The sequence below is a fragment of the Galleria mellonella genome, unplaced genomic scaffold (assembly GCF_026898425.1).
Source record: "Galleria mellonella isolate WM207_F2 unplaced genomic scaffold, CSIRO_AGI_GalMel_v1 utg109, whole genome shotgun sequence".
Taxonomy (NCBI): Eukaryota; Metazoa; Arthropoda; class Insecta; order Lepidoptera; family Pyralidae; genus Galleria; species Galleria mellonella.
In genome coordinates this window covers 1,142,558-1,214,646 of record NW_026441972.1, presented here as the reverse complement: position 1 = coordinate 1,214,646, position 72,089 = coordinate 1,142,558, and the positions used below count along the sequence as shown (strand labels likewise).

General features: G+C 34.7%; 1 protein-coding gene across 4 annotated transcripts; it reads left to right on the top strand.

Annotated features, from left to right (window-relative positions):
• Positions 1–25,733: 25,733 nt before the first annotated feature.
• Positions 25,734–70,503, top strand: LOC113511180 (CCAAT/enhancer-binding protein). 4 transcript variants are annotated; one of them, XM_052892471.1, is made up of 2 exons: positions 25,734–26,748; positions 67,632–70,503. In XM_052892471.1, the coding sequence occupies exons 1-2, from the start codon at positions 26,003–26,005 to the stop codon at positions 67,639–67,641; spliced, it is 756 nt and encodes a 251-aa protein (XP_052748431.1). In that variant the 5' UTR covers positions 25,734–26,002; the 3' UTR covers positions 67,642–70,503. The 4 variants fall into 4 exon arrangements, 2 of the variants coding, with proteins under 2 accessions (XP_052748431.1, XP_031767973.2); XR_004224076.2 differs by having other exon boundaries at positions 25,735–26,914; XM_031912113.2 differs by having other exon boundaries at positions 25,735–26,854.
• The last annotated feature ends 1,586 nt before the right edge of the window (positions 70,504–72,089 follow it).

Sequence of the window (72,089 nt, the reverse complement as noted above, 5' to 3'; positions counted from 1 at the left end):
CTAGTTGGGATAAGACCGTTCACCGACATAACGATTGGAATGATTTCGGTGGATGTCACCCCCCACATTTCGGTCACCTCGTGAGCCAGGTCGAACCAATAATTGAACCTTTGAATTATTGTATTAGCTGGTAATTGTCCACTGTTAAACATAGGTATCAAGCCGGAATATTGCTAACAATATACCCTGTTAGATCGACCTCCACGTGGTTACCCCTGGAAACCATTATGGCTAATTCTTGATGAATTCGTCATGATGAGCCAACTGATCTGTTTTTATCCATATTAATGATTCCTCACTGGTATTTTTTTTTAATGGATGACAATGGAATAGTTGACCCACCTGCGCTATCGGTATACACTGGCGGGACACCAGTGAGAGATGATTGGTGAGGATGAAAGGCAGGTCAGTTAGCCCATCGTGACGACATCAACGATAAATTAGTCACGATGGTTTCCAGGGGCAACCACGTGGAGGTCGACCTGATAGAGTATTTAGATAGCGATGGGGACTAACTTCTCCGTTACTAACAATCCCTCCCATCTGTTCCTCACTGGTATTAGGTCAGCGTAGCGCATAGCGCAGTCAAGGTTACTATTCCATTTTCATGTATATAAAAAAATACTTCTTTCTGGCTTTGTCTATTTTCATAACTAGTTTCATATATGTGAGCTGGTTATGAAGACTCTTGACTGCTTGACATAGCACATTAAATAAAAAAATAAAGTATAATTACATATTTTCTCTAATTTCAAGTCGGTTAAAAGAAACAAATTTCCCATTAAATTATTATTAATTGTAATATTTAATTCCCTCCTTAATTAACTTACATTAAAGACGTAATGTGACCTAATATTAATTGAACTATTACAGAAGTTAATTATCATAAAAGCGTAATTAATAAACGACAGTACAATTACATAAAATCAATGTAACATTAGAATAGATTACATTTAAATTATTACAGGAAAAAACATCGTCTTCTGCGTCTGCGCATTATCTACGCACACACGCGCACCGTGCGGATACAAGACCACACATACCGAGTTTGTGCGTGTGTGCAGCCCTATGTTGCAATCCCTTAAATAGGTCGAGCCCAGATACTAATAGAAAGACACAGGGCCGGCGCCAGGGCGATGTCAATCTCATATAAATAGAGAAAGGTCTTTCTTCGTTACTTTCATATGACGCGCATAATTTTGTTTGTGAATAGCGATCGAGTGGAGCGATTAGATTCTCGATTTCATGATCTCCATGATTTCTTGTTTTGATTCTAATTATAAAAATATTACTTCTTTTAATAACAATATGTACCTAAGTTTAATTCAGTATAGTAACCGAAAATAAAAATAAAATATTTAATCATCATCATCATCATATAAGCTTTTAACTGATGAACATCGGTCGCTCTCGTAATGGGGATTTTGCTGTAAGTTGTCACGAATGCAGGCAACTTACAGCAAAATCTCCATGGCAGGCGGGTTGATAACCGCAGTTAGGCTTTGACGACGTTTTAAGCGGGACACTACTGTCCATCGATTGGCTTTTATATTGCCCTAGTAGCCTCTTACGACAGCCACGGGAAAGGCAGGTGTGGCTCAATCTATGCCAAGACCACACGGCCAATTCAAATATTCATATATATTATATAGTATTTGGGTGACATCCACGTAAAGGAAGGGGTGGTACATTCTATGCCGGGACCACACGACATATATTTAAGACAATACTCATACTGTTTCTCTTTCTGAAAGTTTTCCACCTAGACATAAAATTAAAGGGCATGTAGAGAAATTTTAATCTTCTATTGCTTCCATCGTTTCCATACGACATCAAATGGTGCGCAGGCTGACACTTATCTGATGAAAGACTATTTCTAAAGACTATTCCTTCGAGATATGAAAAGCACCGTGGATCTCACAGAATAAACGTCATGGAACGCCTCATTATGTTGTTAATTTTGAGTGTGACGGTGTTTTTAATGAGATAAAAATACAATTGTAACCGAGCCTGTGTTATCGATATGCTCATACGCTGGCGGGGTACTAGTGATGAGTGATAGATAATAGGTGAGGATGAAGTCAAATTAACCACAATGGTTTCGTATGATCAGATTGGGTATATTAATAGGGCATAACAATGAAATCGATACTGGAACGCCCTTTCTTTATAACAATCTCTTAATTTAATATTTAATTAATTATTAAATTTAATAGTTTTGCAAAATTACTATTTTATGCACCATCATAGAGTAAACTTAAAATAGTTTTTACTAAAAACTATTTATTTATTTCTTATTGCATTCCATAATCTGGTTGGTAGATATTAAAACAACTCTAATTGTGGATCCTGTTGGGCACAGCAGGGAGGAGAAAGGAGGACAACTTTTTATTTTATTTTAAGAAATAGTTAATGAGTTTATTACAATATTATTCAATAATTGAAATTGTATCACGATAGTTACGTATTTTCTATATTATTGTTTAAGTATTGATATTTAGTATAAATATTAGCAATTTATTTCATATTAGTTTTTAGAATAAAGATCTAGCTGAGATATTATATTGAAATTTTAAAAAAGGTTTAGAGACATGGCAAGTCAGAAGCGATTTCAAAGGCTGTTAGACCCCATAACTAGCAATCCATTTCTATCTAGAATAACCTGGCATGTTTCAATCTAGTTGCATCACTGCCGTATCTCTTTAAACCGAAAAATGTTTTGCGAGTATAGAAACTTCATGGCCAAAATACGAGTGCAATAGACGTACATTCGGAAATTTTTATATAAAGTTTCTCTCTGCCACGACAAAATATGTCCTCTGATGATACAGTAATTATTCTGTCAAACATCCAAAAGGTCGGTATTAAGTAAAACGGCGACTATGTATTTAAATGTACTTAGCAACAGAGTCATAGGTTAATGAGCTTAGTGCCTTTTTGCCAGGCGACTAGTCATAGATTAGGATCCACATCGACAGTTAGTGAAGTGTGGCAACGTCGGAGTTATCTCGATTTTTCAATAATGATCGAACAATTTTAATTCTGATTGATTTTCTTTACAAACTGCTCCGGTAGAGAATTTATATGTTAATCGTAGAAATAGCTGCACCTACACTTTCCATTAAACGTTTTGCACCCACTTCGTATATTGCATCGAAAATTTACAAATATTTTTATGCAAACGAAATATGAAATGAATGGAATGAAAAGAGTGAACGAAAAAAGAACATTAATTAAAATAATAGAGAATAGAAGAGGCAAAATGCTGGGCCACCTTATACGACATGACGATTTTTTTAAGAGCATAGTAGAAGGAAAAATAGAGGGCAAAAAGAGGAAGAGGAAGACCGAGGAATAACTACATGGGACAGATAAAGGAAACACGTATGTCATGTCGTATAGGGAGATCAAGGATATGGCCTGGGATAGAGCTGGCTGGAAGAAGATGCATGAATTGGTTGCACCGACAAGAGGAAACTCTTAAATGAAAAGAAAAGAATCAAAATATAAATTGCCAGTCATTATAAAAATATAGTTTCTTAATTAATATTTCAGTTTGCTAACAGAGTTCTTTTTGAATAGCCAATGAAAAGTATTGAAAATTATTGAATTGTTTATGAACGCAGTGTAGGATGACCCTCGACTAAATGGAGTGACGATCTCAAATGCATTGCAGGGAGTCAGTGGATGCAGGTGGCTCAAGACCGTTCCTTACGGCAGTCTATGGGGGAGGCCTATGTCCAGCAGTGGACGGATAATGGCTGAAATGATGATGATGACGATGATTTTAAACATAGACACATTTTTTGCACCAAATGGGAGACTTTGTACAAAAGTAGTTTGCTTCATTGTCTCTGTCTCATTCGTGTTTCTACCGTGAAACAGTTGTGTTTGCATGGCTGTGTTTCGCTTTAAAGGGTGGGATATGGCTTGAATTTTACAGAGTACAGAGGAATAACACTTGAGTTCTCAGGAATAGCAACATATGAGAGGTATCATGGGCGAAACAGTATACTCTGTTATGTCCATGGTACTGCTCATTGTGTGCCATTTTAAGTAGTATAAAAAAAAATACAACTTTACAACAATTTTGTAAGCTTCATTATGAACGTTCCTAATTTGAATTTGTAGTCTTATGTTAGTATTACGTTACACATGCCCGATTTACTTGATCTATAAATTGACCTATTACGTCTATTGACGGATTTCCTGGTTTTTATAAGTCCTCAAATAAGTTTTATTTATAATGATTACCTAAAATGATTTTAGTTATCGAAAAAAATTTGGACTAACTTCCTTTTGGAAACAATCTGCCTTTATTTTGGTCTATTTATTATCCTTCAATGGTGGTCATACGAAAAAGTGAAAAAATAAGTTAAAAAAATTCAACATTAAAAAGTCAGCGAGTGAGACAGAAGACGGTTATTGAAAAAGGAAGATTTGGTCTCATATTCTTCATTAGTACACCCACTCAAAACCGGAACGGGGTCTAGTTAAAAGAAATAGTTGAAAATATAAATAACATTTATAAAAATGTAAGTACGGCCCTGGTATCAAAACTTAAAAAGATTGTTTGCATCTTTTAGTTAACAATTTTAGGTCACATACCCTTCGCGCGCGTGTGTGCGTGCGTCCTATGCGTTGATAACTCTATCACACACTAATGAATAGATCGGTAGCTCATTTTTAGAGCATCGCGTGTAGTTGTTTTGATATGTCTTCTAAATTTATAGGTTACTACTATCTATTCGCGACTTAAGGTGCATTATTTTATTATGCTTATTATAAAAGGAACTTCCTTTCGCACGGGTGTCAAAAGAGGCTGAGGAAATTTGGACAGTAGCGTTCTTCCTAAAACATTATCATAGCCTAACTACGGTTGCCAGGGGGGAAAGGGATTGTTAGTAACAGTGACTGAGAATCCTATTGCTAGCAATATACCCAACCAGGTCGAGCTCCTCGCGGTTCTCCCTGGAAACTATTATGGTTAATTCCTGATGAATCCATCATGATGGGCTAACTGGCCTGTTTTCATTGTCATCTATCACCCTTCACTAGCGCTCCGCCGGCGTATCCAGTTAAAGCGGGCGGGGTTGCCATGCCAATTTCACCCATAAAAAAAACTACGGTTGCCAAGTCGCCAGCCAATTGTGGCTTCTACTGGCAAAATTCCCTTTATGGGGAAGGCTTATGTTCAGCAGTGGACAGTTAACAGGTGGTATATTAACGATATATGTGTAAGTATTAGGTACCTCTGTCCCATTCGTGTTTCAACTGTAAAGTAGTTGTATTTCCATGACTGTGTTTCGGTTTGAAGGGTGGGATATGGCGTGAATTTACAGGGTACAGACGAATAACACCTGAGTCCTCAGGAATGGCAAAGCATGGGGGGTATCATGTGCGAAACAGTATACTCTGTTATGTTCATGGTACTGCTCATGTCTATAGGTGACGGTTAGCACTTTCCATCAGGTGGGCCGTCAGATTGTTTGCCATTCTAAGTTGTATAAAAAAATTCAGTCGTGGCTGTGATTGTTAGTATTGGGGACTAGCGACCCCATTTTTAGCAATATACTGTCATCTACCAGTATACCCGTCAGTGTATACTGTTAGTGCGAACGAAGTCTGTACTGTAAATTCATCTGACAAAGAAACAATATTTAGTATGATATTTATTATATATTATCTAAAAAATAGTTCTTGTAAGAAGCAATCGCAGTGCATTTTTGTTGCATTTTGTTAAGAGAGGGACTGACTGTAAACCAACGCTGTGCAGCAGTTCACATTGGGCTAGGACATTTACAGCATCAGCTGAGCCGGTTCCTTTTGCCAAATATGGGACACTTCTTGTATATGTATTTTCTGTGTTTTCTATTACAATTGTGTTTTTCTGGCAATAAATGTTTTGTATTATTCTATATATTCTGTAAGAGATTGCCCTAGCGATAAGACCGCCTTTTGTACCTTTATGTGTATATTTCAATCTGTATTTATGTTACTGTATTTCATTTGAATTATTCACTTGTCATTGTATATTTTTATTTATGGTGCAATAAAGAGTTAAATAAATAAATAAATAAATAAATAAATATATATTATAATGTTGAAATAAAAAACAGATTTTAATATTAACTCTTTAACGTCATTTTAGTTCCCCCACCCCTTTACTATATTTTTTTTGTGGATGAAAATGGTATGGTAACCCCGCCTGCGCTAACGGGATACGCTGACGGAGCACCAGTGAAGGGTGATAGATGAGAATGAAAACAGGCCAGTTAGCCCATCATGATGAATTCATCAAGAATTAACCACCCCTTTATTGTATTAAAACAATGTATAAAAGTATTTGCGATCACTAGGTTAAAATTAAGGATTCGCTTGGTTTAAAATTTAAACCAATCTAAATGGGGGGAAAGGGATTGTTAGTAATGGAGTTTGACAGCCCCATTGCTAGCAATATGCCCTATCAGGTCGACCTCCACGTGGTTCCCCCTGGAAACCATCGTGAACAATTCTTGTTGAATTCGTCACGATGGGCTAACTGACCTACTTCATCCTCATCTATCATCCTTCACTGGTGCCCCGCCGGTGTATACCGATAGCGCGGGTGGGGTTGCCATTCCATTATCATCCATTAAAAAAAAAACCAATCTAAAGTCACCTTTGCTCTCCAAAAAACATTTGCAAAAAAGCCAACCTACGAATAATTCTTTAAAATAGATTTTCGTGCCTAATGTTTCTATTGGATTTATATATAAAATTCAAAGTAAACTAGACTATTAGCATACAATAGATTGCCGGGTTATAGAAATTTGTTGGTCAATGAAGTGACCCAGCCTGCAACAACATTGTGGCAACCTTGTGCCTATTTTAGGTGGAACGTGTAGTATTTTGATAATTCTTCAAACTCATGATAGCCTGGTAATCGTACCCATACTTATTGTTAGTTTAGGCGATTATTATTACCACTTTCCACCAAGGCGGTCCATCAGTTGTGTTCAACCGACTTCAAAAATAAGATGATTGTTAATTCGGGTGTCTTTTTTTGTTTGTTACGTAATAACTCCGCCAGTTGTAAACCGATTTGGAAAATTATTTTTTATCTGAAAAGATATCCTTAAAGATTGTTCACATAGATTTCTTTTTTCAAAATCTAAACTGGTCTTTAGTTTTTAAATCTAAACTGGTCTTGCCACAATTGAAGTCGATTTGTTTGTACAAACGACTCGAATTATTGATAGTCAACGCCTTACTGTCCGACTCGATCCACTGAAACTGCGCAGAGATGTTGCATCACTGTGCATCTTCTACCGAATTTATCATGGGGAGTGTTCTGAGGAATTGTTCGGATTGATACCTGCTGCTGATTTACACCACCGTACAACCCGCCACAAACTAAAGTTTCATCCCAATTATCTGGACGAGTGGCTGTCTTCAACCGGGCATTTTTCAAGGCACTTTCTTCCACGCACAACCATTCTTTGGAATCAATTTCCAGCAACAGTATTTCCGAACCGATACGACAACATAACCTTCAAAAAAAAAAAAGTATATTCCTTTTTAAAAGGCCGGCAGCAAAACTGCAATGCCGCTGGTGTTGTGGGTGATCATGGGCGGCGGTAGTCATTTACCATCAATGCCCATTTTGCCCCCTGTGTTGTAAAAAAAGACAATTTATCTTTTATCTACTCATGACCATTTGGAGCTAGTAATGCAGTACTAGCTCAAAAATTGTAAGCAACTACATTACCTGGCACTTCCAAAAGAGACGGCTATTTTCTCCGTAATTAGCTTCATTTAACAACCTCAAATTATGACTTTCATTTTTTCACATGTCTGTTCATACGATTACAAGCAGTTACTTCGCATACTCTATTACTGGTGCAGTTTTCAGACTCTTTGTTTCAGTCTTGTATTTTATTAACCTATCAATCGAATCGTTCATCGATAAACTTCCTTTTACTGTTTCATCATCTTCGTCATCATATCAGCCACTGCTAAACATAAGCCGCTCAAATAGATTGCTATAAGAAAAGCATCCAAGCCATTTGCATCCACTAACTATCTGCAATGCATTTGAGGTCGTCACTCCATCTAATGGAGGGTCCTCCTATTCTGCGTTTGCCTGTACTTGGATTTGTTACTCAAGAACCGTTCCTTCCCCATCGTTTGTCAGTTCTTCGAGCTACATGGCCAACCTATTGCCATTTCAGCTTGCTCCTCCTTCCAAGTATTTTGGCTATTTTGTTTCTTTTACGAATATCTTTATTTTGGCATTTTTCTATTTTTCAGTGTCCACTGCTAAACATGACCTTCCTGTTGGGTGACCTTTCCAGATGTTTCCTTGGTAAGCAGATTGACAATCGCAGTTAGGTTTTGGTGATGTTTTAAGAGAGACGCTGCTGTTCATCGCTTAAACATTAAGGTCCCTTAGTCACCTCTTACAATAACCTCGAGAAAGGAAGGGGCCCATTCTATGTCGGAACTATACGGCGACCACAGTCTCAGCTACTAAGGTGAATTTAAAACTTTGAATATTAATCTCTAAGGCATGGATACTTACTAAGGATTTCCCCAAATTCCAACAAGAGTAGGAGTTAAGTTAGTAAGTTAGTACTCGTTAATCTTCATTGATATTTTTAGTCCCCATTATACAGGTCTAGCCTAGTTTGGGGACTGATGATAATGCAGATTTTTTTCTCTTTCAATATACATTGTAAAAATTGTAAATTGTAATTTTTGCAACTGTATCTCACTTGAATTATTTAATTAATATTGTACATTTTTATGTTTGTAGTGCAATAAAGAATTAATTTGTGATATGTCTAAGATGCCCGATTGTCATCTAACATGTATTCGGAAATAAATTTAAGAAATTATCGCTCTTAGTTTGATTGATGGGTTTCCGCTTCCAATGAATCATAAATAAATTTGTCGAGTTATTATTATTACATTCAATACCAAATAAACTATCTATAGTAATGTATGTTTTAAGCTTAGATTATATAAATAGAGTGTCTCCATACAAATGCTTCGAGAAAAGAGGATCAACTTTTTCATACAATTTTGCGTGATAAATTGTTACGAGTGTTCCCTTTATAACTTCTATAATTATATTATTTTATAATTTTTGCTTCTTTTGAATCAGTACAAACTCATTTGATTTAATAAATAATTAAATATAGATACGTCAAAATACATTATGTGCATAAGTATATAAAACTATAATAAAAAAATAAGTAAAGTTGACCCATTTTTGAGACTCGATGCTCTATCTATATAAATTAAGGTTTTAAAATTAATATTTTTCAAATTTTGGATCTCTCACATGTGAAGCAATAGTTATTCTGCTATGAAAACTGTTTGAATTATGGTTTACTAGCTTTTACCAACAACTTTGTCTTCAACCGGGATTATTTCATTGACCGAGATGAAAAGTAGTCTATAGCCTTCTCCCTCTCATGTAGTACATATAGTTAGTATACCAAATTTCATAGTGATAAGTTAAGCCATCAAAGCACCATAAGGTAACAAACAAACAAACTCACTTTCACATTTTATAATATTAGTAAGGACTGTTTGATTAATAGTATATACTCGTAGAATAGTTTTAAACAAATTCTCTTTCACGACCTCTCAGATTATGGAGTTATGAATGAAATCATACATACATACATACATATCTGTCACGCCTGTCTCCCATTAGGGTAGGCAGAAACAATGGAACGCCAAATGCTTCGATTCAAACAAACTTCGCTTCTTCCACATTCATCAATCTTTTCATACACGCTTGCCGGTTACGGGTACTTTTAATTTGGCCCTTCTTCAGCACGTCGCCTATTTGGTCGAAATGAATGAAATCCAACTCTTTTATTGTTCTACTCAAAGAGTTATATACATATAAATTAATATAAATGAGTACATTAGAATAAAAATTAAAAAAAAAGCATTACTACATAGAAGCAATATAAATGAGGTAACAGTGGACGGTCTTACCGCTAAACTGCGACCTCACACATACAAACGTGAGGATCATGAATTTTGTTATTTTTTAAGACACTACAGAATAGACACCTACAAAATTGGGATACTAATTCTTCAGATTTGGTTGGAAATAGGTTAATTTACATGATTGTTTATATAGAAAAGAGAAATATATTTGCTTAATAAGGCGTCAATATTGAAACAAGAATAACGCCAAAATGAGATGCTGATTTAATTGTGATTTTAGAATCTGAGATTGGATTTTTTTTTTATTAAGTTATGTAAAATATTAAGAATTTGATTACTAGGAACACAGAAAGCATCAGTTCACGAACACACCTCTTACGATTCGTGACTACTGAGGTGTTGGAAAATACCACATCCCTACTACGAGTATGTTCGCCGCGTGGGTCTGAGACGGCATGACACACTTTCGCTGGAAGCGAATCACGTATACTAACTATATGTATGTATTATTTTGTTGGTTTTTAGGTTTGAATAATCCGACGGCTCACAATAAATATAAATAACAAAGGAATGGAAGATGTGAGCGTTATTTATTACAGGATTTTATCTCATTCAGGTCGAATCTGTTAAATGAATTTTGAAGCTGTACCCGTTAACGGTATTGACTTGGACTTGATGAGAGATAATTTAGTGCGTATTGCCAGTGATTTATGTTAGCCATATGATGAAGCTTTCAGGGTACTTTGTGAGTTACAGAGAAGGCTCCATGCTCCGTGTTTGGGTGCATGATAGATTCCGATATGTATGCATATTCCCAGAAAACCTAAATTGACTGATATAGCCTGAAGGATAATATAGCAATGGGCCGACAATCAATGGAGAAGAAAGATTCTCTAGTGACGATCTCATACAGATAAATGCATTGTGACCCCCACTAAATGGAGTGTCGACTATGTGTTGTAGGCAGTCAATGGTAGCAGGACTGTTCCTTGTGGCAGTTTATGGGAGATATGGGAGATTTTTTCTTCACCATTAGACATTAAACGACTGAAGAAATAAAGATAATAACAATGTAATATAAATTTAAAAGTCCAAGAGCTAATTTGATATTAGCTCAGATTCAGATAGCAGTTAAAAGGTCCTTGTATAAAGTTAATGCAGTTACTTTAAATTCATTAGAATGTCCAATTTGAATTTCGAATAGATTTTAATAATTCTTTTTTTAATCTGTTAAAACTCTCATGTCATTTTTATAGTCAAATATACATAGTAATACATTATTTACGAAGCATTTGAATTCGTGATACTCTATCTAGTTGATATTTGGTGAATAAAACTTACAAAACAAAGAAAATCATTTTGCATATTAGCTTAAGATTAATCCAAATTATTTGTAAATTGCCTTAAGCATGATTGAATTAAATAAATCATCCGCAAGTCATCTAAATCATTGTATTCCTACGCACATATTGGAATACAAGACTGACACAGAAATATGAGTACGGTGTCTATTATTATCATAACATTCATTAGCTATTAAATTAAAACTTGCTTAAAACTTAAAGCCATGTAGTGGTTTTGTCTTCATTGAGAATTTGCCATTATAGGGCAATATTAAAGTTTTTCTGAATCAATTTTAAATACAATTGTAATAATTTGATAAAATGTAATATAGAAAAAAGTCAACAATCAGAATCATTTTTTTTAAATCAGTTTCATTTTTTTATATGCTAATCGAATTTGGAATGCGCCTTTAAATATATTTTTTACTTTTTTCGAATACTTTAAAAATATTTGTATATCCTTTATTTTGTTTCCGATAGGTAAATCCGATTCTAATTACCAGGCCACCAACATAGCTGAGTAGGTTGCACGAATGGATGATAGATATTAGATCAGCACGCCGTACGCCAACCCGGCACAAAGCTCATGGCGCGGCCTCCCGCTCGCGAAAGTGAGAGTGGGCTCGGTTGCGTAACGACGTTCGATTCATGACGCCCTGGTACTCGGCGCATTGCCTACATTCGAATTTTATTAGGCTCTTCTTATATGGGGGGTTATTTGAAAATTTTTAATAACAAAAAATTCACTTATACAATAAATATTTGTTTTTAATAAGTAGTTTTTATAAACAGAAAAAAAAAACTGGAAAATTTTACTGTTCATATTTCTCATATAAAGACTATCACTAGTCTCTTAATTACAATTAAATTAGATAAATTAATTTCCTAGCAAATTCACCACGATGAACTAACTGATATTATTTCATCATCATTACTCATAATTCCTTACCACTTCATCATCTACTGGTGGCCCATCATTGTATACCATCAGCATAGATAGCTTCTTTCATTAAAAAAACCAGAACGAATCTTATACATTTGCATTTGTAAAAGTCGTCTGCTTGGGCACCTTTGTCCCATTCGTGTTTCTACTGTGAAGCAGTTGTGTTTGCATGGCTGTGTTTCAGTTTGAAAAATGGGATATGGCAATGAAATTGCAGGATACAGAGGTATAGTACACTTTAGTCCTCAGGAATGGTGACACATAAAGGGTATCATGGACGATATAGTATCTATATCTGGTATTTCTGTTCATGTCACTTACCATCAGGTGAGCCGCATGCTCATTTGCCCCCTGTGTTGTAAAAAAAAATGTCTACAGACTACGATTACCACTTTCCATTAAGTGGGCCGTCATCTTGGATTTAATAATGTTAATTAATTAATTAAAATACATAATTATGGTAAAAATGAGACACATTGTTCGCAAGTCATTATGATCACATTAAAGTCATTATCAGTTTTAATTTACATCGTATCCAGTCATCAATTATGTAATAAACATACCTATATACTTCGACTGGTAATCAAGTAACACATGACAAAAGAACCGACTCTAATGCGCCTACGCATGTATACGCTTTGTTCCTAAAAAGCCTACTTCATTTATGGTAAACTCAGTTATTTTTATTTAAAAACTAAACGTGGTGAACCGATTTCGAGAAATTTTCTATGTGACCAGTCTTTAAGTATATTTAAGTATATAAGGATTTTCAAAATCGGTTTACAACTGACGGAGTCACGTGGTAATAAACATAATAAAAAAGAAAACTGAATTAAAAAATCTTCTTCTTTTTTAAGTCGATTGAAAAATACACTTCTTGCCGTTGGTCCACATCGTGTGACGGTGTCACCCACTGGCGAAAAGAGTTCCCAGGCCGCCCTCGTTACCCATCCTAGAATACTACCTAGTTTAGATTATATAGATAGAGTGTCTCCATACAAATGTTTCGAGAAAAACGCATCAACTTTTTCATACAATTTTGCGTGATAAATAGTTATGAGTGATTCCTTTATAACTTCTATATTTATTTTGTCTTATAAATTATGCTTCTTTTTAATGCATAAACATTCGTTTGATTTATTAAATAATACGTCACAATACATTTTATGCGTAAATATATAGAATACTGATAAAAGAAACGAGTCAGCTAATTTGACAATTAGTTGACAAAAAGTTGACCCGTTTTTGAGGCTCAATGTTCTATCTATATAATTCAAGATATCTAAATTATAGTAGATCTAGATCGAAGGCTTTGCATTCCATCTGAAATACGAAACAAGTTTTTTTACTGATTTTTAAATTTTCCCAATTTATGTGCAACTGGCAAGGATTTCTCCCATCATTATGGTATCAGCCGCTAACTTTCCACGTTTTAAGACGCGCTGTCCTTCTTTTGACCGTTAAGTTCCCTTAGTCGCCTTTTAAGACATTCAGGGGAAAGGAAGGGGTGGTACCATCTATGCCGGGACCAAATAGGAATGCTAATTCAATTCAATTCAATTTATTCCATAACAATATTATATTGTATTGAATATCATAAGATTTTAAGATTGTACAAGTGCAAAATCACAAACATACAACAATTTTACATATTACTAGTGAATGCAACTATTATAAGTCCTATATAAATTTTAAGAATGTATGAAAGAAGACTTCTCAATTGAAAGAACAGGTTTTTGAAATTCGAATACAAAATAATACTGGCAACACAGCTTCGATTGCATATTATTAATTTTTTGAAAATCGAATACAAAATCTCATCTGGCAACACAGCTTCGATTGCATTTTTCTAATTTTTTGAAATTCGAATACGAAATCTCATCTGGCAACACTTCAAGCTTCGATTGCATATTTCTAGTCTATGCCATAATTTTGAAGGTAATCACTAACAAAGTAAGCTATACGATTGTAGACAAGCTAATTATATTTTGCAAGAAGCAAATCGAAGGCAATTCAATCCGTCGATAAGATGACCGCGTGGAATGTTGCACAACCTGATTTTGTCGATTCCAGTCAATGCATTAGATCTTCTTTAAAAATATTTACAGTTCACAAGAGTATTTAAAAAAAAAGAAATTATAATATTACCAAAGTCTAACTGCGGTTGCCAACCCGTCTGTCAAGCGTGGCAACTACTAGCCAAACTACCCCAATAATTACATTTCTTTTTTGCCAAAGGTTGGCTGCGAGAGAATGCTATACTCGTATAATATTTTTTTTTGATGAGTGAAAATGGTATGGTGTGCCCGCCTGCGCTAACGGGATACGCTGGCGGAGCACCAGTGAAGGGTGATAGATGAGAATGAAAACAGGCCAGTTAGCCCATCATGATGAATCGATCAGGAATTAACCATGATAGTTTCCAGGGGGAACCGCGAGGAGGTCGACCTGGTTGGGTATATTGCTAGCAATGGGATTCTCAGTCTCCATTACTAACAATCCCTTTCCCCCCGCTATATAGTATTCAGCCCGCCTTTTGTACCAACTTGTTTTTTGTAACGTGGTCATTAAATATTAAATAAATAAATAATTGACTAAGCTATGTGCATTGACATAAATCTATATGTATTGGAAACCGCTTCGTTTATGTATATTTGAAAATTTTCCAAGAGACCAAATTAGGACTTCAAAAAATGGATAAAAAGAGATTTCTTCAACGTCGGCAATATGGCATAGGCTACGGTAACCTGATGAACTTACTATCAGGTGAGACGTATGCTTATTTGCCATCTCAATGGTATAAAAAAAACAGTATAGTATGTTATGTCCATGGTACTGCTCATGTCTATAGGCGACGGTTACCATTTTCCATCAGGTGGCCCACCTGCTTCAGCTTGTTTGCCATTCTAAGTTGTATAAAATATATATATATATATATATATATATATATATATATATATATATATATATATATATATACATATATGTATAGCCGAAATATTTTTTTTTCTAAAACTCGATTAACACTGATACCAAAATGGAATTTTTAACAATGAAGTTATTAAAATATGGTATGGCTATCAAAAAATCATGATGACATCATGATAGAAGCAACGCAGGGAAAGTGAACACTAAAATAAGAATAACTGACCTTTTATGGAATTCCACGTGCATTGTATGACGAAATCATACAAAAGATATAGAAGCCTGCACGATTTGTGTAAATCAACATTTCGTTTCATGACAAGTGTAAAGAGAGGAACTGAAGTTGTTAGCCTTACTTCATCATCATCAGCCTTTAACTGTCCACTGCTAAACTTAAGCCTCCCCTTTGGGGAGATTTTTTTTTGTTTTAGTAGTAGCTACACTTGGCAAGCGGATTTTTGTCACCGCAGTTAGACTTTGGAGATGTTTTAAGAGGGACGCTGTTGTCCATCCTTCGAATTCCCTTAGTCACCTTTTATTACATCCATGGAAAAGGAAATGGTGGTCTTTTCTATACCAGGACCATACCTCGACTACTGAATTCTATGGCGGAACGGCATGTTGTTTGTTAGTTCGTATGGAAGATTTAAAATCCGTTTTAAATTCCATTTATTTATTTTTTATTTTAATTCTATTACTGTAGAGCACCGAGCATGGCAACTACTGGTAAACCCCCTCCTTTATGGGGGAGGCCTATGTGCAGCAGTGGATAATAAACGGCTGATATTGTATGGTAAATAAACTTAGCGGTTGAACACGCCATATTGATATGGGAAGCTTATTTCTTGTTTGTTTTTCAAACTCTTTGATTACTTAAGAAAAAATGAAAAATGCACGAAAAAAACACAAGCACAAGGGAGACTCATACAAAAGCCATTTACTTGAGTACTTCTGTCCCATTCGTGTTTCAACCATGAAGCAGTTGTGTTTGTATGGCTGTGTTTCGGTTTGAAGGGTGGGATATGCAGTAAAATTACAGGGTACAGAGGCGTAACACCTTATTCTTCAAGTACGCCAACAAATGAGGGGTATCTTGGACGACAGAGTGTACTCTGTTATGTCCATGGTACTGCTCATGTTTATAGGCGACGGTTACCACTTTCCATCAGGTGGGCCGTCAGCTTGTTTGCCATTCTAAGTTGCATGGAAAGAAAATTTTTAATTTCTTGGACATATATATATATATATATATATATATATATATATATATATATATAAAAACGTATTATGGGTATCACTATATATTTTGTGATAGCTGTAATGTTTCAATGAAACCAGCCCACAACAACTTAGACAACAACTGTTTTAATCATATTATTCAATTACCTTCAAACTAACTATACATGACATCTTTCCCTATATAAAAAAAAAACAAGACATAAGGGCTTACATCCCCAAACATGGTTCATTATATTTCAGTATTATATTTCAGTTCATGTCGATGTTCAGGCGATGATACAACTTTCCATTAAGTGAGGTGTCGGCTTGTTTGTCATTTCAAGTATTAAAGGAACGCAAATTGCCACGTCAGTGGTATAACATCTGAATTGTTTATGAATCAGAAACCAGCTGTTTGAAATGGTATCGATTAGGTTTCCAATTATGATGACGATGATTTTAAATATTACTGATTTTGTAATCACAAGTAGCGCGGGGTACATCTGAGCTTATTAACCTTCATAGTGTTGTGGCGGGTTTTTTTAATGGATGATAATGGAATGCTAACCTATCCTGCGCTATATGCTGGCGGGGCACCAGTGAGGGATGATAGATTAGAAGGAAAAGGCAAGTCAATTAGCCCATTATGATTAATACACCTTTCATTCAGGACGATGATTTCCAGGGGGGGCCACGTGGAGATCAACCTGACAGGGTATATTGCTAGCAGTGGGACTTGTAACCCGCATTACTAACAATCTCTTCCCCCCCTCTCCAAATGGTAATTAAGACTAGGCGTCATTACTACTAGCAATACAATAATTTTTTAGGTCGGCTTTCGCGTGATTTCTTCTTGAAAAACATCGCGGTTAATTCCTAAGGAAATCCTTACGATGGGCTAACTGAGCTTACTTCATCCTCGCCTATTCAATCTATATAGTAACACTCAATGGTGGCTCGCCAGGGTACTACAAGTAGGGTTACCATTTCTTAAAAAAAACACCAGATTTCTTCACCTAAATAAGAGAAACAGGTTATTTTCCGTTACTAACAATCGTCTCCCCTCCGGTTTAATTGGTGAGGATGAAGTCAGATTAATTGATTTATTCTCCCTCCCCCCTCCGCCATGAAGGTTCTTTGTGGAAGGCAGCGGTGGTTGGGTGGTTGGATGGTGACCAGTCAGCGTCTGGTACGGCACGGTGACTGGGTTACCGGCGCGGTTGCGTCACAAACCACTTTCTGCGCTGTCGCTCGCCTACTTACCCACTCACTGAGACATCAGACTGGTATGCATTGGTTGTTGTTCATTAGTAATTATTTTATTATGACAGTTTTACTGTGTTCTTATATAACTTACTGGCCGAGAAGAGCAGCATCTCTCTTAAAACATCACCAAAACCTAACTGTGGTTGCCAATGAACCTGTTAAGCTTGGCAACTGCTGGCATAATCCTCTAATAGAGGGAAGCCTATATTCAACAGTGGATAGTAAACGCCTAAATCTGCAGATGCTGGTTTTTTTAATAGGTAAAAATGGAATGGAAAGGTAACCCTGCCTGCGTTATTGGTATATTCTAGTGAGGCAACAGTGAGAGATGATAGGTGCGGATGAAAGCAGGCCAGAGAGCTCATCGTGACGAATTTCACGAAAATAAACCATGCTGGTTTTTCGGGGGGAATTGCGTAGAGTTGATTACTTTGCACCCTTAGACAATAGGGTTGCATGGCTGTGTTTTGGTTTGGAGGTGGAATATGCAGTGAAATTTTAGGGACGGTGGTAATGGATGCTAATAAATGGATAATAGCATCCTTGCACCTTAAGAATGGCAAAGTATGTAGTATACCAAGTGGTTTTTGGAAGGTAGAAATCTTATATGTATGTCCCATCTATTTCATTCTGCGATTTCTTTACATCACTGCTAAGATTTTCCACAAGTAAGAAAGATGAACGCAAAGAGACAAATGGGACAAAATAGAAAGTTATATCTAGAAGTAGGCAGATATGAACTATGGTATATGCAATGAGAATTCTCTAAAAACTAAATGCGAAAACGACCAATTTAAGCAACCACAAGTACATTGCGCTGGCGCATGTTGCGTCACTTCAGTCGGGCCGCTCACCGCACACCCCACCACAAGGAGGGGGAGGGGACTGTTACTAGTTCTTCGTGTTTACTAGGAGTCTATGAACATAGTACAAGTGAGATGATATTTTCGTTATAATGCATCTAGGATTCCAGAAGATTGCGAAAGTGTACACAACGGAAATTCTTAGCTCCTACGGATTCATAAATCCTTAGTACTTAAGAATGGCAACAATGAAGAGTAACGGTCATCAAAGTATATTTTGTGATTACTATAACCGCCGCCGTTTGTGTCCCAGCGTTGAATAAGTCACCCCTTTCTATCCCATGAGTGTCGTAAGAGAGACAACTAAGGGCGGGCGAGGGATGGGCAGCAGCGTCCCTCTTAAAACATCTTTAGGATCTAAAAGAGATTATTAGTAATGAGGAAGTTAGTCCTCTTTGCGATTAATATACCCTATCAGGTCGATCTCTACGTGGTTCCCCCTGGAAACCATCGTGAACAATTCTTGTTGAATTCGTCACGATGGGCTAACTGGCCTGCTTTATCCTCACCTATCATCTTTCACTGGTGCCTCGCCGGTGTATACCGATAGCGCGGGTGGCGTTACCATTCCATTATCACCCATAAAATAAAAAAAAATAAAAAAAAAAAATATATATATATATATATATATATATATATATATTGTTATTGGGTCAATATATGTATAAATATTGTAACTACATGTTATTCGAGGACGTATTGATAGTCAGGGATTACTAGCTCAAATAAGATTTAACAAACCTGTGTTTCGTAATAGACATATTTTATGTTCGCCCAATATACATATTCCATGTACTTTTACGCTCATTATATTTTTTTAATACTATTGAGGTGGTAAACAAGCATACGGTCTCCTTGATGTAAACGTTTACCGTATATTATGCCCAAAATTTCTTACTGGACACTGTAAACTAAACAAGCAAATGGCCCAATTAGGCCTATGCCCAAAAAATGGTTACAGATTTTGCCACAATGAGGAAGAAACGCCGCAGCACTCAATATGTGGCTGTAACCCACTCATCATTATCATCATTTCAGCCATTAACTGCTGGACATAAGCCTCCCCTATAGACTGCTATAAAGAATGATCCTGAGCCACCTGCATCCACTGACTTCCTGCAACGCATTTTAGGTCGTCACTCCATCTATTGGTCGCCACTCAAGAACCTTTCTTCCCCATCGGTTGTCGATTCCTCGAGCTATGTGACCAGCCCATTGCCAATTCAGCTTGCTTATCCTTCGGGCTATGTCGGTAACCCACTCATACATAAACGAGGGGGGAAAAGAGATTGTTAGTAATGGGGACTAGTAACACTATTACTAGCAATGTACTCTATCAGGTCGACCTCCTCGCGGTTCCCCCTGGAAACCATTGTGATTGATTCATTAGTGAATTTGTTACGATAGGCTGCTTTCATCCCGCCAGCGTATACCGATAGCGCAGGCGCGGTTTTTTTTTTTTAATGGATGATAATGGAATGGTAATCCCACCCGCGCTATCGGTATAAACCGGCGGGGCACCAGTGAAGGATGATAGGTGAAGAGATGAAGTAGGTCTGTTAGCCCATCGTGACGAATTCAACAAGAATTGTTCACGATGGTTTCCAGGGGGAACCACGTGGAGGTCGACCTAATAAGGCATATTGCTAGCAATGGGGCTGTCAAACTCAATTACTAACAATCCCTTTCCCCCTAACTAACTATTCCATTATCATCCATTAACATACATAAACGATATATCTCCTTTGGGTAACACACTCTATATCCTGAGGTGATAAAAAACGTCGCTACAGAAACATCTTAAAAATTCTATCATTGATAAATCAAATATAACAAATTCAAGTCATCTTTATTCGAACAGACTGGTTCACAAGAACTTTTAAATCGTCAAATTTTTTTAATCTACTGCAGTGTTCGGAAGGTTGTTTATCTGTTGAGAAGAGGACGCAAGAAACTCGAAAGTTACTCTTTTAAATTATAAAAGTTACTGTTAACATTATATGTATTTATTTAAATGTACTATATCTATGATTACTTGGTTTAAAGCTAGTGCATGATCGACTAACACTATGCACATTTGTCATTGCAGTAATAATCGTTTAGTGCGTAACAGGTTTTGTTCAATAAGTGTTTTTTAATAACACTTTTAAAATGATTAAAAGGCAGATCCAAATTATCCTTCGGTATCTCATTATAACGTTTAATGCCCATTCCCATAAATTACCTATTAACTTGTTCTAAACGATACTTTGGAACAGCAAGTTTGTATTTGCATCTAGTGTTAAGATTATTAAGATTATATGTTTTTAAGAAACAGTTGAAGATTCCTGCGTATATATATATATATATATATATATATATATATATATATATATATATATATATATATATATATATATATATATATATATATATGTTTCTTAAAAACAGCGATCTTAATAATCTTAACACTAGATACAAATACAGTAAGAATATTTGCTTTCTTAATTGCTTAATTTCTTTCCTTTAATGGTAAGAATTAGCAGCGAACTTTAAGAAAGAGGCGAGCACAAAAGATCATGTAAAGGTCGCAGTGCCACAGGTTATTCTGCCTGAAAAAGTCTGTCTCTCAATAATAATAAAAAATACCCAAAATTGTATGATTAATAATGCAATACTCATTAGCAACGAATGAATACACCTCACCGTATTGGTTACGCTTCAAACTCTTTTCTTCTACATTCTTCACGACTCTGGAACGCGCTTCCAGATGCCATTAAGAGACTACCGACTAAACCGTCTTTCAAAAAAAGCGTTCACGCTCACTTTTTATCTTTATCCGAGCAGTAAGTGCTTTATATTATTCCCAATTTCGTGTATAATATAGTATATATCATATATGTGTAAGTATATTTGTTATTCATATATATTTATTCGTTTATATATGTAATTTTAGTATGTATGTATATCAATAATTAGTAGTACCGCATTCGAGTATTCTGACACTGCCTTATGGTTGACTGGGAGAGAATGCTTTTAGCATTAAGTCCGCCATGTACAGATATTTGTACTGATGACTCGTAAATAAATAAATACACAGTCTGCAAATCTGAATCCATTTATGTTGTAATGTTTGCCACCTTCTGTTTTATTTTGACGTTTACCATAGATTGTATTTTATAGTTGGTTGAGATCTAAGAACAAGGAATTGCATAGAAGGAGTAATAAAATTGTCAATACTTAGCAGGCTAGTGTATAGAAAATGTTATATGACGGTATAACCCTACCAAATTCAGATACAACCTGCATGAATTCTTTCAACATAAATTGTATCGAATATATAATCTAGCAATGTAAAATTTGTTATTGTCAAATATTTGACATATCAAACATCTTTTCTATACACTAGCCTTGAATTGAGAAAAATAGCAACTGAGGGTGTATCATTCTATCTCTTTTTACTAACTATATTTGAATAAGAAGAAAGGAGACAACCAAATGATTGGCAGTTTTTATTTTATCATTCCTTCTATGTAATTCCTTGTTCTTAGGTTGAGACTTTGGACATATTCACTTTAAAATAAAATGATTCACTGCTATTTTCTATATTTAACTTTAATTCAATAGTAAATAGCAATTTATTATAATTAAAAAGCATTCCTGGATTACATTAAAAAGAAATTATATGCTGACGTGAGTGAAATTTATAAGTAATTAAATTACGATTACTATAATAGTTATGATCGATAATAGGGTCTGTCTATCTCACTAAGGGGATAGACAGTCATCCGTGTTTGTTATTACTACTATTCCTAAAAAAAAAATTAAAAAAAAGTTTTTTTTTATGCAACTTAGAATTACAAACCAGCTGACGGCCCACCTGATGGAAAGTGGTAACTCGCCTATAGACAAGAGCAGTATCAAGGACATAACAGAGTATACTGTTTCGCCCGTGATAACTCCCATGCGTTGCCATTTCTGAGGACTCAGGTGTTATTCCTCTGTACCCTGTAAATTCAATACCATATATTCCATCCTTCAAACCGAAACACAGCCATGCAAACAAAACTTTTTCATGGTAGAACCACGAATACCAGAGGTGACCAAGCAAACGAAAATAAGTATCATGTTAAATAAATATCGTTATATAATTGTTGTTCTTATACATTATTATATTTGTATTACGTATTTTTTACCTATTTTTCCAGAGGGAGACTTTGTACAAAAGTCGATTGCTTGGGTACCTCTGTCCCATTCATGTTTCAACCATGAAGCAGTTGTGTTTGCATGGCTGTGTTTCGGTTTTAAGGGTGGGATATGGCGTGAATTTACAAGGTACAGAGGAATAACACCCGAGTCCTTAGGAATGGCAACGTAGAGGTTATCATGGGCGAAACAGTATACTCTGTTATGTCCATGGTACTGCTCATGTCTATAGGCGACGGTTACCACTTTCCATCAGGTGGGCCGTCAGCTTGTTTGCCATTCTAAGTTGTATAAAAAAATCAAAGCATGTTAATTAAATCAATACATATAATAAAATCGTAAGTGTTCGTTGAAATGGCTGAAACTTTTTTTATTATACATATGTATTGGTTTTCGAAATTTCCGTCTGCTCGTGCAAAGCCGGGTCGGATCGCTAGTAATAATAGTAATAAAGTAGAATGTTGCCTTATAAGGATGCTAACAGTTTGGATTTCACTCTCTACATATCGCTATATCAGATCTATATATAGAATCTATACTATAACTTACATAACTATATATTATTCACGATTTCGCGTTATATTCTTGCAACTATTAGCATATAATTAAGAAATATTGGTGTATTTCCCTAATTTAGTCAATATAAAATTATATGTTTTTTTTTATGCAAGTTAGAATAGCAAACAAGCTGACGGCCCACCTGATGGAAAGTGGTAACCGTCGCCTATAGACATGAGCAGTACCATGGACATAACAGAGTATACTGTTTCGCCCATGATACCCCCCATGCGTTGCCATTCCTGAGGATTCAGGTGTTATTCCTCTATACCCTGTAAATTAACTGCCATATCGCACCCTTCAAACCGAAACACAGCCATGCAAACACAACTGCTTCACGGTTGAAACACGAATGGGGCAGAGGTACTCAAGCAACTAACTGCGGTTGCCAACCAGCTTACCAACCGTGGCAATTACTGGCAAAACCCTTGGGGGGTTTATTATGGTTATGGGAAGGTTTAGCAGTGGTCAGTTAACAACTGATCCGATGGTTTCCTTTACAAGGATTTCATAAACATGTGGCAGTTTTAACACGTGACGAAATCGTGCCTTCGCGCAAGTACTCATAAAACATGGTTATCGGCACGAACCGAACTATCGTCGTAACACAACGCACCGATTAAAATGTAATCGACGATTGCAAACAGCGAGATGTGACACGGCCTCCCAAACGTGTACTATCAATTATAAAAAAAAAATAATTACAAAATCAAATTATCTATACCTACGATTACTTAATTAAAAAAAAAAAAGAACTAAGATATCAATTGGTACTTTCATATATACATAATACATAGTGGTGTAGGTATTGAAATATCGACTTTAATGTTGACTAAATTAATATGAAACCAATAGGGGAGTAAATCATTGTGTTTCTACCGTGAAGCAGTTGTGTTTGCATGGCTGTGTTTCGGTTTGAAGGGTGGGATATGGTAATGAATTTACAGGGTACAGAGGAATAACACCTGAGTCCTCAGGAATGGCAACGTATGAGGGGTATCATGGGCGTAACAGTACACTCTGTTATGTCCATGGTACTGCTCATGTCTATAGGCGACGGTTACCACTTTCCATCAGGTGGGCCGTCAGCTTGTTTGCCATTCTAAGTTGTATAAAAAAAAGTCAACCTTTAGCAAAACAGAAATGTAATTATGTGCTGAACAATTGAAATTTGAAAATTGTATGTTGATGTCTTATTAATTATTAGTTTTTATCCGCGATTCTGTCCGTGTGATTTTTTTTGATGGGTGAAAATGGTATGGTAACCCTGCCTGCGGTAACGGAATACACTGGCGGAGTACCAGTGAAGGGTGATAGATGAGAATGAAAACAGGCCAGTTAGCCCATCATGATGAATTCATCAGGAATTAACCATGATAGTCTCCAAGGAGAACCGCGAGGAGGTCGACCTGGTTGGGTATATTGCTAGCAATGGGATTCTTAGTCTCCATTACTAACAATCTCTTTCCCCCTCTGTCCGTGTGATTGACATATTATGACTATCTGAGATAAAAAAAGAAAAACTATTTCCTTTTTCACCGTATAAAGTATCTTTATACCAAAACCATAGTGTTTGGTTCAGCCGTTAAGAAGTTAAAAGATATGAAAATAATAAACTCACTTTCACATTTATAATATTAGTAAAGATCTAAACTATAAATAGGAAAGATTTGATTGTTTGTGTATAATGGATAAACTCAAAAACTAGTTAAATATTTTTTTTAATTTTACCTGTATAAAGCTACATTACATACTACATACATAGCCTTTTTAAAATTATATATATATATATATATATATATATATATATATATATGAATATATATATTATATGAAAACCTGATATTTACATAAACAAAAAAATTCGCCAAATATATGCAGACATTCTGAAATGATGCGTTCATAGAGTTATATTCGGTAAGAATCTGAGAAGATTTATATTTATATATATAGATATATTAATTAAAGTTTGTACATAAACTGGTTTTATTTGCTATAATAATTGTTTTTCAAAACTAGAAATGAAAAATGAACAATTTGTAATTTTTTGAATTGTATCTGTATATTTTTTATACTATCACTATCACGTGAAAAATAACTACTAAATGGATAATAATAAAATTTTACATTCTGTTAAGAATTAATCCACTAGTTTAAAATATTGGTCTGATATATTTTAAAATAAATCAACTAATAATATTTAAATTTTAATTTGTGTACTTGCTGGTTATAAATAAATTTAAAATTAAAAAAAAATGCATTTCAAATTTTATGTACGTGTGTCATTTAAAAATTTGCAAAATGATAGCATTAAATACTTTTCAACAGAATATTCCATATAAAATATACAATAGCATACCTATTAATATAAGTACACTTCATTCATTAACGTTAATATCTAATTTATTTAATTACTTAAAAATATTCCGGTTGCGAAATAATAAGGCGTGACACCATACAGAATTATCACTCTCAAACTTGCCGAGACTTTCAGTGCAGGCAGCGCTTCCTTCCGGGCAACCTTGCGTTTGCAGCGAGTCGGCGCCCGCGCCAGTCCGCGACTGGCCACCGTAGCGCTCGTACGCGCTACAACACGCTCCTCCCGCGAAAACACGTGACAATACGCGAGTACAACAAACAATTTTGGATTGACGGACGGTGCATGTGTACAAGTGGCTGCCACTCAGTGCTTTGAAGTGGAGGCTCGGGCCGCCGGCGCCGCTGGGCCCGTGATCGGCCCGAGCGGCGGTATGGAATCCCCGCAAATGTACGATGCGGCGGCAGCACCGCCGCCGCCACCGCAGCCAGACCTCAAGAAGGCAGTTGATGATAAAAGACCAGCGTTTCCTCCTCCGGACCTAGACGAGCTCAATGGACAGGAAATTAGCTTGGACTTGCAACACCTCATCGAGGACCAGTTCCGAGGGGAAGAGACCATGGCCCTCTTCCAGGAAATACTTCCTGGTGGCCGCTCTCCACAACCAAGACAGAGTTTTGCCCGAACAACCTTGGCATATATGCCCCAGCCGGTACACTCAGGCGCGTCCTATGCTGCTCCCGTGCCAACGAGCTCAGGGCATGAGCAACAAGCGCCGCCAATAAAGGAGGAACCACCAGAGCCTCATGATTTCAGGAGATCGGTGACGTGTGCACAGTATACTGGTCAATATAATCCTCAACCACCAGTTGGTGTAGGTGGTCCGTATGGCGGCGGATTTACGCCATTACCACCATTGGGTGCTCCGTTACTGCCGCCTCTACTCAAACACAAGCCTGCACCAGCGAGACGCTCTTCAGGCAAAGTGATAGACAAAGGTACAGACGAATATAGGAGGCGGCGGGAGCGCAACAATATAGCGGTCAGGAAATCACGGGAAAAAGCAAAAGTGCGTTCCAGGGAGGTGGAGGAAAAAGTTAAAACGTTGTTAAGGGAGAAAGAGGCGTTGCTAAAGAGGCTGGAGGCAGTATCGGGAGAGTTGAGCCTACACAAACAGATGTACGTTCATTTAATCAATTTGAACCATCCTGAGATCACGGAGCTTTGCCGATCGATGCTGCAACTTGGAGCCCCTCATGCGCCTGATCACACGCTTTGACCGTATGTGAGTGTGCGTTACCTTTTTGTTGTGTGCATCCGTTGGCTACATTGCGGCATAATGTACGTATGTATTATTTTTTCTGTGTGTGAAAATCGTAAATCACAAGCTGTAAAGAAAAAAAGATTTTATGGAAGTGTTATGCAATCTATATTTGCTTGCAAGAACTGTTTATAGGAACAATTTTCTTCCATTCACCATTGACTATCATTAGGCGATCGGACATTGTTGTTTCCATAATTTATTCTCTGTTATGCTGTTATTAAAATGACACATTTAAATTAAGCGATGCAACTTTCGATCGATTCCTGCGTTACCAATTACGCATCATTGGAGAATAACATGCTTTCTTTACAATCACCGTTTTGAATAAGCATACGGCGCTATCAGAAGTTTTATAATAGCATTTGTTATAATTGCGTTAACATGATTCAACACACGTGATAATGTTATAACAAAGTCACGTGTATTACAAAAGCTTTTGCGAGCAAGGGAAAACATGTTGAGGGTATTTGAAAAATTATAGTAATCTATTTACGTTATTTGTGATATATTGCAAAGCAATGTTAATTATTCCCGTTAAAATAGGTATCTGGTCTATTGTAGCTATAAAAATTAAACGTTAATATAGATTTATGCAATGTTTAAATGTTCTATTATTATTTAAATAAATTGCCTTATAATCATGATTCACATACAAATAGGTAATTAAAACAGGTTCCAAATTATCGGTGTTGAAAATAATTTCGTTCAATTTTGCTGTTAGAAATTACTACATACATACATATCTGTCACGCCTGTCTCCCATTAGGGTAGGCAGAAACAATGGAACGCCAAATGATTCGATTCAAACAAACCTCTTTCGCTTCTTCCACATTCATCAATCTTTTCATACACGCTCGCCGGTTACGGGTACTTTTAATTAAGTCCTTCTTCAGCACGTCGCTTATTTGGTCGACATACTTCTGTCTAGGGCGGCCCCTACCGACCTCTCCATTTATTCTTGATAAATCTTTTTCGTAATTCTTCTTTCATCCATCCTCACCGAATGGCCAAACCAACGCAACATTCCTTTTTCGATTTTTAGAAATCACTAATAAGTTTTTATTGTTTCACATTTCATTCAATATTGAAATTACATTTGTCGTATTAATAAAACTGTTACATATCTAAAATAATATCAACTGAATAATGTAAAATATTGTAAATATATGAATATATTTTTAGATTTTTTACTTTAGTTTTTTTTTACAATTATTTTGTTCTCTTGAAATCATCTTCAATATAAATATTGAAGAATTGTTTAGGAAAATGCTTAAAAATATTGGCTTATTTGTGGGTAAGAGTGTAAAAATATTACTAGATACCTCTGGCATGAGAGGTAGTACCTGTAAAGTTATTTAAGTGTAAAATATCCAAGGTGTATTTCTCATTGTAAATATGGGTTAGACTAGGCTTAGGATTAAGATATATAGGCTTAAAAGTTCTTCCCAAAGAATGAATATTTCTTTCTCTCGTTCTGAATAATTTATTCCAATGACAATTTATTAATTATTTGCTCAATCGGTAATAAATTTCGCCATTAAAACGGATCTTTGTGTCGTGTTTATATAATTTACAAGTATTATAATGATTTATTGAATTCATGTACACAATGTCTCGATTTAGAATTTGGAGCCAATATCATGGGACGCGACCTGCGACCAAACGAGTAACTGTCACTTTCGAACACGGATGGTCCATCGAATGTGATTGGATTATATTTAAAAGTCGAAGTCGCTTTGTTATTGTGATATTTATCAATAGAGAGTTGCTTATGTAGTTTCTAAATTAGATTTTGGATATCATTTTTTTTTTTCATTGTTAACACTCTATTGTCGAGAATAAAAATGTTAAACGTAGCTGTGTACATATAATTGCTTTGCCTATTTCTTTTTTTTTTCGACGTGATTACATCAATTATTGTAAAATTGTTGCGTTTATGGTTTTAAAATGATTTCTAGAAGTAATAAATAACATTACCAAAAAATGTAAATAATAGACGTGAAGATATGTATATTAGAGCTATTTCACTTATAAAAAAAAAAAAAAACTAAAAATAAAAATGACTATAAAAAGTATTAATAAGGCTGTATATAAACATTAGAAACAGTCGTGTTGTTTTAATTAAAAAATTAAATCTGATTAAAAAATAGAAATAAGTATAGAGAGATACTTATATCAGTTCTCATAAATAAATTTTTATGTAATTTGAGATTACGAGTGCTTTTTGTTTCTTATTCTAAGAATAAAAAGCACGGAATAGAGCAAATAATAAAAAAAAAAAAAATAGGTGGGTATAGATTAAAGAAATAACAAATGAATAAACTGTATAAATTTATTTAAGAGTGCTCTCAAAACCTCAGAATATTGGACTCATCAAAAATGGAAGGCGTATGCAAGAATGCGGATTTGCTCGCTTGATTTATAATCATCGCTTGTCCATATAATAGAATTCACAAATTGCAGCCAGTTTCTTTTAAAATAAATAATAAATTAAATATTGATAACGGATAAGTGGTTGCAATTAAATTTAACCACGATCAGTGTAAACAATAATGGCGTGCTATTTAAAACAAATTAAAAAGACAAATAAAATAGGAGGAGGCTACCAGGAAAACATAACACGGAAGACATTGGACCGTCATCAATAGTCGAAGTCGAAGAAAAAATATAACATCAAATTCAGCCGTCCGCGAGACCTTAAAGCATTTACAATATTATTATTGTCTATGATTGTCTAATTTTTTTAAAACGTACATCATGATGTATAAAGTTTTTTCTATTTCTAACATTTTTATTGAATTGTCTTGCACAAAATCTTTTATTGACCTTTCAATGAAGTATTAACGCAAAGGTTTGATGACCTTTGCACCGATTATTCGATAGAACTTAATATGAAAAGCAAAATTGTTTAAATTCTTTTAGAAATTTGTTTAGAATAGTTTTTAGAGGAATCTTAATTGTATTTTTAATGCCTAAAATATAAGTATTTATTTTGTTATATAATGAGTTTTATTTTTGTTAGTACATGTCCTGAGTATCTAGTAAGATCTCAAAAATATTATGCAACTTAATACAACTAATATTAAAGTTTTACAAGAGCCTCATCCAATAAAAAGTCGATGAATAGCGACCTTTTGTCATTGATTTTATTTCGAATATTGTCATTGACTGTATTTCGAAATTTCAGTTAAAATTACATAATATTCTATTTATTATCTATAGAAAAGTGACAACATATTAGGAAACATTTCATCGATCGATTCAGTTTTAATTGCAAATTTCTGTTTATTATGATAACGGTATCTGGTTCATAGCTTGCTTGCATAAGTTAATCTTTACGTATGAATATTGCTAAATCAACTTAACCTAGCTAACAAGAACACGTAAGCTGTTTTGGTGAAATTTAAAGTAATTTTTTGTCCCATCTGAAACATCTAAGTAAGCCTTAAGCCGAGATACCAGGGCACCAGATTCCATAAAGAGCAACTCATAACTCTTTAATGCCGGATCGAGAATTCAGTATTCAAATTCGTTTCTGCAAAACGTTGTCTGCTCGCAACTTTCATTTTCACCGCAAAACTTAAGTGCACAAAAATGAACCATAACATAACAATTGTAAGTTAGCGTTTCGGTTGGCGCTATTGAAATTTTCGACTCTCGTGCCCTACTTAACGGCTTCCGTCGGTTTGACTTGTTGATTTTAACTATTTTATGTTTGCTCGCTTACGGAACAATGGTTTGGGTGGTTTTTAGTTTCAGTTAAATGCAGGAAAGTGTAAAATGTACAGTGGGTGATTTAGAGGTTACATGAATAACTAATCGATGAAATGTTCTTGTTGTTAACTCTCACGCGGTTTCACTAAGGACATTAACATTTGCCAAATATATTATTTATAAGATTTCTGATTTTATTAGCATTTCACTATTGGTTATTTCTCCATTCTAGAGAATTCAGAGGAATAAGAATTTTAGCGTAAAAAAATCGTCTGTTTGGATACCTCTGTCCCATTCGTGTTTCTACCGTGAAGCAGTTGTGTTGGCATGGCTGTGTTTCGGTTTGAAGGGTGGGATATGGCATTGAAATTACAGGGCATAACATCTTAGTCCTCAGAAATGGCAATGCCTGAGGGCGAAAGATAATTTTTTTATATATTTTTTTAAATACAAGGACTGACCGTATATCATAGATATTAATAATTATAATATATATATATAAAAAAAGAATAAAAAAGAATAATATATAAAAAAAACAAAAATAAAAAATAAATAAATAAAAAAAAATAAAAAAAAATGAATATAAGTGATATAAGTTTTACTGTATCAAAATTAGAACAAAAATAATAATATATATATATATAAAAAGCATATGTATATGTACTAGTACGTATATTTGGTATTATAAAAATATAATAAAATACTAATAACCAGCAGCTGTGCATACATCGTTCAGTTCGTCATTATACACACCCTCTGTGTGTTTTTGTAGTGTGTTTTCATAAACGCCCTGCGTCATCTCTTACGGCCGGTAATCGGTCGTCCCTCGAACTGGAGACCGGTAGACAGCAGAGGTCGCCAGTTCGGGGGCCGACCACATACTCTTTTTTGTTGCAGTATCCGGCCGTAATGCTCCTCAAATATTGCATCTAAATTGCGTCCACCATGTACCCTCTTGTATAGGCATTCCGTCACCCGTATCCAATAGCGAGGACGGGATGCCTTAAATATTGCACCGCAAACCATAAAAAAAAAGACCGTATATTGTACGTACATATATGTACGTAACTATATTATATTAAATGTGTACTATATGCCCTGGCCATATGGTGCGTATGGCAACAGTTAATAATTATAACACTGCAAAATCAACTTTCGTTGAAAAAAGCAATCGTTAAGTCTTCTCAGCTGAGCGATAGAATCGATAGGTGATATGAAAATAGGCCCTCTAGACAAGTGACAAGCGAATCCATCTATGGAATTGACATCGCTAGCGAATCCACAAGATAGAATGGGACAGCAACGTCGGATGTCTCATTCCAGCTCATGGTTTCGCTTTCAATAACGATTACATTGATGTATTGGGTTAACACTTATTTAGGGGCGGGGGGGGGGGGGGGAGGTTTTGTTTAATGAATAATGATGGAATGATAATCCCGCGCTAATGTACGTATATGCTGGCGGGAAATCATTAAAGAATGACAATTAAGAATGAAAAGGCAGGTCAGTTAGTCCATGGTAATGAAGACACCTTTACGAAATTTAGCACGATGATTTCCAGGGGTCTCACGTGGAAGTCGACCTAACAGGGTATATTGGACATGGGATTGGTAGTCCACATTACTAACAATCCCCTATCCCCTGATCATCATCATATCACATCAGCCGTCTACTGTCCATAGTTGAATATGAGCCTCCCCAATAGAGGTTTTTGCCATGTTTGGTTGGCGCATTGGCAACCGCAGTTAGGATCTTTTAAGAGGGATTCTGCTACCCTTTTTTCGACCAGTTCCCTTAGTCGCCTCTTACGACACCATGGGAAAGGAAGGGGTGGCCTATTCTATACTGGGATCATATGGTAAGTGTAAATCTATAAAGGCAGGTAATTCATAATGAATTCTCACGCACTTTTCCGCCCATTAACAACACCAACATAAATTTACATTCAAACAACAAGGACTACATAAGTAGCTCGCCCACTGGCGATGATTCAACTAATGGCGCGTTCACACTGGTCGCGATTTTATGGTCGCAATATACAGGGTGAGTCGAAAACCTCGGCATCCGTTATAAGGGAGTATTCTGTCAGTGTTATTCACCTTTACAACAAAGAAAGAGTAGAAAAATGTAAAGAAACTAGCCTCCCTTACTTCAGCATCATCATATCGTCATAGTCGTAGAATACTGACGGATCTATATATGTAATATTTGTCAGATCCGTCAGTATTCTACGACTATGACGATATCAGCGTTTACCTGTCCACTGCTGAACATAAGCCTGCCCTTGGGGGGTTTGTCAGTACTTGCCACCCTTGGCAGGCGGATTAGCAACCGCAGTTAGGCTTTATAGATGTTTTAAGAAGAATGCTTCTGCTCATCGTTCGACCTTAGTCGCTTCTTACATTGTATGTACTATACATTGTCGAATAAACGCGTATAAGTAAGCGTATTTTGGACTAATTTTGGACTTTAATGTATTCCAAAACACGCATACTTATACGCTTTTATTCGAGCTACACTCCTCGCAAAAATTAAGGGAACATAAAAATTTTTGAAATTTTTGGGTGATTTTCAACAGGCTGTATTTCAGTGAAAAATAATCGTACAGGAAATTTAAAAAAAGGGTTTTGAAGCTTGAAAACTCTAGTTTTCAGATTTTTTGGTGAAAAAATTTTTTGAGCTCCGGTTTCCATGCAATTCTTAAACAAAGCTGAAAATAATTTTTTTCTAAATTTTCTAGTTTTCGTTTTTCACTCTATGGGCATGGAAAAATTTTTTCGAGCTACTCCATTGTATAGGTCTCTTAGCGTGTTTATTCAGCTTCAAAAATCGCTTTGGATGGCTCAATTACGACCATTTGTCTCCGAGATATCGAACTTTGAATGCAAAAGCATCCTTTTCCATTCAACTGCTAATATCTCTGGAACTACTGGTCGCACAGCAAGCGGGCGCCGAGTTTCTTTATCTGCATAAAATTTCCTTGATTTTTTTCGATTTTTTTTTATAATGAATTTTTAAAAAACAAAAAATTGAGTAAAAAGTGAAAAACAAATGAAATTATTGATTTTTGAATGGATTAGGGTGAGTTTAAGGGACAAAAACCTTGTTCCCTTATTTTTTCCAAAATTTCAATCAATTGGTCCGGGAAAAACCGTTGAACCGATCACTCCAGGGATTTAGGGGGTTCTTTAAGGAACAATAGACTGTAAAATTTTCCTCAAACCTTAGCTTTCCCGCCCATATTAGCGAAGATACAGCCAAGTAACCAAAAAAGGAGAAAAAGTCACTTTTTTCCACTTTTTTCAATTCAATGTTAGAGGTGGAAAAAAATTTTTTCTTCACTAACTCTTGACTGTGCTTAATTGGAAATTTTATGCAGATAAAGAAACTCGGCGCCCGCTTGCTGTGCGACCAGTAGTTCCAGAGATATTAGCAGTTGAATGGAAAAGGATGTTTTTGCATTCAAAGTTCGATATCTCGGAGACAAATGGTCGTAATTGAGCCATACAAAGCGATTTTTGAAGCTGAATAAACACGCTAAGAGACCTATACAATGGAGTAGCTCGAAAAAATTTTTCCATGCCCATAGAGTGAAAAACGAAAACTAGAAAATTTAGAAAAAATTATTTTCAGCTTTGTTTAAGAATTGCATGGAAACCGGAGCTCAAAAAATTTTTTCACCAAAATATCTGAAAACTAGAGTTTTCAAGCTTCAAAACCCTTTTTTTAAATTTCCTGTACGATTATTTTTCACTGAAATACAGCCTGTTGAAAATCACCCAAAAATTTCAAAAATTTTTATGTTCCCTTAATTTTTGCGAGGAGTGTATAATTCTAAATTAGTAATTAATAATTAATTAGTTTTATATTAATATTTGAGAGCTTACTATGTAAGTATTATAAATAATACCAAAAAAAATATGTAAATAAAGTGTAAAATAACATTAATTAATTATTTCATATTGTAACACGTGCTTATTTTCCACCATGTGTGAACATGTCGCTCAGCACTGCATGCCTTCGTATGAACGCGGTTTAGGATTAATAATTCGTTTGGTTTGTGTGCGTGAGCAGCGCGCGTGTGCGTCGCACGGTGCGCGGCCGCCTCGGCTCACTTTCACTTTTTTTCGTTAATATGCCTTTTGTGTTTTTGGACGGCTTTATGCAGAATGAACAAGATATAATTGTATATGTAAAATAATTAAATATAATCTAACATCGGGGCGCCCTAGACGGACGTATGTCGATCAAATAGGCGACGTGCTGAAGAAGGGCCAAAATAAAAGTACCCGTAACCGGCGAGCGTGTATGAAAAGATTGATGAATGTGGAAGAAGCGAAAGAGGTTTGTTTGAATCGAAGCATTTGGTGTTCCATTGTTTCTGCCTACCCTAATGGGAGACAGGCGTGACAGATATGTATGTATGTATGTATAATCTAACATCTAAATTGACGTCAGTGCATGTATATTAGCTACCTCATCAATATAATTTTGCTACACCCAAACAGGTTTTTTTTTTTGGAAATTCCTTCTCATTTCGTGCTGAGCAATTGTGGAACAGGCAACCTGCTGACATACGGGATAGACCCTCCATTACTTCCTTCAAGAAAAGATTGAAATCTCACCTTTTAACTAATAATACATGATAATATGCATTTATATACATATGTATATGTACATATATATTTATTTATTCAATCATTTATCTATTTATTTACATTATTTTTACCGGTACCTTTCCTGCACTAGATTACCCGCCAATTAATTGTTTTCTCTCTGACTACACTGGGTTGGCTGGAAGAGACTTCTTTTAGAGATAAGCCCACCTTTGCTAACAAGTTGTTAAACTAACCTGCTGTATTAATTGTTCAAGAGCAATAAAGAATAATTTTATATATATATATATATATATATATATATATATATATATATATATATATATATATATATATATATATATATATATATATATATATTTGTACCTTTAATATAATATTTGAACTTAATAATATTTTCATACTGTAGTACTATAACTTGTTTATACATCCACGCACTTTGGTCACTTGATGTTTGATTTTCATATACCAAAAAAAATAAAAAAGTTCCAGATGTCATATTTCCTGCCGGGTGAATTTTCCATTTTAAGGAGTTTGTTTAGTAATAACTTGGAGATTTAGTAATAAATTATAAAAGCTTGACTATTTTTAAATTATATACTAATAAATCTAAAACTATTCAGTATTTTGTTAAACATAATATTATATTAAACTTAAAATGTTTGATCTATAATTAAGGCGAACGGTCAGGACGTCATTAGTCTGTCTAAATTTAAAATTGAATTTGCCGCGCTACGTACATGCCGTGAAAAACAAAAAAGTGAATTCTCAATATACACCGCGTTCGTGTTAGTGGTTGGTGGGGAAAAAAACGCCATGTCGACAGTTGCTTTGGTGATCTAGACGGATTTTGACGTGTTCTTGCGTATTGTTGATACACTTTGTCATTTTCCTGTGAAGCTATTATGAAGTGAAATATAAGTAAATCGTTTAAGTTTTCATAATACATTTTCATAAGTTAAGGTATAATTCGAATCACCTGATGAGTTTTTAATTATATTAGTTATTAGAATAAATAAAAAATAATATGTGCGTTTTTGTCATTTTCCTGTGGTCATTTTCCTGTTATTTGCATGACAGACAAATGACTATATGACAGGAAAATGATTATACAAAGAAAGTAAATTTTTTTATTTATTTGAATTTTGTTTCAGTATGCAATAATTATAGCTTCAATGAGAAAAAACGAGAAGAAGTGTTAAAGGGAAAGCAGAATTGGAGAAAATAAAATATCAACGGATTAAAAAAGATTATAAAAAAAGAAACAGCTGGAAGAAAAGAAAAAAGACTACTGTTAAAAAAAAAGCGAAGGGTAAAATTAGAAGTATTGCAGAATTAACTCCTCGGTGTGAAAGATTGAAAAAAATAGTGGCGAGAAAATATAGCGAAATATAGAGAAACGAAAAAATCTGTCGGTGACTGCTTCAGTTTTTGAAAACACAATTACATTACAATCTAATAATGATGACTCCAGTCGTACTCGAAGAGTTACCAATTACAGATGGACGAAAAATAAAAGGCTACAGGAGGTCGGAAAGAGATAGACGTGAAAAACATCTACAGTTAAAGGAAAACGACACAATTATAAATAATTTAAAAGATCAGCTAAAGAAATATCAAAAAATAGTTTCTAGCATGAAGTTGAAGCTGCAGCGTCCACAGCAGCAAAAAGACATTCCACATCACACGAATATTGTTCATCAATATTCTGCTATAAAGAAATTTAAAGATAAGATGTGACATTTTTAAATTTTTTTAGTAATGATGTTGAACTGTTTGAAATTGATGATAATGGTTATGATATAATTGATGAGCATATTTTTTACAAATTCCCAAATCCTGTAACGTTTTCGAGAAATAACTTTTTTCTTGTATTGCTCTTTTTTTCTTGTATTGCTCTTTTTTTCTTGTATTGCTCTTTTTTTCTTGTATTGCTCTTTTTTTCTTGTATTGCTCTTTTTTTCTTGTATTGCTCTTTTTTCTTGCATTGCTCTTTTTTCTTGCATTGCTTTATTTTTCTTGCCTATTTTTTAAAAGTTTTATTTCATATTTATTTTTAAAACATAAAATATTATTTCTAACTTTATCAGTATTGTTAAGTTGAAAACATGTAAACTAAGCATATTATTTACACTTAATCATTTTTAAGCTTCTTCTAATTTAAGACTGATTAAAAAATCGGTATTTGAATTAGATGAATAAGAATTAGGGATAAGGTGGATGAGACACTTATTTCTTTACTTTAAGAAGAATTAATTTCATTTTGTGAAATTAAGTTTTAACTTATAAATTGAAAAAATATTACTTATTTGTTAATTAATTCAGTAAGTTTCAAATTTTAATGAGTCTGGTCAAATATGTTACTAACCAAATATAGGTTACATTAATATAATTTTATATTATTGAAAATGTTAAGAGGAGATATTTAATATTGTTTCTATTACATTGATTATTCTTGATTTCATAATAAATATGATAATTCGTAATAGTGATATTTTTTTGTCTTTTAATCAGTTTAGTTTTAATAATAAACCAACTAAACTAAATAAATAATGATTCATTTCATTATCCTGTCACTAGTGTCATTTTCCTGTTTTATATCTTTACAAATATTGCTCTAAAATCCCTTAATTCCAGTAAAGTGTATGGATTCGGCAGTTTTAGGTAAATTTTAACTTGACTCTATTATAAAATATCATTTGTATATGAATTACAACAAAAAAATATAATTAAAACATTGTAGTCGATTTTGGCCGATTATCAAATATTGACCCATATATACATGCGTACGACCAAGGAGTGGAACTCTCTCCCAGCCTTAGTTTTTCCATCTAAATATAATCTGCACCAATTTAAGGGAATATGCTAAAAGTCTGTTGTCAAAAAATAATATTGTTAACATAATCGAAAACAGATGTCCGACCGATATGGGCGATATCGAAATGGGTGATACCTTTTCTCATTATTAATATCCAATGGGAACCAATATATAGGTACCGGATCGGTATCCATATTAAACATGTCTTCTTCCTCCCACACAATTTCGTTGATTCACTCTCACATTTATAATATTACGTATAGTAAGAACTACTTAGAGCTGTGTTTCTCAACCTTTTTTGTACCATACCCCACTTGAATATTTCTAAAATTTTTATGCCCCCTAACATAATTTTTCCCGACAAAATTTACTTGACGACTCTAATCGCCCAGCTGATATTTTGGTAACGTTAAACGAAATTGTACCTAATAAATATTTACAGCATTTTTTTTTTTAAATTTGGCACCGATATTTACTCCCTGCATTGCATTTTAATGACCCGGAGCAAGAGGGTTAAAATCGCTTCGAGTCCATTTTTTAATTGCGCCCAACTTTACGATCAAATTGCCACGTTGTAAACACCGACTTAGAGGCTCTAGCGTGGGCTCCCTCCCTTATCCTAGCTGTTGCAAAACAAATATGAAATATTCATAGCGCGTTATCGGAAATTGAAAAAAAAGTCGGTGAATCGGTGAGCGAGGGCTGACCGCTGCGCTGTGCCAGACGGAGCGAGCGCTGCAGTTTCGCAACCGGCCAGTATGTGTGTCAAACGATCGCCTTATGTCACGCCGGGGAATGTTTGTTTGCTGTTTAACATCGGCATTAGGTGTATTTATTTTATACCATTGAAATTTCATTATGGAATTTCGACCATAACATTTATTGTAAAAAAATAATTTATTATGGATATGTTTGACATTCAGTAAGGCTATAGAAAAATAATATTAAAGACAAACAATATTAATCTATTCTCGATTTGACTACATACTAACAATAAACAAAAAAAAGTGTGTGTGTGCGTGCGTGAGTGCGTGCGTGCGTGCGTGCGTGCGTGCGTGCGTGCGTGCGTGTGTGCCTGTGTTAAATACATGGTAGTGTGAGTAATTTTTTTTTATCGATTTATTGTTTTCTATTTATGCATAATTTTAAAATAAATATTAGCATTCTGTATCCCTTCTCTACAAACTATTATTATTTCAGCCGTTAGCTGTCCACTGCTGGACATAAGCCTTCCCCATAAGGGGAGTTTTGCCAGTAGTTATCACGCTTGGCAGGCGGGTTGGCAACCGCAGTTAGACTTTTAGAGATGTTTTAAGAGGAACGCTGCTGCCCATCCCTCGCCCTCTCTTAGTCGCCTCTTACGACACCCACGGGAAAGGTAGGGGCGGCCCATTCTATGCCGGGGTACAAACGGTATATAAACTATAAGTATACGAAATTCCATACTCCGTCCGCAAAATTCTCGTAAAAATGGGTACAAAGTTTTTGCTTCACGTATTAATGTATAGGTACTAGCTCTTGCACGTGGCTTCGTCTGAGTAACCAGGATATAAAGGAATGATTTTTATTTACGAAATAATGTCGAGATCTTAAAATTAATTACAATTATTTAGCAATATTTACCGTTACATAGGTGTGTAAAAGTTCTTTTTGCAAATACTAAATTTTTCTTTTATACAATTTAGAATAGCAAACAAGCTGACGGCCCACCTGATGGAAAGTGGTAACCGTCGCCTATAGACATGAGCACTACCATGGACATAACAGAGTATACTGTTTCGTCCATGATACACCCCATGCGTTGCTATTCCTGAGGACTCAGATGTTATTCCTCTGTACCCAGTAAATTCACGCCATATCCCACCCTCCAAACACAGCCATGTAAACACAACTGCTTCACGGTTGAAACACGAATGAGACAGAGGTACCCAAGCAATCGATTTTTGTACAAAGTGTCCCTCTGGAGTAATCATTGTGGAGTATAGGCCACATATTATTTATAGTTCTTATATAATTATTTACCAAATATGAAATTGACACACAATTCTATTGTTTCCTTTTGGGTTCCCTTCACGGGCCTAGTCTTCTAAGTTTTTTTTTGATGGGTGAAAATGGTATGGTAACCCCGCCTGCGCTAACGGGATACGCTGGCGGAGCACCAGTGAAGGGTGATAGATGAGAATGAAAACAGGCCAGTTAGCCCATCATGATGAATTCATCAGGAATTAACCATGATAGTATCCAGGGGGAACCGCGAGGAGGTCGACCTGGTTGGGTATATTGCTAGCAATGGGATTCTCAGTCTCCATTACTAACAATCCCTTTCCCCCAATGTGGGTATATTAAATATTGGATTTCATAAGAACATCATTGTATCATCCAATCATTAACTGTCCACTGCTGAACACAAAGCCTTCCCCATAAGGGGAGGTATAGCCCGTACTTTTCACGCTTCGCAGACAGGTTTACGATCATAATGACAATAGATAGATAGATAGATAGATGACATTTATTACCATTACTAAAAAAATAAATATTAAAAAGGAAAAAAAGAACAATTAATGTTGCTGGTAATACACTTCGACTACCCTGTTATGAGTTATATGTCGTGGGTTTATTTATTTATTATATATCGAGAGGGAGACAGAGACATAGTTACATCAGGCAGATCAAGGAAGGAGTCGGTGTCGTGTCGTATCAAGAAGTGAAGGGACTCGCTGAAAATCGTAGTGAGTGGCGAGAGCTCCACCGACAAGAGCGCAGCTCTTAAATAGGATAGATAGATAGAAACAATCGGCTGTTATTCTGTACATATTACTTCTTTATATTTTATGTATTGTATATGTTTATTTTCTTAGCTCTTTTAATTATTTTTTTTAATTTGTAAAAGCAATATATTATAAAAAAAAGTCTGAAATTCACGCGTACGAAGGAGCGGACGAAAAAAAAGATATTAAAAAATAAAAGGGATTTATGCAAATTACACTAATCGTATATTTAACAATGTATTTTTCTAGTAACTTCTCTTCGATACAGTTACCAGGAGCTAGTGATGCGTGAATTTACTGATACTACTTACTAATTATTCGACTGAATAATTTGTTCGAATTATTCGAATGATTTACTAATCATTCGACTACTAATTTAATTAATTCACTATAGTAGGTTTTTTTAACGTCTATTCACTACCACGTTTCGTATGATCTCTGTATAGAATAGGCTACCCCTTCCTTTCTGTGAGTGTCGTAAGAGACGACTGAGGGACGGCGAGGGATGGGCAGCAGCGTACCTCTTAAAACATCTCTAAATCCTAACTGCGGTTGCCAATCCGCCTGCCAAGCGTGGCAAATACTGGCAAAATCCTTTAAGGGAAGCTTACGTTCAGCAGTGGACAGTTAAAGGCTGATATGGTTATTACCTTTTGTTAAGATAGTGGTTAAAGATTAAATACTTTATTTTCCATTATTAGTAGTTTACATCGAATTATAAATTAGTAAAATCATTCGAATACGAAAATTAGTATATTACTAATTTAATAGTCGAATTACAAATATTAGTAATTACTAATTTAGTAGTCGAATTACAAAAATTAGTAATTACTAATTATTCGAATGACAAAATAATTCGGATTCGCGCACAACTACCAGTGGCTAACAAAAAACGCATTCACGCGGTAAATAGGTCAAGCGTTCTAGCCACTTGAATTTAGTATGCGCGTACGATGCACTATTTGTCATTACTCAGCCCTTTAATGACGCATGATGCATTTAAATTATTCTCCAAGTGAACATTTGTTGTATTAATTTTTTGATCACACTTGTGATATTTTTTATTTTATTTTATTAATTTTTTTGTTGTTTTTTTTTTTTTTGTTTTTGTGATTATATCGATTATTCGGATTTAAAGACTAAATTGTTGAGACGATTTTGATAAAAGTTCTACGGGACTAACCTGTAAGTATATCGTTTTAGATAAATTAAATTATAACCGAATACAGAACCTCCTTATTTTTGAAGTCGGTTGAAAAGGATTTTGTTGCTTTATTTCTTATTCGTCATATCTATACTTTGTTACAATAAAGTTGTTTTTTTTTTAATTTAATTTTCTTTTATTTAATTATAACTAATTAAATAACAACCATTAAGGTAAATAACTAAAAACACTATTGTTACTAAAAAGAATAACATAAACGGTCCAATATCATACACAAAAAAATCTAATTTAGTAACTTTTTTAAATCACTTTAAATATAAATATGTTTTTTTTAAATCCGTCAATAACATCGGTACAGTCACTTTATTTAACAGGTATACACGACTACATCACGCTTGTCTTTTACATTGGAATAGGCAGAAATAATTCATGATATTAAATATATTTGATAAAATCGGGGGATACGAAATTTGTTAGTGACGGGGATGTTTGTCCCCATTGATAACTATTATACCTTGTCAGGTGGACTTCCTTGCGGTCCCCCTGGTAACCATCGTCGTTAACTTTTAGTGAATTAGCATCGACCTGTTGACCTGACCTCATTCGCACCTATCATCATACACATAAACTATTGTATCATTATATATTTATTTATTTATACTTCATTGTACACACTGATAATACATAAAAATAGCAATCAGGTCGACCTCCACGTGGTTCCCCCTGAAAACCATCATGAACAATTCTTGTTGAATTCGTCACGATGGGCTAACTGACTTGCTTCATCCTCACCTATCAGCCTTCACTGGTACCCCGCCGGTGTATACCAATAGCGCTGGTGGGGTACTATTTCATTTATCATCCATAAAAAAATACATAAAAATATGACAGAGATATGCAAATATACAAAGGCGAGCTTAACTCTAAAAGGTTTCTCTTCCAACAAACCCAAAGTGGAAAGGAGCATCAATGTCATGGAATTGTAATATTTTACGTGTAAAATAATGACAACATGTAATGCAACTGTATTAAATAAATAAATAATTTTACCACATCCCTCTGGTACTGAAATTCACTAGAGAAAGACTTTGTACAAAAGTCGTCCACTTGGGCAATTCTCCCATAGGGCAGAGTGAGAGAGAACTGGAATGGTCGTGTGTCTACCGTAAAGCAATTGTGTGTAGCTGCGTTTCGGTTTGAAGGGTGGGATATCCCTTTCAGATCCAATATTTTTTTTTTTTCAGATTAAATATATTTTCGTGTTTTGGAGTCAAGCCATCTTGCCGGCACGCACGAGACCACTGCACCACTTAACCGCTAAAATGATTTCTTATTGGCTGGTTTAGAATCTCACTATCATGTTATTTCAGCTTCGTGCGTAAAAACGAATTGCGCGCGGTTTTAGAATTTTTTAAAGTTACTACTTACGCCCGTATCGTTCAGGTCTGAAAGGGATATGGCAATGAAATTACAGAATACAAAGACATAATACCTTAGTCCTCAGAAATGGCAACGCATGAGGGGTACTATGTTATGCCCGTGATATTATTCATCTTAGATTATATAGATAGAGCATTGATTTTCAAAAACGGGTCAACTTATTTTCAGCTTATTGTCAAATTAGTTGACTGTTTTTTTAAACAGTGTATATACATATATAAGCATATAATGTATCTTGACGTATTTATATTTAATTATTGAATAAATAAAATTAATTTTTTACGCATTAAAACGATACAAAAATTATAAAACAAAATAAATATATAACTTATAATGGAAACATTCATGACTATTTATTATGTAAAATTGTATGAAAAAGTTAATCCGTTTTTCTCTAAGCTGTTCATGTATATATATATATATATATGTAGCGACAGTAACCACTTACCATCAATTTGTACCATTGTTTGCCGGTTGCACCATGCCATTTCCAAAAAGCGAAGTTATGAGATTTCACAAAAAAAAAAAAACTAAAAAAATTGACTCCGTATTGCATAACGCGTGGATGCGCCGGCGCAGGAGCCGCGCGCCATGTTGGAAAGTTTCGGCCGCGTCCGGGGAAATCGCGGCGCCGAAAATAGCTAACAAAAGCGTTCAGTGTATCAATTATTTAAATACCTTATTATGGATACATCTATACTAATATAATCAGTTGTTCAACACATTTGGTTTGTCCCGAACGATTACATAGTAATTCGGGACACATTGATCTGGCTGATTTTTTAGAGAATTAGTTGGAAAGAGTTCTTTCGACTAGAAGTCTGACTTTCTCGTCATTTATGAAAAGACAGATAGGTGAGCTTCAAGGGGGAGACTTTGTACAAAAGTCGATTGCTTGGGTCCCTCTGTTCCATTCGTGTTTCAACCGTGAAGCAGTTGTGTTTGCATGGCTGTGTTTCGGTTTGAACGGTGGGATATGGCGTGAATTTACTGGGTACAGAGGAATAACACCTGAGTCCTCAGAAATGGCAACGCATGGGGGTATCATGGGCGAAACAGTATACTCTGTTATGTCCATGGTACTGCTCATGTCTATAGGCGACGGTTACACAAACATACATATACACAAAAATACAAATCTTTCCTCTTTATAATATTAGTGTGGGTTTATTCTTTCCTCTTGACCGCGTAATGTTTCTAATTGTTCAAAAAGTCCTGCGTTGATAATCCACCTTATCAAATATTATGACATTGAGAATTCATCACATTTGAATATCATGTTTCCTGTTCACTTCCTTATATATTTAATTCGTTTTACACTGTACTCGTATGTCACGGTACCCTTTGTGCGTTACCATGACGAGTACCACGTGCGACACAGTGTATCCTGTGACGTCCGTGGTGCTGATCATACGTATACCGTCACTTTTACACATACATATGATTATGTGTATGTAAAGGTGACAGTTACCATTTATCATCAAGTGGGATTGTAGCTTATTTGCACTAAGTTGAGTAAAGTAATCGTCTACTATAGAAATTAATACCACAGATTAATACTGTGACGCCCAGGGCGTCCCTCATACGTTGTCATTTTTCTAATTCGATTTACACTGCTATGGCTATCCTATGCTACAAACAGCCATGGAAGCACGATTATAATGTTAAAAACATAAATGAGACAAAGGTTTCTATAAGAGAATAGACTATTTTTTTTTGAGAATAAATATTTTTTTTTGTAAAAAAAACATGAACTTCCCGTGGGTGTCGTAAGAGGCGAATAAGGGAACTTAAAGGTCGAGGGATGGGCAGCAGCGTCCCTCTTAAAACAACACCAAAACCTAACTGCGGTTGCCAACTTGCCTGTCAAGCGTGGTCACTATTGGCAAAACCCCCCTTATGGGGGAGTCCTATGTTCAGCAGTTAACGGCTGATGTAATAATAAAAATAAAGCATACTGATTAGCTAGACATAGTTACATCAGGCAGATCAAGGAAGGAGTCGGTGTCGTGACGTATCAAGAGGTGAAGGGACTCGCTGAAAATCGTAGTGAGTGGCAAGAGCTCCACCGACAAGAGCCCAGCTCTTAAATAGGATAGATAGATAGATTAGCGTTTAATGTATTTCAATTATATCTATTTGACAAAAACATTCACATTGACGATTGATTTTACGAATTACAAGCCTGTATCGTGTAATAAATAATATCGTGTAATTATAAAAAAATTATAGAAATGTGATTCAGCCATAGAAATATATTAAGTGCTTGGCTGAAGACATATACTTGCTAACTATGCAATTAAGAATACAGGTTGAACTTCTTCCGTTTATGTTTCCTTGGTACATCAAAGTATATTGTAGCTATCCAAAATAAAAAACAAAATAAATTAACTTAATTCTAAAAATTAATATTATATTAAATAAATAAATATTACTTATCTATATTAAAAACATGAAATATAAAGTATTGTAGTATTGTAAAATCTTTATTGTACATGATTCAAATTAAGCACTGATAAATGATTTAATATACAATGGCAGACTTATCCCATAAAGGGATCTTTTACAGTCAACCTTTGAGAAGCTGAAAGAAAACTGTAGAATGTATAAGGGTAATAACCGTACAGTTAAACTGAAGTCTTATTTTAATAGCTAAATTATGAAACAGGTCATGCTTACTATAATCTCCAGATTGGGGTAATGGTGGGCTGGGTCGTTGGTTTCCCCATAAAATAGTTGGACACGACAACAGTTGGCTCATCCGTCATCCTCGTGAATGGACACTTTTAGAGAATATTGCTTTTATCAATATGAAGTTTGTGATATTCATTTTATCTATTTACATTATGGTTGTAAACTTAAAATTAATTTAAAAAAAAATCAACAGCTGAATTTCTAGGCCATTGTTCTCAGCTGAAATTACATTCAGAACTTAGCGGTATATATATATATATATATATATATATATATATATATATATATATATATATATATATATATATACATACATACATACATACATATCTGTCACGCCTGTCTCTGTCTCCCATTAGGGTAGGCAGAAACAATGGAACGCCAAATGCTTCGATTCAAACAAACCTCTTTCGCTTCTTCCCCATTCATCAATCTTTACATCGCTCGCCGGTTACGGGTACTTTTAATTTGGCCCTTCTTCAGCACGTCGCCTCCATTCATTCTATATATATATATATATATATATATATATATATATATATATATATATATATATATATATATATATATATATATATATATTCAAAAATGCTTATAATTAAGATTACTTGAACGAAACAATATATTTTTATTAATTATACCTATTATAAATGAATATTTTTCGAGTCTCAGTATTAGGTTAACATAATTAAAAACACGACGTTGACTGAATAGATAAAAATAGAAAATTATTGAATATACTTCATTCATTAATTTATCAGTACTGGGTTTGAATCGTATGATAAGTTACAGGAAGACCGCTATATTTATATAAGCTGTGGTTATCGCCATACAAATTAAGTATTTAAATTGTTTCATTCATTATACATTTTTATATTGAAATTCTTTGTAACTTATGCGAGCCTGGTAGTCGTTGTATCAATTCTATATATACAGGGCGTGTCAGAATAGTTACGGTAGGTGAAATAGAAGAGAAAAAAGTAAGGGAACGTTGGAAATGCGTAAAGGAAATTAGTAAATTGGTACGTTGTCGTCGTTTTTGCGACATTAAAATGCTAACAATAAATACACTGTCGCGGCTACGGCGACACGGTTGTTTCACTGACTCAGCGCCCTCTATAAAATAGCTAAGAAATAAATGTTTTGTTTTACTGCAACAACTCCATTTTTCTTTTAAATCACAGGTATGAAGTACTTGTAACCAATATAGTGCTGAAGTATATATATATATATATATATATATATATATTAAGTAGTTTTCCTGTGGTCTCTCTTCATGTTCCTCCTTACTCATTCTCTCCTAGTGAATATGTATTATTTTATTTAGTACAAATACATATAATATATTCACCTACTCCTTCCTTGATCTTGACGTAACTATGCCTCGGTCTCCCTCTTATACATATATATTTGTTTATGGTTTTATGTTAATGTGTACGGAACCATCTTCATTTAATTACTACTCGTAATTACTTTCAGCTAATTTTGTTTATGTTTTTTTTTTTATAAAACTTCAAATAATGGTAGTGTCACAGTGACAATGACACAACAGCTGTGCGGTGTCAACAAACCATTACAGGTTACTGACATATAAACGGAGTAGGTATTTTTAAAACGTTCAAGGTTGCAAGGTAAATGTATTACATTACATGTAACATTGGAAATACTATTTTGTGCTTATGAATTTACAGTTCATTTCCCATTAACACAGAAGAGGCTTGGGAATTCAAAATAATTTTATTTTCAATTAATTTGTTTATTTGTTATTTATTTGTATAATTAACAAATTGTTAGCCTACTTAATATATATAAATGTATGGGACATTAATGTATGTGTTACAATATTGAAACCGCTCAACTATTTTTAATGTATTTTTTTTATACCACAAAAGTGGCAAACAAGCATATAGCCCGTCTGATGGTAAACGTCACTGTAACCTATGGACACCTGTAACACTAATTTATTTATTTATTAGTATTATATTTATATATATACTAAATGTATTTTTTTTAATTCGTGATAATGGTATGGTAACCCCGCCTGCGCTAACGGGATACGCTGACGGAGCACCAGTGAAGGGTGATAGATGAGAATGAAAACAGGCCAGTAAGCTCGTCATGATGAATTCATCAGGAATTAAACATAATAGTTTCCAGGGAGAACCGCGAGGAGGTCGACCTGGTTGGGTATATTGCTAGCAATGGGATTCTCAGTCTCCATTACTAACAATCCCTTTCCCCCAATATACCCTGTTAGGTCGGCCTCCACGCGGTTCCACCTGGAAACCAACATGAATTCTACAAGTATTCTTGTTGAATTCATCACTACGACCTGCTTTCATCTTCACCTATCATCTCTCATTGGTCTTCTGCTAGCGTTTCCCCCCTTCCAGGTGTATTCATCACGATGGGCTAACTAACCTGCCTTTTTATCCTCACCTATCATCTCTCACTGGTGCTCCGCCAGCGTTAGCGCAGACAGAGTTACCATTCCATTATCATCTATTAAAAAAAAAACAAGATGTATCGCTAGCAATAGGATATCTAATCCCCATTACCAACGATCCCTTCTCCTTCCGCATAGGAATTCCATAAAAGAGCTAGTGCTCAGTTTTTCTAGTGGAAAAGGTTATTGTAAATTCCCATAGCAACGGGAGATAATATATTTCGCGTAGGCGAATCCGCGGGAACTAGTAGGTATTTAAATGGGAGATAAATATAGCTGTGGTCCATAGACTTAGTTACACGTAGATGTAGTAAGTAGGTACCTTATGTGAAAATTAAGCTTGTTGCTACTGAATAAAGGGAGGCGTATGTCCAACAGTGGACAGTTAACGGTTGATGTAATATTTTAATATAGTAATCAAATCGTGTATAATATAATATATCTTATATATGTGTAAGTATATTTGTTATTTATATTTTGTGTTTCGATTTGAAGGGTGGGATATGGCGTGAATTTACATGATACAGAGGAATAACACCTGAGTCCTCAGGAATGGCAACGCATGGGGGGTATCATGGGCGAAACAGTATACTCTGTTACGTCCGTGGTACTGCTCATGTCTATAAGCGACGGTTACCACTTTCCATCAGGTGGACCGTCAGTTTGTCTGCCATTCTAAGTTGCATAAAAAATGTATATACATATTTATTTGTGTATCGATGTAAATTTTAGTGTGTAGTGTCGCATTTGAGTTTACTTACACTTCCCTAAGATTGATTGTACAATAAGTCCGTCTTGTACACACATTTTGTACTAAAAAATAAATAAATAAAACAAAATAAACCAAAACCAATACAAACAGACTTCGAACGACATGTAATATAATAGTTCTTTATATTGTGATATAATCTATTATAATACAGTACGTGATTAAATCAAACCGACACCCATCGGAAGGTGAAACAGTATATTTAACCGCAAGGGTCGTCAGCCGACTGTTTGTTATATTATAGCATACCCCAAACCACAGATTCAAAATTTACTTGCATTTCGTTGCGTCATCTAAGCATATAAGAGTCATTGGAAATATTTACCAATTTTTTGACGCGAAATTTATTTTAATTTTTATTGTAATTCAAATTCCGCGAGCAATTTTTTATTTTGATAAAAATTGGCAAGGGTGCTATATGGGAGTACTGAAAAGCCAAATAGGAATCATAATCATCGGTTTAAAATTTGAGAAAATATCGCATAATGAACACACACATATACACTCACAAAGAATATTTTTGATTTAAGGTATTCATTTTTTTATTTCGACATATATATATCGTCTGATTGTTATTGCATATCCCAAACCACAGATTCAAAATTTACTTGCACTTCGTTGCGTCATCTAAGCATATAAGAATCATTGGAAATATCTATATATATGTGTGTGTAATTAAATATTATTTAATATTTAATCTATCATATTTTAACCTGTTTAGGAGTAATTCAGCAACAAACACAACAACAATCTAAACAACATCTAAACGTGTTTACAAACTTTCATAACAATATTAGTAATTGTTATGTTGACGATTGCAAGTCCAGTCCTGATAAGCACGTGTTTCTAGAACTTCCCAGTGTTATAAAGTTTTTCAAAGAAATTTCGATGGTGTGATTGTGTAAAAAAAAACGAACAACGACCGGTGTCACGTGCTAGGGTTAGCAAGTTCAATATTGTGACGAAATGTAAACAGAAACTTCTAGATGTGTCGAAATAATCACGTTGTCAAATTACAGGGATATGGGGTTTTAAAATTTATTTATTTATTTAAAAAAACGAACAACGCTTTACAAATAAAATTAACATATTTTATAACAGAGCAGTATGGCCAATAATAGGTTTTTTTTAAATTAAATTCTGTAAATTATATAATTGAAAATTGTTAAAGGAAAAATAGAAAAATAAAATAAATAAAATGGATGAAAATGGAATGGTAACTCTGCTTGCGCTGTTGGTGTACACTAGTTTTTTTTAAAGGATGATAATGGAATGGTAGCCCCGCCTGCGCTAACGGTATACGCTGGCGAGGTACCAGGGACACATGATAGATGAGAATTAAAAAGCAGCTCAATTAGCCCACCGTGACGAATTCCACTAGAATTAACCACTATGGTTTACAGGAGGAACCGCGTGGATGGCGACGTGATAGGCTAGGTGCATTGCTAGCAATGGGTAAATTGGACCCCATTACTAACAATCCCTTCCCCCCGGCCTGACAGAGTATATTGCTAGCAATAGGACTGGTAGTCCGCATTTCTAAAAATCCATTCCCTACAGTGTACGCTAGTTGAGGAACTTTCATTCTTACCTACCATCCCTCACTAGGGCCTCGCTAGCGCCGCCACCGTTAGTGCAAATGGGGATACCATTCCATTATCATCTATTAAAAAAAAAAGCTCGGGAACTAGTGAGGAATGATTCATCAAACCAATCGTTTACTGTCCACTGCCGAACACAGGTCTCCCCTATAAGAACGACTTTGCCAGTAGTTGCCACACTTGGCAGGCGAATTGGCAACTGCAGTTAGAGGTTTGTGATGTTTTAAGAGGGACGCTGCTGCCTATTTTTCGACCACTAAACTCCCTTAGTCGACTCTTAGGACACTCACGGGAAAGGAAGGGGTGGCCTATTCTATGCCGGAACCACATGGCAACTACACGATTAAAGTTGCTGTTTTATTATAGAGCATTTTAATACTTTTGTAGATAATTTTTATATTAAAAATGACTCTACAAAAGTATTATATATGTATATATTATATTATATTATTTGTTTATTTAGGATCACCGACATAAGACGCAGCGAAACATTTCGATACATTACACTAGTGGATTACGGCCAACTATATATATATATATATATATATATATATATATATATATATATATATATATATATATATATATATAATAAAAATAACAGAATTATATGTAATTTTGAAATTTTGAATGGTAAATAAGTGACGGTTCCCACCTGATGGAAAGTAGTAACTGTCGCCGATAGACATGAACAGCACCATGGACATAACAGAGTATACTGTGACACCATTGGCACCCCTCATTTGCCACCATAAAGCCACTGTTTCCGTCTCCCTTTCGACCGCATGTTTTCTCTGGCCACCGTCAACGTGACAGCAAACGGCGTGAGTTCAAAACTTCAGTTTCTAATTTCGTCATTGCACCAAGTTTTACACGTGATTCCTTGAGTTTAAACTTTGCGGCTTTAATTTGTTTACTTAATTAAATTTAGATTACTTTAATTATTGCGTTAATTATTAATGTACCGTGGGTGTTAGTGAAATATTTTTTTGAACTATTCCAATATTGACATTTACGCGGCGACTTTGTCTGCGTGACTGGAAAGGGAGACTTTGTACAAAAGTCGATTGCTTGGGTACCCATTCATGTTTCAACCGTGAAGCAGTTGTGTTTGCATGACTGTGTTTCAGTTTGAAGAGTGGGATATGGCGTGAATTTACAGGGTACAGAGGAGTAACACCTGAGTCCTCAGGAATGGCAACGCATGGGGGGTATCATGTACGAAACAGTATACTTTGTTATGTCCATGGTACTGCTCATGTCTCTAGGCGATGGTTACCACTTTCCATCAGGTGGGCCGTCAGCTTGTTTGCCATTCTAAGTTGTATAAAAAAAAAAACAAAAAAAAAAATGTATTGATTGATCGAGATAAAAAATTACCTGTATCCTCCCTTGTAACTGTTAATTTTAATCGACCATATTGATTTTCAACCGACTTCAAAAATAAGGAGAATCTGAATTCGATAGTTTTTTTTATGTTTGTTACCTCTGTCAGTTGTAAACCGATCTGGAAAGTTCTTTTTTTTATCTGAAAGGATATACTTATACGTATGCTCTATAGAAATTTTATCAAAATCGTTTCATTAGTTTTAAATCGATATTTTGTTTAATTTTGCGTCTATTGAAGTAGATTTTTTTTTTGTAGAATACAACTAAGTTGTAATCGAATAATATAAAATTTTATATACATTCAATGTAAAAAAAAATTCTCGTTAGAAGTTTCTATATTATTACTAGCGATCCATTCTGGCTTTGCTTAAATTGATAAAGAGTAAGATTAATTAGTACTTTGTATTAGCTTTAGTAGGCAAATCTTTAATTCATTAGCTTACATTGTTGTAAGTTTTAAAGGACTCTGTAATATTTTTAAATAACATATATAGCCCATGTTATCGCTGATAACATTGCTTTCTATAGGTGAAAGAAGTTTTTTAATCGTTTTAATAGTTTTTGAGTTTATCCATGACAAAACAAACAGACATACAGATAATCAAATATTTCCTCTTCATTATTTGTAATGGAAAATAGTTTGAATAATAAATAAAAATATAGATTAAGAAGAAATAAAATTTCGTTGAACGGTTTTTAATATTTGAACAAATTAAACAATAAAAAAAAAAACAAGTATACTGATATTTTATAACAAAGGGAGACTTTGTACAAAAGTCGATTGCTTAGGTACCTTTGCCCCATTCGTGTTTCAACTGTGAAGCAGTTGTGTTTACATAGCTGTTTTGGTTTGAAGGGTGGGATATGGCGTGAATTTACTGGGTACATAGGAATAACACCTGAGTCCTCAGGAATGGCAACGCATGGATGGTATCATGGGCGATACAGTACACTCTGTTATGTCCATGGTACTGCTCATGTCTATAGGCGACGGTTACCACTTTCCATCAGGTGGGCCGTCAGCTTGTTTGCCATTCTAGTAAATTATAACTAGAATATAATTACAAAATGATTACAATTAACAAAGCTGTTTAAGATTAATTAACTAGAAAATCCCTGAATCGCTCTATCTAATATCAACGTGATAGTGTTTGTTTGTTTATACGAGTGCGCGATAAGACATTTGTGTCAGTGTTATCGATGCCCTAAATAAGTGCGAGCGGTCAGCGGTTGATGGTTTTTTTCTTCCCATTATCTCATACTTGAAAATGCTTATCTTTAATAGGATTATGAATTAATTTTTTTGTAATATGCGTCTATTATTACATAGTAACACGTATTCAGTGACCTTCATTTGTCTTACTGTAGGTTAATTCAATTCAATCTTTTATTGATATTTCATTTTTTTTTGATGGGTGAAAATGGTATGGTAACCTCGCCTGCGCTAACAGGATACGCTGGCGGAGCACCAGTGAAGGGTGATAGATGAGAATGAAAACAGGCCAGTTAGCCCATCATGATGAATTCATCAGGAATCAACCATGATAGTTTCCAGGGGGATCCGCGAGGAGTTCGACCTGGTTGGGTATATTGCTAGCAATGGGATTCTCAGTCTCCATTACTAACAATCCCTATCCCCCCGCTATTTCATGTTGTAACAATATAGGTCTTAAGTTATTAAAAGTAAAGAATCAACATGAACCCTGGAAGGGGACAGCAATCAATAATAGTGGCATTGTACTATTTATTTAAATAGATAGATAGATAGATTTTTTATTTTATATTCTTTATATATATATATATATATATATATATATATATATATATATATATATATATATATATATATATATATATATATATATATTATTACTTACAACATACAAATAATAACAGAATTAGAGACTATGATAGAAGTACACAGTAAAAAGAGATAAAAGAATGAATATATAATGTTTTCACCCATAAACGCTCAGATTGTGGAATGAGCGAGGTTTTCCCTAGAGACTACAGCTTCTTCAAAAGGAGGGTAAAGAGATTTTTTCAGAGAGAGAGTGCTGCCGGCCTTTTAAAAATGAATATTCTCTTTCCTTTAAAGTTATGATATCATATCGGTTCGGAAATACTGCCGCTAGAAGTTGATTCCAAAGAGTAATTGAATAATAAAAGTTAAAATAATAAACTCTAAAAGTACGTCCTTTCAATGTGTCTAAAAAAATTATTCCAAATATTCTAAATGACGGATTAGGACGTAACAAATATAAAAAAATACAGTGAAATTAAGAATCTCCTTTGTGAAGTCGATTGCAGAAATGTGGACGAATTAAGGTACTTCTCCTTTCGGAATTACCTTAAATTTAAACCCCATAACGTGGCCACCGTATTCGAGTTTATTTTATAAACGTGCCAATAAACTTCCAAGAATTGACGTGTTTTAAAGCCATACAATCTATAAATTACCTTCAAACTTATTTGAATATTTATTTTAGTGAAATAAACATATTTTCCTGTAGTTAAGCAATTTCAAGAAAAATATGTTGGCGTGTAGTCCCGCCATAGAATGGACTACCTCTTCCTTTCACGTGGGTGAAGTCGTAAGAGGTGAGGGAACTTAATGGTGAAAGGATGGGGCGGTAGTGTCCCTCTTAAAACATCAAAGCCTGTCAAGTGTAGCAACTGCTGGCAAAGCCCCCAGTAACAGGAGGCTCTATGTTCATCAGTGAACAGTTAACAGCTGAGATGATGAGTATGAATAATCCATATAACCAGAGGGAGACTTTGTACAAAAGTCGATTGCTTGAGTACCTTGTGTTTACATGGCTGTGTTTTGGTTTGAAGGGTGGGATATGGCGTGAATTTACAGGGTACAGAGGAATAACACCTGAGTCCTCAGGAATGGCAACGCGTGGGGGGTATCATGGGCGAAACAGTATACTCTGTTATGTCCATGGTACTGCTCATGTCTATAGGCGACGGTTACCACTTTCCATCAGGTGGGCCGTCAGCTTGTTTGCCATTCTAAGTTGTATAAAAAAAAAGTTAAATCAGACATCTTCACGGAATATATGATATATAGATTAATCATTCAGCCTAGTTATGATTCAGTTTCCTGTAAAAATTTATCTTATTTCAAAGAAGTTATTCAGTCCTAGTGAAGACTAGATGACTTTAAGATTATCGTCTTATCTTCCTTCCTTTATCCCAATTTTTATTTGGGGTCAGCGTAATATGTTTTTCTCCTCCATTCTTCTCTATTCGCAATCATAAATTAATTTGTGTTCAGTTTGAGTTGTTTGAGTTAAATCTTTTTATAATATGTTTGTTATTTTTTTAAATGAAATGAAATGAGTTTATTTGCGTTAAACAGTTTAAAATTATTACAAGCCACGTGGTATTATTTTGGCACCTGTTCAATTGCCTTAAAAGATGTAGGCATGCAAATATTTTACATTTTATATAAAAAAAAACGGTAAACAAAATTATAATTAAATTACATTATTTAAATTGACCTTACATATTTAAAGTCTAGATTATAGTACATTATGTCATTTATACATATATCTACACATAACAACTAATACAACAAATTTACAAAACAGAAAAATGTCAATAGAAGGGGGTAAAAAATAATTAAAATGTCACACTTAACACTCAAGATATTCCTTGATACTATAAAAAAGTTTGTGTAACATTCCTTTTTTATATGTTGTTGTACTCATGCTTTCCTGGGTGAACGTATTGGAGGACTGTAAGGCTCACCCAGTGGATGTAATAAATAAATAAATAAATATGGAACTAACACAATAATAAAGTATATCGATAGAAACGGAATCATTAAAATCAGTTTACAATATTCCGTGTAACGTACACACGAACAATTACCATCCAATTGATAATCTCATTCCCTTGTATAATCCTTTAAGATGTTTATAATACATTGTACATGTTTTTCGAAATCGGTTGCTTAACAGTGCTTGTTTTTTTTTTCAATAACTGAATCATCCCACTGCTGTATCTTACGAACGATAACAAAAGACTTTTCCCACACTATTTATCTTTTTGATATGTTTAGTCATATGTTTTATCTAGATATATATATATATATTTTTACGGGCTGGCTGATTCAACAAACAAAAATTTAGGTATCTATCGAGAGGTTCCTTATCAAATTTATAGTATCTATTGATTAAGGTATTATATACTTGATACCGCGATGAATGCGTCTAAATACATATGTTTAGGGAATGATCTTAGAAATTTATATAAGGCATTACAGGTGACTATGAATGTATGACTTTGTACAAAAATCGATTGGGTACCTCTGTCCCATTCGTGTTTCAACCGTGAAGCAGCTGTGTTTGCATAGCTGTGTTTCGGTTTGAAGAGTGGGCTATGGCGTGAATTTACTGGGTACAGAGAAATAACACCTGAGTCCTCAGGAATGGCAACGCATACGGGGTATCATGGGCGAAACAGTATACTCTGTTATGTCCATGGTACCGCTCACGTCTATAGGCGATGGTTACCGCTTTCCATCAGGTGGACCGTCAGCTTGTTTGCCATTCTAAGTTGTATAAAAAAAATTATACATGGTAAGTGTATAGATGTTAACAATAGGTTACATATATCCTTATATATATGCATATATATATATATATATATATATATATATATATATATATATATATATATATATATATATATATATATATATATATATATATATATATATGTGTGTGTGTGTGTGTGTGTATAACGGGAATCTTATAAACTTACTATGTTTGTCGTTTCTGATATTATTTCGACTTAATCTGAAAGTCTTGAATATGTTTTTTATTAGTTAATTGTATGTCGTAGCTTCGCCCGTGTGAATCATTATATATTACTAGCTCTGGCTTGCGGCTTAGCCCGTGTGATTTTGTCGCTTCCCTTAGTCGCTTCTTATGATACCCACGAGAAAGGAAGGGGTTTTTTGTTATGGATGACAACGGAATGGCAACCCTGCCCGCGCTATCGTCATACACTGGCGGGACACCAGTGACGGACGATTGGCGAGGATGTAAAAGCAGGTCAGTTAGCTCATCGTGACGAATTCGACGATAAAGTAGTCACGATGATTTCCAGGGGGAACCGTGTGGAGGTCGACCTGATAGAGTACATTGACAGCAATGGGGACTAACCTCTCCATTACTAACAATCACTTTCCCTCCACCAGGAAAGGAAGGAGTGGCTTATTCTATGCCGGGACCACACAGGTTAACAATATTATACATATATCCTCACAAACTATTGCGTTTATAATATTTTTTAATGGCTGATAATGAAATGGTAACCCCACCCGCGCTAACGGTATACACCGGCGGGGCACCAGTGAAGGATGATAGGTGAGGATGAAGCAGGTCAGTTAGCCCATCGTGACGAATTCAACAAGAATTGTTCACGATAGTTTCCATAGGGGAACCACGTGGAGGTCGACCTAATAGGGCATATTGCTAGCAATGGGGCTGTCAAACTCCATTGCTAATAATCCCTTTCCCCCCTTTATAATAGTAGTAGTATAGTATATCTACATAGATAGACAAACACACAGTTTCATTGTGCAGTTATCTCTTAAGATTCGCACATGCTTTGAAATCTATTCTTGTGCGAAAATATTTATCAAGTTGAGGCGGCGCCGTTCCGCGTCTCGAGATTAGATCAGCTGATTAGCTTTATACAGGGTGATAGTATTAATATCTTTTAAAGGTGTGTTCTTAAATCTCTACTATTTTTATTTTATTTTATCATGTTTGTAATTAATGCTGAATATATTATTGTATGGCCGTGTGGTCCCGGCATAGAATAGGCCACCCTGTACCATGAGTGTTGTATGAGTCGACTAAGGGACGGCGAGGGATGGGTAGCAGTGTCTTTCTTAAAATATCTCTAAAAGCCTAACTGCAGTTGCCAATCCGTCTGTCAAGCGTGGCAACTACTGGCATAACTCCCCTTATAAAATAGTATTTTTTTTTTATACAACTTACAATGGCAAACAAGCTGACGGCCCACCTGATGGAAAGTGGTAACCGTCGCTTACAGACACGAACAGTACCATGGACATAACAGAGTATACTGTTTCGCCCATGATACCCCCCATGCGTTGCCACTCCTGAGGACTCAGGTGTTATTCCTCTGTACCCAGTAAATTCACGCCATATCCCACCCTTCAAACCGAAACACAGCCATGCAAACAACTGCTTCACGGTTGAAACACGAATGGGACAGAGGTACCCAAGCAATCGACTTTTGTACAAAGTCTCCCTCTGGTAGAAAATGAATTTTATACAGGGCGTGATCAAAGTCATTAGCTTCCTTTTATTAATGCAATTGATTTTTTTTATCCTAGCCCTTTCAGCTATCAAGTCGGTATGAATGGCTCATGATTTTTATTTATTTATACTTTATTGTACACAAAAAATTTGTTTTGTTTTGTTTTGTATTGGTTTGGTTTGGTTTGGTCATTTGGAGAGGATGGATGAAAGAAGAATTACGAAAGAGATTTATCGAGTAAGAATGAATGGAGATGTCGGTAGGAGCCGCCCTAGATGGACGTATGTCGACCAAATAGGCGACGTGCTGAAGAAGGGCCAAATTAAAAGTACCCGTAACCGGCGAGCGTGTATGACAAGATTGATGAATGTGGAAGAAGCGAAAGAGGTTTGTTTGAATCGAAGCATTTGGCGTTCCATTGTTTCTGCCTACCCTAATGGGAGACAGGCGTGACAGATATGTATGTATGTATGTATGTGCACAAAAATTACACTGTTATAATTTATATTAAATGAAACAGGCAAGCTTTTGTAAGAGTTCTTGCAGCAAACTTTGACTGGAAAGGAGCTTTAATTATCAGCATTATTAATTAATTAATTAATTTTAATTATAATAATACGGATGTGTTTTTCTTTTTATCGACTGACGACTTCATTTTAAGTAGTTTAAAAGAAAAAAAAAAATATATTTTTGTAAGTCAGTTCTCATCAAAATTCCGCAGTAACTTTTTTTTGTAAAATAATTTAGTTCCATTTGTAGGCGAAAGAAAGGAGAAAATAAATAAATTATTGCTCATAACATAACGTCATATTCATAATGAAAATTTGTATCCATTTAATTACTAATTCGGACTAAAAAAAAACTTTAAAAATAATTTTAAAAATTTTTACATACATCTCAATAGACGTCACGCCGCCACCGCGGGCGGGCAACGAATGACAACCGTCGCGGGGCGCCGTGCGCGGGAGCATGTTTCCACGCACTTTCACTGCGCGTGTGCACCGGTGGGTGGGGCTTCTTTTTTTTTATTATTTTGGCCCACTTTTGGGATTTCGTTACGTCATCGCATCATGCATCGCACTTGCATTGATCTGGATGTGGGAAGCGTCACGCGATGCTCGCGCGCAGCAATGTCATTAATATACATAATGTGACCGTTAACATTGATGTAATCAATTACAGTTCGACATTTTTTATGTCTGTCATTGTAAATAAGTTTGCGAACTAAACAACAGTGTAAGTTACTATAGCTATTATTTGTAAGAGAGATTATACAGATGTCATCCGCATGGGTACCTCTGTCCCATTCGTATTTCTGTTGAGAAGTAGGCGTGCTTACATAGTTGTTTCGATTTAAAACGTCATATGGCAATAAACCAGCATTACAGACATAACACCATAATTCTCAGGAACGGCAACGCATGAGGAGTATCATGGGCGATACAGTATATTTTGTTGTGTCCATGGTACAATAGAGAAGAAAGAAAGAAAATAAATATTCATAGAATCATACGACTCTCACAGTAACATAAAAAACTAGCTGTTACTATATAAGATATAAATCAAAATAAAAACAACAAAAAGAAATGTCTAATATGTCTACGGAACGTTATCCCGTTGATCTGTCTACTGTATCGTCATTGAATTTACTGTATTATGCAGAGAAAAATGTTTATAAGTCTAGTCTTATTTTTAAAAAAGTCAAATCAAACCTAACTAGGCAGGCGAAATAGTCACGACTTTGTCATTTCATATAACTAATTATTACGTTTAAAAACAAAAACAAAATTCGCTTTAAAAGGTCACAGTGTTGTCTAAATTACTAAGTACAATAAGAACAAAGACAAATTTTTGCAATAAATTCATCACAGACAATCATGTCGGTTCGTGTTTTTCTTTTTTAATTTTGATGTATAGACCAGGAAGATTTTTTTATACAGACCAACTTATCTTAATTGGATACGATTCAAATAGCTACTATTAAAATTCTAAATTTGAATTTGAATCTGGTCAAAGTAATAAAAACGATATATTATGGTCTATATGTAAGAAAAAAAAAAAACTAAAAAAGGCTAAGGTAACAGCGTCATAATGCCATTAGTATTGTAAAAAATATAGGAGTGTTCTTAAAATTCATATTTTTAATAACATTGTAAATGTGAAAATGAGTTTAGGCTGAAGGTTTAACCAATTGTCTTGAAATTTAGTACAGGTAGTAAATTTCAAGACAATTCCGCAGTCACGCGGCTGATGTACCCGCAGTAAAAAAAAAATTGGGATAACCTGTTTCCACTATAAACTCTTCCGAAAATATCGCCTATAATACTAATTTTAACCAACTTAAACAAGAAGGTTCTCAATTCGTCGGAATTTTTAATTTTTTTACGTATTTTCTCCGATTACTGTGTTTCTTGTTATATATATAACACGCAAAAACGTGCAGTTGCTGCATCTATTTCAATCCATATTGATGAAGCGGGAGGAGACTTTTTGTTATGTATATTATGTTTTATTTATTAAAAAATAAATAAGACAAGAAGTTTTGCTTTGCGGAAGTCTAACATGAACTAATGTTATTTCGTTTTATTGCCACAAAATAAGCGACGACTGTGCAACAAAAAAATGAGTCTTTTGTAAAAATGACTTAAGTCGGTGATGTCATCTAATAATTTTTAAATTTGGAATGTATTGTAAAGAGAGTTTTTATTATATTTTCAACTGGCTTAAAAAAGAAGATGGCTCTCTAGGTATTTTTTTATGTTTGTTACGAGGTCACTCCGTCAATTGTGACGGTTTGAAGGGTGGGATATGGCGTGAAATTACAGAGTACAAAGGGATAACACCTGAGTCCTCAGAATGGCAACGCATGGGGGTATCATGGGCAAAACAGTATACTCTGTTATGTCCATGGTACTGCTCATGTCTATAGGCGACGGTTACCATTTTCCATCAGGTGGGCCGTCAGCTTGTTTGCCATTCTAAGTTGTATAAAAAAAATTTAAGTTTTTATTTGAGATTTTCTTTAGACAAAATAAAAAAAATATTAATGTACGTCAAATATTTTTTTATATATAAAATTGCAGTCACATGATCCAAACTTGTCATGTACTTTGAAAGTTTATTATTTATTTATTTATTACATCCACTGGGTAACCCCTAACATAAGGTATGTTTATTGTATCTGACTTTAGGCTCAGATCAATAACAGCACATACAAATTTCAAATTTGTATGTAAACAGCATATCCGTTACATACATACAAATACAAATTGAAAAGCTTCCGGGGAAAGCAAACGTTTTACAAGATAATAAATTGAAGTACAAGGAAAACATAAACTGTGTAAAGGTAGGGAAATCATAGGATGACGCGGCCGTCTGTCGAGCCAGTATGAAATACAAACAATGGTCTACTATTGGTCTAATATTCGTTTTAAAAGGAGGAAATATTTACTTTTGTGTCTCCGCGGCACATCTATTTATTATTCCCGTCATAATCAACGTTTTTCCCTACGAGATGCGTCTGCGCAGCGCATGAGTGCATTGCCCATAGCGTTTCGGGTACCGACCGGTCGTTGACCTGGGTGCATGTGATTTTTTTATGATTACTCTCTAGTTTTGGACTCGTTCGTAGTGAGCGTTGACCTTCATTTTTTTTTATCTAGAATGCGCTCGAGGTTAATGACTTTTAGCGCGTTGCTTTTTTGTCATGTAAATCTAATTGTGGCGATAAATTGATATTTTTCGATGACAGGTCATGTTTGAAATTTTTTCCGCACGTTTGTCTAAACTAGACCCGTTGTCTTCGCTTCCATGAGAATTTTTTGGAAATTTATACTGTATTCATTTAAATCTTTTCCTTAATAGAGAAAAATAGAATAGTAACCCCACCCCGCTTGTATTTGTTGGTTGACGCTAGCGGAAAATGTGCATGAACTTTGATCATACTTCTTGTTGATAATCCTGTTTCTCCATTCTTCTTATGATCTCCTGATAGTTTTGCCAATATTTTTTAATAATTAAGGATTGTGTCCTACCAAAAAAAGTGACTTCAATTGTGACAAAACCAGAGATATTTCGATTTTAAAACTAAACTTCTAGAACGATTTTTGAAAAAAAATCTACGAGACCAATCTGTAAGTATATCGTTTTAGATAAAAAAATAAATTCTAAATTGGTTTAAGACTGACAGAGTTATGAGGTAACAAACATAAAAAAAAAGAAATACAATCGAATCGAGAACCTCATTCTGTTTGAAGTCAGTTGGAAAGGAGTTTTAATTCGACGGTATTTTTAGCACGTCCCTTAGTAGTTAGTTGCAAGTTTTTTTTTTTTTTTATCAAACATAATTATTACAAGAATTTTCTAATTTGCAATTGTCATATTATACAATCAACAATATTTCCATTAAAATGTTGAAATACAATATGCAATTTGTATGGCATATATGCGCGACTATATTTAGATATATAATATTTCCGTGAAGTAATTATGCAAATATGATTTTGCAAGACAATCGAATGGTCAATAAATAAATTTATTTTATACTAGCTGACCATATTCGATTTGCATTTCGTCACAGTCGTAGAATACTGACGGATCTGACAAATATTACATATAAAGGATCCGTCAGTATTCTACGAGTATGACGATTTGTGTACTACCTACTGTAATAATTTACATAAAAAATATAAACACACACACACACATACATAGTTTTTCAACCATTATTTTATTCATCATCATCATCATCATCATTATATCAGCCTTTAATTGTTCACTGATGAACATAAGCCTTAATAACTTAGGGGGTTTGCCAGTAGTTGCCATGCTTGGTGAGCGAATTGGCAACCGCAGTTAGGCTTTAGACAGGTTTTAAAAATGACGCTGCTCTCAACTTTCGCCCTCCCTTAGTCGCCTCTTCGACTAAGGGAAAGGATGTCTAATCTATGCCGGGACTGTATGGCCAATTGTTCTATGAATAATAATATTTATGTATTATTATTTTTGTTTTTATTTTAACGTTTCAAACTTTTTTTTTATCCAACTTAGAATGGCAAACAAGCTGACGGTCCACCTGATGGAAAGTGGTAACCGTCGCCTATAGACATGAGCAGTACCGTGGACATAACAGAGTATACTGTTTCGCCCATGATACCCCTCATGCGTTGCCATTCCTGAGGATTCAGATGTTATTCCTCTGTATCCAGTAAATTCACGCCATATCCCACCCTTCAAACCGAAACAGCCATGCAAACACAACTGCTTCACGGTAGAAACACGAATGGGACAGAGGTGCCCAAGCAATCGACTTTTGTACAAAGTCTCCCTCTGGTAACTGTAATTTTGTATATCAAAATCATAAATTGCTGAAATTCTACATCGGTTTAAAACCAGTTATGTAGACTGCAGTTGCTTGGCAGCAGATTGATGGTTGTCCTTTAATTTTGAGGGTAGGAAATAGCAGTAAATTTACTATGTAGGTTAACATGTTATTTTATTTTTCTTCTTCTTCTCCATTAAGGTGGCAAACAAGCATACGGCCCAACTGATGGTAAGCGGTTATCGTAACCTATGACCGCCTGCAATAGCAAGGGCGTTACGCGCGCGTTGCTGATCCTGAAGAAACCTTTTTACACCTTTCAAGAACCCCATGTTATTGTGTATTATGTGATATTCATGGTGCCATTCCTATCTATCAACGTCATTCACCATTTTCAACCAACTTCATAAAGAGGGGGTTCTCGATTCGGTTTAGTTTTTGCGTGATGCCGAAATAAATAGGTAGGCAGGCGGATAGATAGACAAAATTTCTAAAAACAATTGTTTTGACTAGTATTGGTCTTATTGAAGCCTTTTATATGTTTTTGTATAATATATACATACATCCGGATTCAAAAGAACTAGAAAGAGCTGACATACGGGATAGTCCTTCCATTACTTCCTTCAAGAGAAGGCTGAAATCACATCTTTTAACCAATTGTACGAATACATGATAATTCTATGCACTTATACATATGTATATATTTATCTATTTACTTACTTATTTATATATTTATTCACAATTTGTGTTTGTTGTATTTGCATTATTTTCACCGGTACCTTTCCTGCACTGGATTACCCAAATTAAATTATTTTCTCTCTAACTGCACTGGGTTGGCTGGAAGAGATCTCTTTCAGAGATAAGCCCTCACTTGCTAACAAGTTGTTAAACTAATCGTCGCATGTATTGTTTAAGTGCAATAAAGAACATATATAAAGAGTGCATTAATGATGTTGGTAAAAAAGGAATGAAGGATTTATGAGGAGAAGAGAAAAGGGGACACTGCATTTGTGGAGGGGATACTAGTCAGATACTGCAGTGGCTGAGGAAGCTGGGATCGCGGACAGATCGTAAAGATAGAGAGAAATGAGGGGGATAGAGGAAAACACTTCTGGTATATGTGGTATCTTTACCAATCTTGTTCTGAAAGTGAGTTTGTCAGTTTTTTACCTTTTGGTGTTTTAATAGCTCAACCAATGATCCTAAAATTTAGTACACGCATAGTGTTTGGGATGGAGAATTACAGAGACTATTTCATCGTCGTCTTTCAATACATTTAGATCGCGCAGACGAAGCCGCGGGTAAATACTAATAATATAATATAAGAGAACGGTTGAGGTAAAGATGTAAACATACAATTTTAAAATCATTTAGGTATATTAGAATCATATCGGAATTTACCTACGTTTTGTTTACTCGTCCCAGGTTCAAAATATACTTGATTTCAGCGCGACGAGTTTACGAAACAGCTCGTCGTTTATCAGTGGATGCGTTTATGATAGAGGCCGCTTTTTGCGGAATAAAATTTGCTCGGTGTAACAAATTAAACTGGCTGTTTCTCTTATTTTTTCTAAACCACGCAATGACTTTTGACAGAAGTTTTACTATTAGTTAGATATTTTTTTACGAATATACAATTTATTCTAATTTGTACTCGTGCGTAACCGGGGTAAGGTGATAGAGCCATATAAATATATATATATAGTAGTAATATAATATAATAGTTGCAACCTAATGGCTTTGTTGCAGTCGCATTTATTATTGGATCATGCTGTGTGCACATATTGTGGCAAGTTTACCTGATACCCATTATGTACTTGCATATTATAATTTAAGTTTTTATTTGTAAACTTCTGTTATGTGCGCCTAATAAATAAAATAAAAAATAAATAAAATCAATTAAAGTACTTGCACCATCTACACATTTCAGCACAGGTGCAGTACTAATCAAATTAAGAATACACCTATTTTAAAACATTCAAGGCATTATGACTCGGTTAATTTTGTTTTTTTTTATTTTTAAAACTTTTTAAGGCCATTGTAATCGCTATTTTTCTATCCTAAGGGCATTCTCTCGTCCTGATTGACAGCTTATCAACCGCGAGATCATCACGTGAACTCGAACTTTGTGCGTATAGATCAATTAGATGCATTGACATTTCACACGTCCCACTTTCTATAACATTCAACTTCAACCGTCAAAATTATTATAATGGTGACGTAACGCCGTCAGTGGGACATTAGGTCTGTGGAGCGTTACGCAAACAGATTTTGGCGTTATGCAACATAGTAAAAGTCGGCCGCGCTGCTTCCGCGCTGGTGACGTAACGTCTCTCAAAGTAGCACACTTTTGTGGTGGACCATGAATTTTTAGAAGGCAAATCGCTTTGCCCCGTTGCATTTTGGTTATAGCATAGATGGGCTCTGTGGTCTCTTATGTAATTTGAACTAGTTAGTAAATGGTAAATAACGTTTGATATAGGCATAGAGGACTGTTAGAAGAGAACGGTATATCCAATCTATATATATTCTTTATTGCACTTGTAAGTTACATATAAAATAATTCATTTATAAATGTTGTGAGCAAGGGTGGACTTATCTCTGACAGAGATCTCTTCCAGTCAACCCAGTACAGTAAGAAAGAAATGTATGCTAGCTACTAGCAACTGTCGTGGTTTATAGATGGTGAATTCGTCGTGGACCAACTGGCCTATTTGGGGGGAGAAGGGATTGTTAGTAATAGGGATTAGTAGCCCCATTGTTAGCAATACTTTAAAATGAAAGACCCAAGAAATATAGATTCGATTTTTCGAGTTTAATTTGACTTCTGCCCTACCAAACAGTTCTTTTGCCCTGCCTTAAAATTGGGTCTAGATACGGCCCTGGTGACAACACACAATATATTATTATTATGGTATCTATCCTACCATTACATTTATATCATTAGTATGTGCATGATCTCACTTTTTGTCCATAAAACGAAAATCCTGGCAGGCCAGTTTGACCTCTTCGCTATGGTGTCCAGTTCCAAGTGAATTCATCCCAATGGATTAACTAACCTCCTTTTTCATTCTCACCTATCATTTCTCACTGGCCAGTGTATACTGTTAGCGCAGGCCGGGTCACCATTCCATTATTATCCATTTAAAAAAAACTCACCTGATTTTATTTTCACCGTTCCATTCTCCATGGGTACTCATAGAGAACTAATGTCATTGTAAAATGTTATGTCATGGCGGGAGGAAAGGATTCTTAGTAATGGAACCTAGCAACTATATTGTTAGTAATAAGTCATATCAGGTCGACCACCACGCGATTCCCCATACATTTCACCAACGTAGTCAATCCTATTAATATTATAAATACAAAAGTTTGTAGTTATGGATGGATATTTGTTAATTTTTTAAGCAAAAACTACTGAACTGATTTAAATAAAAGGCGGTACACGGTTAGGTTATATCCTAACTTATTAAATAAAATGCTTTAAATAGTGATTCATGCAAGCACAGCCGCGGAATACAGCTAGATCTTGATAAATTCTTCACGAACCTGCTTTCATTCTCCTAAGTGAATAGTGTTCTTTATTAGTGAGATTATACTATACTTAAGAAAAATAAAAAAACGAGGGATTTTGTAATAAAGACAGATTAGGTTCTTTTTTTTTAATTTTTTTTTCTCTCTTGTTACAGATGGAACTAAGACAGCGGAGCGTTACGTAGCGTTAGCGTCCGTGTGATAACATAACATGTGCATGATGAAACTTACTATTTATAAGTGAAACTCCTTTTTGGAAAACTTTAGCTAGCGAATTGTAACTTTGTGATTTTTACTGTTTACTTTTTATATAAATATACAAGGATAGCATAGTTTATAAGGTAGTTGCAAAAGATTAAAAAATGACGCAGAAACGCAACTTCTTTGTCATTTTTTGACGCGCGCGCGGATCGTTTACGGTCCATTACTTATTGTAAGAAGTGCCGTTTCTCAATTAGTTATTATTTAATCTTTTGATTGTAAACATATTCTGACAATGGCGAATCCTAGCTACCTAGTAGTGATCTCAAATAATGTGGCAAGGATTTGCGCACGCTCACAAAATCACTGCCATTGAGCCTCAAAAATGTTCTTTAAAACGACATCGGGAAAGTCTGATTTTATTTGCGAAGGCTGCTGTAGATTAATTTTTATTGGACAGTCATGATTTTTTTTTAATTCATTGTTGTGTCTTAGTCAAGAAATGTGAACAAATGAAGATTGCATCTTGACCACAAAATAAATTTCGATTTATTTTTAAATTGTTTTAAAATCTTTCTTAAAATTCTTAAGTTAAAAAAAAAAAAACTATCTACCAATATACTCATGATTTGTATCGATTGTATCGAACCGCTACTTCATCAAGGTCACCAAATGTGACATCTGTCAAGGTCAAATTTATCAATCATTAACTCTGTGTTCGAATTGTGATCTCTGTTTGATTTCTTGATTCCATCATTGGCTATATATAGGTGAGAAACATCATGCGATGCATCTGTGAATTAATCTTTGTCAGATTAAACATTATAGATGTCGCTAGAATCATTTTAATAGTAAACGTTGTTATTTTTATTATCTAAATATATATATATATATTTGGATGACTGATCATTAAAAATCAAATTATCGTATCCATTCAACTTTTAAGTTAAGAACGTCTTAATGTAATATATAGTTTAATTAGTTAGTTTTAATGTTACTGTAATATAAATTGGTTGTAAATAATTTGGAATCTATAAATAATCGAATGTTCTAGTTGTAAAATACTTATTTACTCTTCTGTCTTTATTCTATTTTACCTTTTACTATTTTGTCTTTTTATTATATAATAAAATTTTATTAACAATTCAGAAAACAATTGATGTTTCGTTAGAAAAATATAGAAGAGATACTGTGTTTTATCTTATACTTTAATGTAATAACTAAAGATTACGACTAAGAGTCCCGGATGGTCGCGAAACTAGTTGAGATTTCTTGACTAAACTAGACTTAAGTTAAACCGGTAGTTATTACATTAAAATATAATGCGTACTTACAAAACCTTTAGCAATTAAATTGTCCATCTTATTAACAGTTTTGTTTCTTTTTTTTTTAATTCTAATTACTTGTTAAACTGTACTATTAAATTTGTTTTTTTTTTTGAATAATTTAAATCATTATGTAAATATTTACTATTTTTAACTTTACCGCTGAGCGATTAAGTCTTGCTATGGGTTATATAATTGTTGATTTCTAAAATTTTTATTCCTAACGATGTACCTTTAAATAATTTTTGTTAGATATCTCTTGTCTATGTTACGTTAAGTGTTAAGTGACGAGTTTTAAATTAAAATATATGATAAAATCATTCTTTTGTCGTGTGGGAAGTACAAGGAGTTATTTATATTAAATATATAATTCAATTTGTTTTTTTTTTTTTTGTAGTGCTACTTAATTTCGTGAAACGGTAGCTACTAGCACGGGTTACAGGCTGCCTTTACACAGTTATATATAAACTAGAACGCATAACCGCTGAGTGCCAACCCTAGATTAGCGTAGTAACATTCAAATAGGGTCGGCAGTCATTGCAAAACGGGTCTTGAAACGTATAGTTACCAGAATGGATCCTAATTTTTTTTTATATATAATATCTACAAGGTGACTACACACCATTTATATATTAAAAAAAATATATTATATTTTATTACAATAGTCATTAAAGTATTTATTTTTAATAATTTACATATATTATATTATAAATTTTATTATTGTCAACAGTTTTTTTTTTCGGTGTGTAGAAACCAAACAGTATGTACAAGTAAATGATACCACTCCGTCCCAATCATACTACATAATAATATATGAGTTTTTATAAGGGAAACTATTTTTTTTTTTAACTAATAAGAGAAAAGCTATAACTATTAATTGACTAATGTTTCCACAATACAGATGTGTATATATAAAATCTGTGAAAAAAAAATTTTGTTTTTTTTTTCTGATATCTTTATACTACTTAGAAAACAAAAAGTGTTCAATACGTTTGTGAGGCTCACTTAAAAAGCCTTTATAGTATATAATATATACTTTTCTTGTTGTTTTTTTTAATGTTTTAAATGAATTTTATATATTTTTCGTTTATGTTTGGTCGTCCAGATGGTGCTAAGAGATCAAATATTTTTCCATATTTTTTTTTTCGTTCTGAGCCAAAGACTTTTTTACGCTCCTCTTGTTACATGTTTTTTAGACAGTAAATATATAAATACTTAATTGTAATTTGGTAAAAATGTAAAAAAAAAAAATATTTAAAATTGTTTCGGGAATAAATTTTACAAAAAAAATAAATATGTATTTTACTGGCTAAATAATGAATGTAACAGCTATTTTATATAATTTGGTTATATGTTGTTATGTATATTTTGCTTTATATTGTACCCGTTATATTGTACCTATGTATGAGGCCTTGATTTTTCCTGACAATAAATTTAGCGATAAGAGAAATGTAATGTCAATGTTCTAGGTGCAATTAATTTTAATATATGAATATTTAATATAAAATATTTTATTTATTTTACCCACCCTGTATATAAGTCTATTGAAATAGAATTAAAAAAAAAAGGTAACTACTACATCGTACGGCTCGCCAACGACAGGGAGTTCACCCTCATACCCTACAGCCTAAATGGTCGCATACAATGTGGTTTCAAAAATGTTTTCTCCCACGAACACTCAGATTATGGAATGAGCTCCCTGCCGAGGTTTTCTCAAGAGACTACAGCATGGGGTTCTTCAAAAGGGGGTAAAGAGGTTTCTTCAGGGTCAGCAACACGTGCGTAATACCTCTGGTATTGCAGGCGTTCATAGGCTACGGTAACCGCTTACCATCAGGTGGGCTGTATGCTTGTTTGCCACCTCAGTGGTATAAAAAAAAACTAGCTTTTGTTATAATTATCACTAAACCCTATCTAAATAATACTAGTAAGCCGCGTAGGTCCCGGCATAGAATAGGCCACCCCTTCATTTAAGTAAATAATTAAATAAAGGTACGTCAAGATACATCGTGTGCGTAAGTATTTAGAATACTATCAAAAAAACGAGTCGGCTAATTCTCAAAAAAAAATTTTTTTTTGATGATAATGGAATGGTAACCCCGCCTGCGCTAATGGTATACGCTGACGGGGCACCAGTGAAGGATGATACGTGAGAAAAGGCAGGTCAGTTAGCCCATCGTGACGAGTACATTTGGAATTCAGCACGATGGTTTCCAGGGGGACCACAGGGAGGTCTACCTGTTTGAGTATATTGTTAGCAACGGGACTGATAATCCACATTACTGACAATCCCTTCCCCTCCGTTAATTCTCAAATTAGCTGACACAAATTTGACCTGTTTTTGAGGCTCGATGCTCTATCTATACTGACATAATCTAGATGGATGAACCCAGGCTGAAATAGTAAAGAACAAAAATAGTCTGCTGGCTGACGGCGTGGTGTCAAGTTTAATCAAATAAAACAAAGATAAATAGATAATTTATTTATTTGCATTACTTACAGCACACAAATAACAATACAAACATACACATGAGACAGACATACACAGTAAAAAGAGATAAAAGACAAGATTGAGAGGTAAAAAGAGGTAAGAGAGAAATATTTTTATTTAAGTAAACTTAGAACTTTGGATCAACTTCCAGCAGCAGTATTTCCGAACCGATACGACAACATAGCCTTCAAGAAAAGCGCATATTCCTTTTTAAAAGGCCGGCAGTACACCTGCAATGCCGTAAGTGTTGTGGGTGATCATGGGCGGCGGTAGTCACTTACCATCAGGTGAGCCGCATGCTCGTTTGCCCCCTGTGTTATAAAAAAAAAGGATTTTTTTCATTACCGCTGCCCATTCGGAACTTGATTGCAGCCAAGAAGAACGGGCAAGAAAATCAGATGTAGCTTTTAAAAAAAATTATGTAAATAATGAATTTATGTAAGTATATACATATGTATGTGACTTTTATTTTATTTGATAAAAAAAAATAAGTTTTGACAAAAAAAATGAAAGGGCGATGATGGAATAGTAACCCCACGCTATTGGTATACACTGGCGGAGCACCAGTGAGTGATGATTGGTGAGGATGAAAAGAC

Coding starts and splice junctions, on each gene's coding strand:
- LOC113511180 (XM_031912113.2), top strand. CDS start 26,003: ATGGAATCCCCGCAAATGTACGATGCGGCGGCAGCACCGCCGCCGCCA.